The following is a 60948-nucleotide window of genomic DNA, read 5'->3' on the forward strand; positions in this document are numbered from 1 at the left end:
ACAGGGAAGGCGTCCGATCGGATGACAGGAAGTAGGGGGAACGACCGCCGTTTGGGCAGTAGGCGTCGATGTTTCACCCCGCTCAGAAGGAAGGCGCGGGCTGGTTCTCGTTGGGGACCGCATCACGGAGGAAGCAGATCGGGAGGCAACCTCCGTGCGGTGCCTCTTTCGGCTTATCAACGGCTCCTCGAAAGAAATCGATTTCGAGGCCCTATCAGCCGAAACCACCGAAAGTCGTTCTGGTGGAGGATTTACTACGCCAATCGCTTCACCGGTAACCGTCCGACTGGCTACCCCTTCGCTCCCTTGGACTAGCACTCCCGCACTCTCTCCGAGCAGATCTTCTTGCTAGCCGACTAGCTACAAGCCATGACTCTCCAGCTCGGCTACGACCGCAACGTTAATCTCTGCGTCTACAAGTTTGCTCTTGCCAGTTAGACACGTCCTTAGCATGATGTGAGCTATAAAAAAGGAGAAAAAAATCAGTTAGATATATTCAATGAAGGAGAAGAAGGAGAGCATAACTAGGCTGGATGGGAGCTTTGTGCGGATCGGGCTCATGCCGAACACGTAGAGGACTCCCTCATGTAACAACTTGTAGATATGGTACTTCTGACCAGCTAAGTGTGAAGCCGCATGGAGGTAGTCCGATTGACTCTTGTACTTCTTAAGTTCTGGCGAGTTCGCCACTTCAAGCTGCCAGGCGGTCGAAAAATCGGGCCGCTCGGGGAATTTACAAAAAAATAGTAGTCCTTCTCATGCTTATTGGAGGAAGACATTTTATCGAAGAAGGTCAAGCTCACTCGGGCTTGGAATAAGAAGGTCCCCGGCTTGGAAAATTTAGGATAATAGAAGTAGTGGAAGAGCCGAAGGGTCAAAGGAATGTCGTACATGCTGAAGAGGACGACGACCCCGCACAGCAGCCTAAAGGAGTTCGGGACTAATTGGTGGAGAGAAATACGAAAATATTTACAGACTGTAGAGAAGAAGGGGTGGATAGGGAACCATAGACCGGTGGTAAATTGGTCCCTAAAGAAACATACAAAACCCGGAGACGGCTCGCTCGGGCGGTCGAAAGCCAATGGACAGGCCGATTTGATAATTAGGTGGAATTTCAAAGGCGGCTCTCAAACTTTCAGGGTCGCCTCCGTCAAACTTGGACTCGAGGGACATGTACTAGAGCCCAGGGATAGAGATGGGAGGTTGTGAGGAGCTTGCCATCGGAAACAAAGGTCGACGGGAAACAATGAGAACGTTCGATTGAAAGAGAATACGCTAAGAACAACGAAAAAAATCGAGTGAGGAAAACGGAAGCTTATAGAAAAGGTCATTAGAGAGGAAGAGGATGTAAGGCGTCGACGGGAAACTCGAAGATGAAGATGTGAAATGAACATGATGGAGACACATGCAAGGCTTATAAACCTCATGATCGATCGACCTCAGTCGTCTGATATGGAATTACAAAAACCTAGAAGCAGATCCAACCGTTGAATTTAAAAAAGCGTACGTCACGTCGCAAGCAAATATCCGTCTGTCACATCGAGCATGTGGCGGCAGTATGGGGTGCGTGTCCTTCGGCCATCGAGCAACATTTAAGGTACTTAATTAAAAGGTATGGCCACATGCTCGACCATAATTATCATGGATTTGCACGATCTTCGAGAAATTTAGATGACGTCAGTCGAGACTGTCCTCACCCAAGGAAAGGACAAAAATTTGCCAAGTGTTGCTGCTTACCGCCCCGATCGACATAAAGAATGGGTCACAGGGCTGAACCTGGAAATGACAAAATGAAGCCAGCGTTGGATTATGGGTTGATTGGCAATTAAGGACCGAGCACAGTCTAATCGGACGTGGAAATCACCTAAGGCACCACCTGTACAATTAGTCGAACTTGCAGCCTCCTTCGACTAGACTTGAGGGGGAGGCTTGTGATGTGGCGATAAAGGAGGAGCCTACCTGACATGGGTCAATTGTCGCGGTGTAGGTCAAAGTCAAGACGGTCAACACCAGGGCTTAAGCAAGGCTCGTCCGCATGACCCGAGTGAGAAGCGGCTACATATGCCGATCGGAGGGACCACTGTCCGATCGGCTGTCTTGATGAACCAGTGTCTAATCAACTCGATCGCCAGGAGAGTGGGCCAAGCGGACCACCCATCCGGCTCGAGTGTGGTATTGGCATCGTACATATTAGTAAAAAACCGATAAAATAATAAAAGCAAAAAAGACCGAAATATTTAATAAGGGGAAGATAAAACAAAAGAGAAGACTCGATCTATCATTGAATGCGAAAAAGCTAAGACAAAGATGTCTTCTGTCGGTAATTAATATCATTAAATAGGGGAAAATGGAAGGTCACTAAGAAAGATATAAAAGAGTATGCTAGGTATGAAGAAAGACAAGATTTATCTCTGTATCTATTATTTTCGCTGTCTCTTCTTCTATTTTTAATTTAAGCGTCGGAGGATTAATGTTAGGGATCCCTTCTCTGATTTGATTTATTTTACTGAGAGGAGCGAGATCTTTATCTAGTCATCAAAATCATCACATCCTTGACTTTCTAACTTCACGCTTCTGGACATGATCTTGGGCTTTACTGGAAAAAATCTAAATTCGAATAAACGCCTTTGCAAATCCACCCATAGGCCATGAGATTTGATTATGATCATAAATTTTCAGAAATTTCCTTTTGTTTACTACATGCTCTCATTTATATAAATTATAATGGGCTCGACATATTCTGATTACACTCTTTCTCAAATCCCATCTTCAAATAGGTAAAAGACTACTGCGTTTGTCCCTCATATTCCATCCTCCAGTTATATGAAAGAATAAATTATAGGATGGAGGGATTATTTTCTGAGTAATTAATTCATTACTAGTCTGTTTTTCTCTGATCAATTCGATCCCTGTTGTCGTGATAGGATATTTAAATTATCATCAAGATATTAATAATTTGAGCTTTAGCTATATATTTGTAAAAAAAAATTCTTCATATAGATTTAACGTTACAACAACAACAACAACCAAGCCTTTTCCCACTAGGTGGGGTTGGCTGTATGAATCCTTTTACGCCATTGAGCCCTATCTCCTATTATATCATCATCTATATTTAAATAAATTTTATCTTGTTTTATTATTGCTAACCAAGTCTTTTTTGGTCGTCCTCTTCCTCGTTTGATATGCATGTTTATCATAGTTTCACATCGTCTAATTGGAGCATTTATTGGTCGTCTAAGTACATGTCTGTACCATCTTAAACGTGTCTCTCGGAGTTTGCCCTCAATAGATGCAACTCCGACTTTCTCTCTAATGCTCTCATTCCTTATTTTGTCCATCTTCGTATGTCCACACATCCACCTTAACATCCTCATCTCTGCAACTCTCATCTTTTGCTCATGTGCTCGAATCATAGCCCAACATTCAGCTCCATATAACATAGCAGGTCTAACTGCGATTTTATAGAACTTATCTTTAAGTTTAAGAGGTATTTTACGGTCACATAAAACACCCGACGCTCCCTTCCATTTCATCCATCCTGCTTGTATTCTATGTAAGACATCTCTCTCAATCCCTCCATCATTTTGTAAAAATGATCCTAAATATTTAAATATCTCGATTCCGGGCAACTCGTCCTCTCCTATCTTAACAATTATTTCATTACTTCTAATATTGCTAAATTTAAATTCCATATATTCTGTCTTTAATCTACTAAGCTTAAAACCTTTCCCTTCTAGTGTTTCCCTCCAAGATTTTAGCTTAGCATTTACTCCTTCACGTGTCTCATCTACCAAAATAATATCATCTGCAAACAACATGCACCATGGTACTGTGTCTTGAATGTGCACTGTGAGTTCGTCCATAATTAGTGTAAAAAGATAGGGACTTAGGGCTAATCCTTGATGTAACCCTATCTTTATTGGAAATGCTTCAGTTACTCCATCTGAAGTCTTTACTCTGGTCGTTACATCCTCATACATATCCTTAATTAGTTCAATATATGTTACACTAACACCTCTCTTTTCTAAAATTCTACATATAATTTCTCTTGAGACTCTATCATAAGCTTTTTCTAAGTCAACGAATACCATGTGTAGATCTTGTTTTTGTTCCCGATATTTTTCAATTAATTGTCTAAGAAGATGTATAGCTTCTATTGTCGACCTTCCAGGCATGAATCCAAATTGATTTTCTATCACTGTGGTCTCCTTCCTTAATCTTTTTTCTATTACTTTTTCCCAAAGTTTTATAGTATGACTCATTAGTTTAATACCCCTATAGTTTGCACAATTTTGTATGTCTCCCTTGTTCTTATATAAGGGAACTATAGTACTTATCCTCCATTGATCAGACATTCTTTTCATTTTCAATATCATGTTAAATAATTTTGTAAGACATTCAATACCTTGTTTCCCTAAGCACTTCCATACCTCTATCGGAATATCATCTGGTTCAACGGCTTTTCCATTGTGCATCTCATTTAAAGTTTGTTTTACTTCTGAAGTTTGAATTCTACGATAAAAATTAAAATTTCTATGCTCATTTAACCTAATTAAATTACCTAAGTTAAGTTGGTCGCCTAAACCTTCATTAAAAAGTTGATGAAAATACCTCTTCCACCGCTCTTTTATTTCTTCATCATTTACTAATACCCTATTACATTCATCTTTAATACATTTTATTTGGCTAAGATCTCTTGTTTTCCTTTCTCTCACTTTAGCTATTCTATAAATGTCTCTTTCCCCTTCTTTTCTATCCAATTTTTGATATAAGCGTTCAAAAGTTTTATTTTTTGCTTCACTCACTACTTTCTTAGCTTCTTTCTTGGCTATTGTATATTTTTTTTAAGTTTTCCTCGTTCTTACAAATATATAATTCCTTATAAGCTATTCATTTTTCCTTCACTTTCTCTTGTACTTTCTCATTCCACCACCAAGATTCTTTACTTAGTGGTGCATGTCCCTTTAACTCACCGAGTACACTCTTAGCTACTATTTTCAACTTTGATACCATCTTATCCCATGTTGTATTAGAGTCATCTTATATTTCACCTAATGCTTGTACTTCTACCTTCTCCTTAAATATATTTTGTTTCCCATCCTTTAACTTCCACCACTTAATTCTAGGAATTGTATATATTTTCTTTCTATTGATACTATGTTTGAGGCGTATATCTAACACTACTACCCTATGTTGGGTAGTTAAGCTTTCTCCAGGGATGACTTTGCAATCTTTACAAATTTTTCTATCCTTCTTCCTAACCATAAGAAAGTCAATTTATGATTTATTATTCCCACTTTTGAATGTGACTAAGTGTTCTTCTCTTTTCTTTAAAAATATATTAGCTAATATAAGGTCATATGCTATTGCAAAATCTAATATAGTTTTACCTTCCTCATTCCTCGTTCCAAACCCATAACTCCCATGTACTCTCTCATATTCCTCATTTTTCACTCCAGCATGCCCATTTAGATCACTTCCTATTAAAATCATTTCATTTGGTTGAATATTTTGTAATATTTCATCTAAGTCCTCCCAAAACTTTGATTTGGTAGCTTCATCTAATCCTACTTGTGGTGCATATACGCTAATTATGTTCATAGTTTCTTTCGCCACTATTATGTTAAGGGCTATAATTCTATCCCCTTTTCTAACTACTCCTACAACTTCATCCTTTAACAAACTATCTACAATGATACCCACTCCATTTCTTGCTTTACTCTTTCCAATGTACCATAACTTAAAATCCGAGTTCTCTATCATCTTTGCCTTCTCGCCTATCCATTTTATCTCTTGTACACACAAAATACTAATTTTTCTCCTCATCATCATATCTGCTACCTCCATTGATTTACCAGTGAGAGTTCCTATATTCCATGTTCCAAATCTTAGATTATTAGTTTTTCTATCATATTTGTTCTTATCTAACCTATGGTGTGAGAACTTTTTTCTATTTAACACTAGACCCAAGTTCTCATGGAGATGTAACGGTCCTTGCTGAGACGTTACAGTCGGACCCTGTAACGCGAACTCTTGCATATTTATCACTACACCCGAGTTCTGGAGATGTAGCGATCCTTACCGAGACGTTACAGTCGGACCCTGCAACGCGTTCCTTCCGGAGAACAACCTAGCATTAGCACAATAGTTTAATGGATTCATTCATTGAATATTTGTCATAGTTTGACGCTGACTGGCAACCTAACGCAACCCTCCTCCTTTATCCGGGCTTGGGACCGGCCATGACCGGTCATCATGGGCGGAGTTCATATAGATTTAACGTTATTATATATAAAATATTATAACCAATAATGAACTTCACTAGAGGACTAAATAAATATTTTTATATGTTATTTCTACTATATTATTATTTATAAAATATTATTATATTAAAATATTTGTTTATCAAAATTAATTAAAAAAATATAATTGTAGAGGTTATTATATATATTTCAATTAGATTAAAATAAAAAATTATTATTATAATAACTATTATTTAGAGCTGTTATAATTATAACAACAACTATACATCATAATTTTATAAAATTTAAATAATTTTAATCGGGTGTTTAAATATAATAATGTTATAAAGTCCCAGGGCAAATTATCATATCATGGTTAAACCCTCTAATATATATCAGTTTCCTGATTTATCCAAGTAACTGGTAGAAACTTCTATATGGTTGGATCGATCACTCCAAGTTCAATGTTACTTGACATGGTTAATCATTTTTACCCTCAGAGCTATAATATAGTGGAAGAACACCCAGTTGTCACCAGAGCACCCACGATTCAATTCCCGACGCATATGTAGGGATTTTTCTCCAAAGGGGCGTGCAACCAAGAGATGTTAAGATTCTGGGTCGTTCGCCACAAGTGCTTTCTAATTTATCCTTACGGCAGGTGAAAAATTTCTACAAAAAAATACAAGATTACTGATGGACTTACCGACAGATATATCTTTCCGTCAGTAATTCTCGACGGATTTTTTTTCTCGTCAAGAATTCACAGATGTTTTTTGAAAATCTGGGTATTACCAACGGAATACCTATTCTGACAGTAATTCCTTTTATGGATTACCTACGGAATAGTTTATCCTGTTGGTAGTATAAGTTTTATCGACGGAATAGTGATTCCATCTGTAATTCCAATTATTATGGTTTTTCAATTGCGACTTTCTCTTTACTCATGCTCACAGAAAATCTTCCCAAGCTCCTCCGACTCCAGCGATTCCTTGGTAAATCCCCCCCCCCCCCCCCCCCCCCCCACTCTTCCTCTTCCCACGGCTATTTCGGTTGTTAGCCGTATGTTGGCAGTTGTGTTGTCCGCTAGCCGTGAGCTGGCAGTTGTGTCGTCCGCCAGCTGCATGTTGGTGGCTGTGTTGTCTGCCAGCCGCGTGCTGGCGATTGTGTCATCTGCCAGCCGCGTGTTGGCATATATGTCACCCGCATGTTGACATTTGTATCGGCTACTAGGTTGATAGCTATGCTGACACACAACTGTGCAGGCACGCGGCTGTGCCGACACATGGCTATTATTGTTTGTTATTAATTTTTTTTATTGTTTGTTATTAATTTCAGCTCTAATTTTTCAGGTATACTACATTTGCTGCTCTTCTCTGACTGTCCTACTCATTTTTAGGTATAATTTATTTACATCTAAGATAATTTTAAACCTCATTTCTTTGTTATTTAGGTTGATATATATTATAAGTTCAATGTGGGGTTTCATAAATTATATTTTTAATTCTCAATTGAATAGTGTTAACAACCAATATACTTTGTAACAAACTGTATGAAATTGTATTCTTATTAGGTGACAATGTCTATGAACAAAGCTTTAATGTACAATCTATTAGACAAAAGATTTATTAGAGATGATTTTATTGTTGAAGTTAAAGAGTTTGTGAACTTTGCTAAGAGTCGTATAGAATGTATGAATGGTGCTGAGTTACAGTGTTCGTGTAATCATTCAAAATATAGGAATAGAGCATTCCGTGATGAGGATACCATGAAAGTATATATATGTAGAAATAGTTTTGTGCCAAATTACTACAATTGGTACTATTACGGAGAGTCTTATTTGTATGAACCAATTGGGTCTTCAGATGGTTCATCATCTACCACAACTTTTACTATGCCTGAATCATCAACTAATTATATTGCAATGCAATCAATGGTTCATGATGCGATGAATGCTATAATTGATTATTCCAATATAGATGAAACATCAACACCAGAATATCAGCAATTAATTGAAATGTTAAAGGCTAGTGGAAGAGAAGTGTGGGAAGGTATTCCCTCTATTCATTCCCAACTATCAGCTATTACAAGATTATTGAATACGAAAGCATAACATCATTTTTTAAAAAGATATTACGATGACATATGTCAATTGATGTCAGAATTGCTTTCCGTTGATAACATAATGACTAATAGTTTTTACAGTACAAATAAATTGGTTAGAGGTTTAGGTTTGCTTATGGAGAATCACTACAACAAAAATCACTTTTCGCAGCGCGCAAATTCACTTTCCGCAGCGCACATTGCATGCTGCGTAGTTGAAAGATGTTGTAGGATAGGTGGATATAACGATGCCAAGGAGTTGTGGAATAACTTGGCAAAGTTCCATGAGGAGAACTCCACTTCAAGTCATGAAGAGGAGTCAAGTGAGCCAAGGAGTTCACATCATGGAGGAATGGATTTAGAAGTTGAGGGCCACTCAACATCTAAAGAAGAAGAGGAGAGTTCTTCTTCAAGTTCGGAGCAAGAAGAAGAAGCTTCTACCTCCGGAAGGGATGAAGGAGAGAGCGTTCATCCATCCTCAAACCTAGGTAACTCAAGCATTTTAATTTCTAGCAAATTACACATAATGTGCTTTGAGTGTAGGGAATTCGGGCACTACAAGAGTAAGTGTCCAAAGAGGGTTAGGAAGTCTCCACCGGCGCCAAAGGTCAAGAAAGCCAGAGTCCCGATATGCAAAGGCAAAGAGCACGTGGTGTGCTTTCAATGCAAGCGAAGGGGACATTATCGGAGTCAATGTCCGAGGGGGAGGCAATCTCACAAGGACAAGAGACCGAGCATGTCGATAGGGGGAGCTAAGGCAAACCCTAAGGTAACATTTAAGGCACATTCTTGCAATAATAATAAGACTCATGCTAGTAGTTTTATTGCAATTGTCAAGAATGATAAGCATGATAATCTTAGGAATCAATATATGTGCTTAGGTGCCAAACATGTGAGCCTAGATAAGGATAACACTAGGAAAGTCAACCCTAGAATTAACTCATCTAAGGCTAAGGAAAACCTAGGTAGGAATCCCAAATCAACTAGACACATGCCTAGGAATGCCTCAAAGAACAATGACAAATTAAAACTTGAGGTATTAGAGAAGGAGAATCAAGTCTTGAGGTCAAGACTTGATACTTTGGAAAAGGCTCTTAAGAACTTGGAGAAGTCATCTCTAGGGTTTAAGGGTCAAAAACCAATGTCCAAGGACAAGAAAGGTTTGGGTCACAAACCTAAGTCCCAAGTGGTCAAGCCCACTTATCATAATGTTCCATTCGATTATGGAACAAAATCTAGGGCTAGGAAGACCATCACCAAGGTCACAAGGGGAGTCACCCCTAGAGTTGATCTTGATGAGTCCCAAATGACCAAGACTTTAAAGCCTAAGAGGGTCATTAGGAGGGTTGCTAGGGAAGTTATCCCTAGTGAATATTTAGTGAACCCAATGAGCTCAAATAGGTATTGGGTTCCTAGGAGCATCTTCTCTACCCCATAGATGGGTTAGAGAGTGTCAACTCCGATTAGAAGGGTAGTTAACCCAACTTTGAGGAAATTGACGCTCAAGGAGCATTTTCAAGGTTTTTGGGAACCTTTAAAAATGAAATGGAATATTTACTCCTTGGAAGAGTAAAATGTGCCATCATGGAAAATGATGATGTTAATTTCAATTGGCACAATTTGGGAAAATCTAGAGAACTCTTGAGGAAAAATGAAACATGCCAAGATTTGAGGATAAATTTGATCTTTAAGTGGCATGGATGAATCTAGAGTTCAAGAAGTGTCAAAATTAGGATTTTGGCATATTAGGGCAATCAAGGGTTAAAGCTTAAGTATTAGCTAAGGCTAAGGATACTTAGATAGGTAATCTAGGTATGTCTTATTCATGCTAAATCTTGCCATGATTATTTGCCCTCACATGTCATGACATCATGTTTAAGTTTATCTTTTGAAATGTCATGATAATGCTTAGGTTAGTTTTATGTCATGTTTATTTAAGTTTCAAACTTTATGCCATGACATCATGACATTGGCACATGCTTCTATTTATGATATTATTTCATGTCATGTCATCATCTCTTGCATTAATGATCAATGAAATTGATTTAAGGATAAAAACACATTTTGATATTGAGATCAAAGTGTAGTTTAGCAAATGCATGAGAACTTAGCCTAAGATGACCTAAACCCATATCTCACATCAAAATTAACTTGGATGTGTTTGATACACTTTAGATGTGTGTGAGATATTAGGATCATGAGTTAGGATCAAGGTACATAGTTCTTGTACCTAGATGATCCTAATTCAAGAGATTGGAGGATCATAGGGAAAACTTGTGTACAAGTCATGTACATATAGTCCTAAGATTATGGTCCTAAATTAAATGGTTTAAAATCATTTTAAAATTGATTTGAAAAACCTTGATGAAGCTTTTCTAGTGATAGCATTCATCATTGAGCAAGATGATACAAAGATGAGTTAAACTTTGAACTATTTCAAAAGTTTTTGAACTTTGTATCAAGATTTGAAAATGGAAGTTATTTTCATCTAAAACTATTTTTCCATGATAATATATGGTATGAGGAATGTATCCTCAAAATTTTACGATTTTTTGAATTTTTTGTAATTTTCTGTGAATTTCTGAATTTCTCCCGGGGAGAAAAATCAGAAATCTCTGATTTCAGAGGCTGGATCGGTCACCGGACCGATCCAGATAAGTCCTGATCGGTCTGGTGACCGATCAGTGACGATCCAGAAAGCGAGGATCGATCCAAGGTTCCTGATCGGTCCGGGGACCGATCAGTGTCGATCCTGAATTCGAGGTGTCTGAAATTTCAGTTTTTGGGAGTTGAGTTTCGGGTTTCTAAAGGTTTGAAACTCTCCAAGACATTGTTGGTGCAATGGTCAAGGGGGAATTGACCTTTAGGGGGAGTCTTACCTAATTGTCAAGGGGGAGTTGATTTTTAGGGGGAGTTTTTACTTCTTAAGACTTTTGAGGATTAGTGATAAGGAATTGTCACTAAGTTGAGTGTTGAGTTTAGTATCAAGGGGGAAATTAAGGGTTTCAATGAAAGGTATGGGACTTTCATTAGGAAGAAACTCTTGACCTTGATTCCCTCTTTTTGATGTGTGTCAAAAAGGGGGAGAGATGTTCCAAGGGGGAGAGTGTAGGTTTTGGAAGAATGTTCAAGGAAGAACATTGAAAAACCTAAGTCAGGTTATCGGGTTAACCTAACTTGATTTTGGATTTTGTCAAACATCAAAAAGGGGGAGATTGTTGGTGCAACCTTAGGTCATGGTTGACCTGGTTGACCTGACTCGAGTTGACCTGACTCGAGTTGTGTTTTGATGTTTGACGATGTTTGACGAGAAGAGAGTTGTATTCTTGATGTTTGACAAGAATAGGTGTTTGGGAGATTGTAGGTGCAACCTTAGGTCAAGGTTGACCTGGTTGACCTGACTCGGAAAAGTCCAAGCAGGGAGCTTGGTACGGGAAAAGTCCAAGCAGGGAGCTTGGCATGGGAAAATTCCAAACAGGGAGTTTGGCATGGTGAAAAGTCCAAGCAGGGAGCTTGGCACGGGAAAAGTCCAAGTATGGAGACTTGGCACGGAGAAGTCCAAGTATGGAAGCTTGGCACATGGGAAGTCGGAGAGGGCTCGGTAGCTCGTTCTCCAGACTGTGGTCAGAGAGGGCTCGGTAGCTCGTTCTCTGGACCGGATGTGGAAAGTCTTGGTGAGTGAAGCCAGGTGAAAATCCTAGCGAGTGAAGCTAGGTGAAAGTGGAAGTCCTGGTGAGTGAAGCCAGGCATTCGGGAAAGTCCTGGTGAGTGAAGCCAGGCAGATTGGTGTTGGTTGCTACTCGGAAAGCCTATAGGTTCCACTGTACAAAAATTTTGTACAAAGGTCTGAACCTTTTCCTAGCTACCATGTGTTCTTTTAAATTAAATTTTGGATCTCCTGCGGAACTTAACACGTTTGATCCAAAACTTAATCTATTTGTTCTTTTAGGTTTTGACTTGGATCTCCTGCGGAACTTAACACGTTCGACCCAAGTCTCCTTAAGTTATTAATTCCATTAAATATCAATTTCCATAAAAGGTTCCCAGTACTGACGTGGCGAGGCACATGGCCTTCTTGGATATGGGAGCAACCACCACCGACTAGACAAAACCTTTAATAGAAAGCTAATATTTAATTTCCTAAAATAACTTTAGGTTAACCAAAGAGAACAATCAAATCACAAGGAAAAGAAAGAAACAAAAGAACACAACTTCGAAAAATCATATTCGAAATACTAGAACGTAAGCCTCTTGTATTTGGTATTATTTCCATAAATAACTAGCATGATCGGAAATAGAAATTACTAGTTATACCTTGTGAAAAAATCTCTTGATCTTCTACCGTATTCCTCTTCTAACCTCAGGCGTTGTGTGGGCAACGATCTTCCAAGATGAGAAACCACCAACCACCTTTCTTCTCCTCAAGCAAGGTTCGGCCACAAAGGAAACTTCACCAAGGAGGAAAAACAAAATACTAACCAAGCTCCAAGAGATGCTAGCTTTCTCCTTCTTCTTCTTCTTCTCCAGTAGTATCCGCCACCACAAGAACTCCAAGGGAGAGGGAGGTTCGCCACCACAAGAGGAAGAGAGGAGAGGATGGCCGGCCACAACACCAAGGAAAGAGGGAGAAAACAATAGAGGTTATTTCTTGTGAAGGCACCTCACCCCTTCTTTTATATTCCTTGGCCTAGGCAAATTAGGAAATAAATTTTCCTTAATTTCCTTGACATGATTTAATTGAGAGAAATAAAATAAAATTTCCCCAATTAATTTGTGATGGCCGGCCACATTATTGGAATACAAAAGAGGACAAGTTTTAATCAACAATTAAAACTTCCTAATTTGTTTCCGGAAATTTTAAAAAAATAAAATTTCTCTTTAAAATCTCTTCATGGTTAATAAAAGGAAATATCTATAATTTTAATTTTATTAACATGTGAATAATTTTAAAGAGAAAATAAAACATCTCTTCTAATCTACAAATAAGGAAAGAGATCTAATCTCTTTCTTTAATCTTTTGTAGATCTTTTACAAGAGAGATATTTTAATTTTAATTCTCTTTAAAATATATCTTCCACATAATAATAAAAATTAAAATTAAATTTCTTTTTAATTTTATTTGGCCGGCCCTACTAGCTTGGGTTCAAGCTAGGGCCGGCCACCCCAAAATATACCTAGGCCGGCCCTAGCTTGATTCCCAAGCTAGCTTGGCCGGCCCCCTTTGGGTGGGTATAGAAGGTGGGTATAGGTGGGTATAGTACTCTATAAATAAGAGGCTACGATAGGGACCGAGAGGAGGAATTAGTTTTGGTCTCCGATAAAATTAAGCATCCCGTGTTCGCCCAGAACACACAACTTAATTTTATCAATGATAATTCATTCCACTAGAGAACTATCATTGAACTACGCACCAATCCCAAATTACATTTTGGGCTCCTTCTTATTATGGTGTGTTAGTCTCCTGTGTTTAAGATATCGAATGTCCACTAATTAAGTGAGTTCTTGACAACTCATTTAATTAATATCTAAGTCCAAGAGTAGTACCACTCAACCTTATTATCATGTCGGACTAAGTCCACTGCGGGTTTAACATGACAATCTTTATGAGCTCCTCTTGAGGACATTATCAACCTAGTATCACTAGGACACGGTTTCCTTCTATAATCAACAACACACACTATGGGTGATACCATTTCCCAATTTATCGGGTTTATTGATTCATCGAACTAAATCTCACCCATTGATAAATTAAAGAAATAAATATCAAACATATGTGCTTGTTATTATATTAGGATTAAGAGCACACACTTCCATAATAACTAAGGTCTTTGTTCCTTTATAAAGTCAGTATAAAAGGAACGACCTCAAATGGTCCTACTCAATACACTCTGAGTGTACTAGTGTAATTATATAGTCAAGATAAACTAATACCTAATTACACTACGACTTTCTAATGGTTTGTTCCTTTCCATTCTGGTCGTGAGCTACTGTTTATAATTTATAAGGTACCGATAACATCATCTTCTGTATGTGACACCACATACTATGTTATCTACAATATAAATTAAATGAACAACTACAAACAAATGTATATAATTAGACCAAATGTGATTCTTTATTCATAATGAATGTTTACAAAGCTTAGGCTCTCAGTATACACTCCAACAATTGGAAGTCCTGGTGAGTGAAGCCGGGCAAGGGAAAATCCAGACGGATCAAGGGTGATCGGACATCTGGTGTTGGGAAGTCCAAGCAGATCAAGGGAGTGATCGGATACTTGGCACGAAGAGGAAAGCCCAAGTGGGTCAAAGGGATTGACCGAACACTTGGTGGAGAATTCTAGCAGGTCAAGGGAGTGACCAGATGCTAGGAATGATGAACCAACAGGTCAAGGTTGACCGGATGTTGGTGTAGAAGCACGAGGTTTAGGGTCGGAGTTTGGATCGATGGGGACCGATCGGATGACATCTGGATAGCGATCGGTCACCGGCCGATCGGTAACCATCGATAGCCTCATGTAGGTTATCGGTTGGTGCGGGCCGATCGACAACGTCGAGGCGCGAAGAGTTCGGGAGAAGAAGCTGATCGGTCTACGGACCGATCGGAGGATTCTGATCGATGCGTGGACCGATCGGAGATTCTGATCGATGCGTGGACCGATCGAGACGAAACGGCGAAGGCTAGGGAATGGATCGATCTGTGGACCGTTTCATAACTGATCGGTCCACGGACTGATCGAGGCACTAGCCGTTGCGACGCAACGGCTAGATTTCTTCTGTGTTTCTTCGCCTTCTTCGCAGGTTATAAAAGGAGGGCTGCTGCTGCGAGCCTCCTTCCTTCTTTCTTCTTCTTCTTCTTTGGATTGAAGCTTCTGCTTCTGTGCTCTGAGGTTCTGAGCTTTGTTGAGCTCGCTTCCGAAGCTTTGCGTGAGCTTTCAGTCGTCGATTAGCTGCTGCGTTTGGGTTGTGAAGTTGCTGCTTCATCGCCTCCGATCGACAGAGAAGGCAAGCGAGTGTTGCATTCATATTGTTGTTTGTATTTGCTTCTTGTTTTCCTTGTACTCCTTTCTTGTTGTTACAAGTATTGTGGCGAGGTTTCTCCACCCACAAGGAGCATTTATTAGCCGGTTCTCCGGGGACTCATCCACCGACGGATTGATAGGCTTCGTCCACCTTACGGACACGCCGAGGAGTAGGAGTTTATCTCCGAACCTCGTTACATCGGTTTGTTTGAGGTTTGTCTTCTTTCCCTTTCGTTTCTGTGTTTATTTTCCGCTGCGCTAACATGTTTTGTAGAAAGAAACGACGATTTGGGGTCGGCTATTCACACCCACGTATTCGTCTCGATATGTGTGCATGAGCTCCTTCCCATCCCTATAAAGGATCCTTGCACTTCATCGGAGGTACGCACTCTCGCATATTCAGAGCCACTTTCTAGTCCTCATCTTGCCTGACTTGAGCGTCGGAGGGTCGTCGCCGGGGCCGGGGACCCCTCCCCGGCCCGACTTCTTTGCAGGTTTGCCGGAGCTCCAGCCGGTCAGTCAGAGAGTCGCGTCATCGGTTTGGAGAGCACCACGTCCCCAGCGTCCATCGACTCATCATTCGGATAGGATCAAATTGGCGCCGTCTGTGGGAACGCACCTGTATCCGAACAGAAGAGATGGACGAAACTGGACGACCACACACCGTGGAACTCTCTCCAGAGGAACTTGACGCCCTAGTCGAAGCAAGGGCCGCTAAACTCATGGAGCAGCAGAAGCAGAAGGCTCGGGCCGAGCGGGCGCCGCAACAAGCTACTTTGACATCGGCTGGTCGGGCGGCTCCAGTAGACCAATCAGAGCATTTATCCACAGGAGGCTTCCATCGGCTCTATTCCGTACACCTCCGGAAGTTGCGCCGGCTAACCTTGAGCAAGGGACTTCGTCTGACGATGCTCCCGTTCGGGACCACAAGAAAGGAAAGGCGCCCCGAACGGACACATCTCCCGAGCGGGTCCATCGACAGTTCTCCGTGGCTATTCAACCGGTCAGCGGAAGTTTCTACTAGTGGCAGTCGACTACTTTTCCAAATGGGTGGAGGCCGAGGCACTAGCCAAAATCACCGAGCAGATGGTTAAAAAGTTTATATGGCAACACATCATCTGCCGGTTCGGCGTCCCCCGTCGGCTTGTTTCCGATAACGGGCGGCAATTCGCGGGAAAATTGCTCGAAGATTGGTGTAAAAGCTACGGCATCGAGCAACACTTCACGTCCGTGGCGTATCCCCAAAGCAATGGTCAAGCCGAAGTAGCCAACCAGGAAATTCTTCGCATTCTGCGCGCTCGGCTCGACCATTTGGGAGGAAACTGGGTGGACGAAGTGCCTGGAGTTCTATGGGCCATCCGAACAACTCCAAAGGAGGGAACGGGCGTGACGCCATTCCACTTAGTGTATGGTGGTGAAGCAGTGATTCCAGTTGAAGTGGGCGTCGAGTCCGTCCGGGTCCAAAACTACAACGAAGACAACGCCGAGCGGAGGCAGCTGGAGCTAGACTTAGTCGACGAAGAACGGGCTAAGGCATCCGTCTGGCTGATGGCGTACCGACAAAGAATGAAGCAGAACTATAACCGACGAGTGATCCCCAGACTATTCCAAGTCGGTGACTTAGTATGGAAGAAAGTAAAGCCGGTTGGGGACGTTGGCAAGCTGGAGGCTCCATGGGCAGGGCCATTCAAGGTAGTCGAAAAGCTTCGCTCGGGCGCCTATTATCTGGAGGATGAAGACGGACGACAACTAGAGAGGCCGTGGAGCGCGAACCACCTCCAGCCTTACCGGGCGGGGTGAAAGGTGCGCCAATGTAAATCATTCTGTATACTTTTTTCAGCTGTATACTTGAAATGCAGAAATAAAAGATCGGAAGACTAGAGCAAGTATAAGGCATTGTCAGTGAAATCGAAGGCCCCGGACCGTTCGGCCGGAGGTATATGGTACGAGCCGCACGCTCGAAATCGAAGGCCCCGGACCGTTCGGCCGGAGGTATATGGTACGGGCCGCACGCTCGAAATCGAAGGCCCCGGACCGTTCGGCCGTAGGTATATTGTACGAGCCGCTCGCTCGAAATCGAAGACCCCGGACCATTCGACCGGAGGTATATTGTACGAGCCAAAGACTCGATGCCGAAACTCCTGCGCCGTTCGGCCAGGTAGATATTGTCCAAATTAAGCTTAAAAGCCCGTCGAGCTCCTACGTTAAATATCGAGAGACGGACCGACGTCTATAAACCCCCCGGTCGGAAGACCGTCGAGCTCCGACGTTAAATATCGAGAGACGGACCAGCGTCTATAAACCCCCCGGCCAGAAGACCGTCGAGCTCCGACGTTAAATATCGAGAGACGGACTGGCGTCTATAAACCCCTATCGAGACGGACCAGCGTCTATAAACCCCCCGGCCAGAAGACCGTCGAGCTCCGACGTTAAATATCGAGAGACGGACTGGCGTCTATAAACCCCCCGGCCAGAAGACCGTCGAGCTCCCACGTTAAATATCGAGAGACGGACCGATTTCTATAAATCCCCCGGCCGGAAGACCGTCGAGCTCCGACGTTAAATATCGAGAGACGGATCGACGTCTATAAACCCCCCGGCCGGAAGACCGTCGAGCTCCGACGTTAAATATCGAGAGACGGACCGGCGTCTATAAACCCTCGAGCTCCGACGTTAAATATCGAGAGACGGACCGGCGTCTATAAACCCCCCGGCCAGAAGATCGTCGAGCTCCGACGTTAAATATCGAGAGACGGACTGGCGTCTATAAACCCCCCGGCCGGAAGACCGTCGAGCTCCGACGTTAAATATCGAGAGACGGACCGGCGTCTATAAACCCTCGAGCTCCGACGTTAAATATCGAGAGACGAACCGGCGTCTATAAACCCCCCGGTCGGAAGACCGTCGAGCTCCGACGTTAAATATCGAGAGACCGACCGGCGTCTATAAACCCCTCGGTCGGAAGACCGTCGAGCTCCGACGTTAAAAATCGAGAGACGAACTAGCGTCTATAAACCCCCCGGTCGGAAGACCGTCGAGCTCCGACGTTAAATATCAAGAGACGGATCGTCGTCTATAAACCCCCCGGCCGGAAGACTGTCGAGCTCCGACATTAAAAATCGAGAGACGGACCGGCGTCTATAAACCCCCCGGTCGGAAGACCGTCGAGCTCCGACGTTAAATATCGAGAGACGGACCGACGTCTATAAACCCCACGGTCGGAAGACCGTCGAGCTCCGACGTTAAATATCGAGAGACGGACCAGCGTCTATAAACCCCCCGGTCGGAAGACCGTCGAGCTCCGACGTTAAATATCGAGAGACGGACCGGCGTCTATAAACCCCCCGGCCGGAAGATTGTCGAGCTCCGACGTTAAAAATCGAGAGACGAACCGGCGTCTATAAACCCTCCGATCGGATAGTTTCACGCATGGCACGACTCCGTGGTAATGAGCGACCAACGACAGATCCTGCTCTTAAGATAAGAATGGGGCCAACGCACGGTCTGGCGGCCCGCTTACAAAAATACTGTTCACATGGCCAAACACTGTTCACTTGCCAAACGGTCTCGCGGCCGAGGGCATTTTTGCAAACAATCGATTCAAACTCGAGTTGGAATGGTGGGCCGAACGGCTAACTCATAAATAATACTTTAGCGTAAAGATGGAAAAAATGCTGGTCGAAACAAAAGTTAGTGGATGGATACTGGTCGAGCAACCAAATGACAAACAAAAATAGGATTCATTTTCGCCGAGCGGCCTCGACCGTCGGATTCAGGTCGCAAAAAACAAAGTTGCCATCAGACCGTCCATTTCAAATGGTGGCTGTCCCATCAAAGGTAACGCCACCGCCATACGCTAACGATAGCTAGTCCGCCACGTGTCGGTCGGACACAGGGCGCATTTAAGAAAAGCGTGCTCAGCTTTAATTATAAAGTTTTGGCATAAATTCCAACGTGATATCGAAGAAGGCATCCATGGAATAACGCCGAACGGGCATGACAGAAAAGAAGAGCCGAGCGGAAGAGCATTCCATGGGCTGGTTCAACGATCGTTATTCAATCAGACCAGCAGTCCAGTCAGTCGGACTTCGCCTCCTTCGACTAGACTTGAAGAGGAGGCAAGTGATCCGATGATAAGGATGGGGGACCCCCTTTTCTGAAGGAAGTCAAAGTCACGTGGCAACCCAAGGCCAAGAGGCCGATCGGAAAAGAAGTGCCGATCGGCCTAGAGGAATATAAGCAGAGGCATAGAGCCCGACAAGGAGTTGGGTTTCCGATGCTCAGGGTGAAGAAGCTCGCCTGGCCGAGCGGACGGTCCGCTCAGCATAGGCATAAAGCAGCAACTGACAGGCGCAGCCGAGCACACGAGGGAGACTCTCCCGAGCAGATTCGTACTTAGGGCCGGTCGGACGTAACGGTACGGTCGAACGGCTGGACCCTCGCCCTGAACAGAAGACAAGAACAAAGAAACATCCTCGGACAGTAGGCATATTCGGAGGACAAGCCATGTACGGAATCTTAGACCGGAATGTTCTAATGTCCCATCATGGAGGTGCTCGGACTGTAGCAGTATGGCGTCAGGCATGCTCTTCTAACAAGCCCATGCTGGGGTATGGGCTGAGGACACGTATTTGTCTCGATATGTGTGCATGAGCTCCTTCCCAGCCCTATATAAGGAGCCTTGCACTTCATCGGAGGTACGCACTCTCGCATATTCGGAGCCACTTTCTAGTCCTCATCTTGCCAGACTTGAGCGTCGAAGGGTCGTCACCGGGGACCCCTCCCTGGCTCGACTTCTTTGCAGGTTCGCCGGAGCTCCAGCCGGTCAGTCAGAGAGTCGCGTCATCGGTTTGGAGAGCACCACGTCCCCAGCGTCCATCGACTCATCATTCGGACAGGATCAAACTGCATGATATTTTAGAATGAAGACAATAATATGAAGTGAATGCAAAATTTGTACACACCCTCGTTATAAGCATGGTACTCGCATACCAGGGTAGAAGAAGAAAACATTGCTTGGAAAGTGATGTATTATATTCTGTTAACTGTTAGACTTCAACATTTGTATGCATCTGCTACTACAGCTTATCACATTTTTTGGGGAAGGTAAATGTATTATACTCCCAAAAAGAACAAAATACAATCATATGATGACTACAAAGTGCATAAGAGATTTATGACTTTGTATGACACCATTACACAAACATCACTCATCATCATCTCACTAATGTCTACAAAGTACCAAACATGACTTGGACTTTGTATGAAACCCGAGCATATCACAAAGCATTACCACACATTACAAAAGAATCACTTGATATCTACAAAGCGCCAAACATGAACTTGGACTTTGTGGAATATCTTCTCAAAGCAAGGAACCACATTCTCAAATCGACTCATGTTACGTGCATTCCATATGAGATAAATCATGGAAGATAAGGCAAGATGTCTTGCTTTCATTTGTTGCCCTTTACCTTTATAATGTTGTCGAAATGTATCAAGATAAGAGGCCATATCGGTGATGTCAAAATTGATATCCATCCATGTCTTGACTTTATCAAGTAGAGGCTTGACAATCTCACAATCAAAGAAAAGATGAGTATTGGATTCATCTTGTTGGTGGCATAAAGCACATAATTTGTTGGGCTCATAAGGGATGGTGTCCGCCGTTCTTAATCTTCCATGAGCAAGTAACCAAGATGTGAACCTATGCTTGGGCAAAATGTATGGCTTCCATAACACCGAAAACCAATCCACTTTAGCCGCTCTTGGACGGAAAAACTCATACGCCAAAGCCGTCCCTTTATTTTCCCCCGCAAACCACTCTATCATTTTCATATTTGCGGCGCCAATAGAGGTAGTTCGCTGTACAAGTTCATCACGAATAAAAAGTAAGCGTTTAATAAGGGGAGAATCCGAAGGCTTACTTCTCCATTGCCAAAAATCCATATTTCGAAGATAGTGTTGATGAACCCATCGAACCCAAAGAGACTCACGTCGATTTTGAATATTCCATAGATTCCGACATAATAGAGTCATATTCCATGTTTGCAAATCACGTAAACCATATCCACCTTCTTCTTTGGGTAGACATATAGAAGCCCATGAGATTGGAGGATGTTTTGTTGACCATACAAAGGAACGTTAGATGCCATAAATCTTGTCAATAACACCACTTGGTATTGGAAGAATAGACAACCAAAAGCACTCCACACCTTGAAGTACCGATCGCACAAGTTCCAACCTTTCGGCATGAGAAAGTGTGTGCTTCGGCCAAGAGACAACCTTCTTCCTTATGGAGTCAAGAAGAGCCCCATAATTTGCAATCCTCAATTTCTCCGTAGCTAAAGGAATGCCAAGATACCGGAAAGGAAATGTGCCTTGTTGAAAGCCGGTTATGTGTAGTAGCTCCTCTCATAGTTGTTCACTAACCCTGGCCATATATAAGTTGGATTTCGACGGATTTGCTCGAAGGCCCGCTTTATCACCAAAAACCGTTAGACAATCCATAATAAGAGTAAGAGTAGAAGCATCGGCTCTTGCAAACAACAAGAGGTCATCGGCATATGCTATATGTGTAAGCTCCACTTCTTTACACTTTGGATGATAATGAAATGCACTTAATCTTGAAACAACTTTCATAGAACGTGAGAAGACTTCTAAGCATAAACCAAATAACAAAGGAGAGAGAGGATCACCTTGCCTCAAGCCTCTTCTTACGCTAAAGAAACCATGCAATCCACCATTTAGACTAATGGAATAAGAAACCGTTGTTATACACTCCTTTATCCATCCACAAAATTGTTGGGGAAAACCAAAACCAACAAGTGCGGACATAAGAAAACTCCAATCAACCTTATCGAAAGCCTTGCGCAAATCAACTTTGAGCATACACCTTGGAGAAACCCGCTTACGAGCATACTTCCTCAATAATTCTTGAGCTATATGAATGTTATCACATATGGACCGGCCTTTGATGAAAGCCACTTGAGCCGGATCCAACAATATGCCCATAACATTTGCCAATCTTGCCGCCAATACTTTGGAGATAACCTTGTAGAAAACCGTACAACAAGAGATAGGCCTAAAATCCGTAACTCTTGGTGCATGATCGGATTTAGGAATGAGAGCTATCAAAGTATGATTCCATTGTTTTAGGAGCTGACCATTAGTGAAGAATTCCATAATCGCCTTGATGAAATCATCCTTTATATTGTCCCAAGCCGCTGTGAAAAATTTAGCATTGTAACCATCCGGACCGGGAGCTTTATCGGCGCCTATACTAAATAAAGCCTTCTTGATTTCTTCCTCCGTGATTGTAGCCTCAAGAGATGATGCTTGAGCTTGAGATAATTTAGTCCCATGAAAAGAAGAAATATCAATTGGAGAGCTTTGACCAGGTTCACCCAAGAGGCTTTGAAAATATTCCACAAACTCCATGGCGACTTCATTCAAACTAGTTGTTTGTTCCCCGGATTGTTTGATGAGTGTGGTAATAGCATTTCTTTTGTTGTTTCTCTTCACCAAGTCATGAAAAAATTTGGTGCATCGATCACTATTCTTGAGATAAATACTCTTGGCACGTTGTTGATAAAAGAGTCTTTCCGCCTCCGCTAGTGTAATCGCCTTCTTTCTTATTGTGCCATAGTCACTTGGGGGCTCACCACCATCAAGAAGAGATCTTTGAACAACCTCTAGCTCAGATTTTGCTCTTGATGCTTGCTCCTTGATATGTTGAAAGTGAAGCTTATCAAGTTCCCTTAGTTTGCCTTTCAACCGTGTAAGTTTTGTCTTGAGAGTAAACTGTGCATTGCCATATACGGGCTCCTCCCATGTATTTGCCACCAAGTCTTTGAATCCATCATGCAACACCCACATATTATAGAATTTGAAAGGCCTATTTGAAACTCCCTCTCTTGCAAAAGTTGAAACTATAGCACAAGAGTGATCCGATAAACAACCCGGGGGTGTAAATTCCACATAACTTTCATAGTCCGAAGCAAGCCATTGTGAGTTCACCATAGCACGATCTAGCTTGCAAGAAACCCGTCCATTTGTCCATGTCAAACGACACCCAATAGAGCGAAGATCAACCAAACCACAAGTGTCAATAAAGCACTCCAAATCATGTATCTCGTAATTAGAAACTGGTTCCCCACCTTCTTTGTCTTGAATCGCCAATGGTGAGTTATAATCTCCCATAATGAGCCAAGGTTCAACAATTGTTTCACCAAGGAGGGTAAGAGAAGTCCATAAGGGTCTCCTTGTCATAATAGAATGAAAGCCATATATGAATGTCACTAAAGAAGACCGAGCCGTAATAGAACAACGAACACGGCAATGTATATATTGATCCGATGTGTCGAGGACATCCAAGGTGACCCTGTGCATATCCCATAGAAGCAAAATACGACCTCTATTAGAATAAATGAAATTATTTGCCATCCCCATACCTGAAAATTTTCTTCGCATGATAACATCTAAGGAGTCCTCATTAAGCTTAGTTTCAATGAGTGCTATGACTTGAATTTCCTTTTGCTTGAGGAGATGAATGACCCCCCCATGTTTTAGAGGCTTATTGAAGCCCCTAATATTCCAAGATGCAATCTTCATCAACCACAAGATGGGCGGGCTGCTCTGACCCGTGAAATCCTCCCATTATGATGAACCTCCGCATGTGTAGAAGTTGGAGTTGATGTAGGGGGCGGTTTCGCTTCCACAATCGGTCCCGGAATCAATGAGGGATAAAGGTGCTGTCCGAAATGATAGTGTCCTCCGTGCCTAGAGTGACAGAAGCAGCCTCACTTGAATCAATTTGATCTTGATATGCAGCAACCTCCTTACCTTTGGCTTGAGAATTAGTTGATTTTGATGATGAAGCCACACTATTCTTTGATGAAGAAGGAGATACTAAAACCGGTTGTGAAAGAGGATCGAGTACATTTGGAATGGGTGATGATTGTATCTCCTTTGGGACCATTTGTTCGACAACCTTTGTAGTCACTACAGGATCTTGTTCACCAACGGCTTGTGAAGGCCCTTGAGGAGGAATCAATTGTTTTTTCCGATATTGAAATTGTTGTCTACCTCTTGTAGGTTGTGGCCGATTGGGATGATGTTTTCCAGAAATCATGCAATCCTTCTTACAATGTCCAATTCTTCGGCAATCTTCACAAAAGTCGGACATGACTTCATAAATGATCCTGAGATCAAGTTGAGCACCAGTAGGTAATGTAATTGGGACCTCTCTTATTCTTTCGTCATGAACTGAGACCTCCACCAAGAGCCGAGCATATGTCAATCGTTCCCTTGTACGGGTCAATTTGTCAGTGTACATCGGTCTTCCTATCTCTGAGCCAATGAGTCCAAGAACTTTGGGAGACCAACAATCTGGTGGCAAGCCATGAATTTGAACCCATGCGGGGACGTATCTTCCATCTTCATCGAACAAAAACCATCGCGGCATAATCTTTAGGAACAGAGGAATCCCATATGCAAAATATGGTCCCCCAAGTAGAACTTTGTCACGATCTTGCATTGTATCAAAACGATATACAACCCAACCACTTTTGTGCATGTAAAATTCATAAGGCACCTTCCATCTAGAAGCAATGAAGGAGACACCATTCTTTCCCGGATGTCTTCCCATGAAACAACCAACCAAACAAAAACCAATCGAATCTTCCACAGTTTCAATGTCTCCATACTCAAAATTCAAACGTTGTCAGGTTGGTTGAGATTGTTGTAATTGAGTCGCCAACTTAGTCAGACGATTATCCTTGAAAAGGTTGGCCCAGGAAACATGTTTCTTTTGTCCTTGAGGAGCTGTTGCTTGAGTAGCCTTCTCATCAATAGATGGAACTTGATCTTGATCAGTTTGTCCAGCAGCAGCTTCAACATTTCCAGCAGTGACGGAGTGAGTTTCTTCGGCAAAGTTAGGTGAGGGAGCTGATTGAGGGAGGAAGCACGATGGAGGTATAATGTGCCATCCTTATGATTCCCCTACATGGAAACATTTTTATGCTGTATTTTTCTCTTTTGTAATGGAACCGCGTAATGTGAAATTGAGACTTTTCGCAGATGGATTTCAGCTATTTGGTCAGTCGAGACAACAATATTCATCTTGGCTAGTTATATTAATACTGTACAATTTACCATCATGGATGTGCATAAAAAATGAATTTATATTCCTTACAGTGCTTATTCCTAGTTCAACCAATCCCAAAGAGAATATAGATATTTTCTTGTAACCTCTAATTGCCAAGTTAAATGAATTATAGAATGTAGGGTTGGTGACTTATGATGTTGCAAGTAAAACTAATTTTAGATTGCATGTTGTATTATTATGGACGATCAATAGTTTTCCAACTTACTCAATATTGTCGGGATGAAGCACAATTAGTAAATTAGCATGTCCACACTACATGATAGAATCTGATGCATTTTTATTATTGATCCTGTGGTAAGAGTGGGGTCCCGTACGGGGAGTTATCGAGGACATCTGGAAGGCGGTCAACTCATGCGAGTGGTCGGGCGGAAGATCGCCTGGCCAATCATGGATCAAACTTAGGTAGCGCCCGATCGGCGCGGAGATAGTCCGACCGCGGGTCAGGCTTTCGACGCTCATGAGTTCACATATGATGGGTGATACGCCGAGCGTCTGATCCACTCGGCATAGCCGTGGAACAATGAAGTCCACATTTTGTCCGAGTATAGGGTCGAGCGGACTACCCGCTCGGTCCGGTATGCGTCCTCCCGACGTCAGCATGGCCGAGCGACTCTCCCGCTCGACACGGTAGCAGAAAAAAGATGTGGAAGAAGACAAAGGGGACAACCGAAGATGTCCTTCTCGAGACACACTCCGCTGACAAATAGCATGGTCGGCGGTCGGACCGGACAGAGGATCGTACTGTGGAAGTTTCCACTGTCACGTCAGGGATATGCTCGGACAATTGGGGTATGACATCAGGCGCACTTTTCTGACACGACCATTTCTAGGGATGCCTTGAGGGGTGTGCACGCCTTGGAGAGCGTGCACGCGCCCTCGCAGAGCTCTATATAAGGGCCCTTAACCTTTGGCGGAGGTATGCATTCTCATCTACAGTAGTTCTTGGTCTTGTTGCTCTGCTTCTACTTCATCTTGTCATTGCCTAACTTGAGCGTCGGAGGGTCATTGCCGGGAACCCCTTCCCAGCTCGGCTTTGTTGCAGGCTCACCGGAGGTCCACGTCGTCAGCCAGAGACAGCAAAGAGCGCCACATCCCCAGCGTCCATCGACTCATCGCTCAGACAGCATCAAATTGGCGCCATCTGTGGGAACGCACCTGAATCCGAGCAGAGAAGATGGAAGGAGCTGGATGACCACACACCGTGACGCTCTCACAGGAAGAGCTCGACGCTCTAATCGAAGCAAGAGCAACAAAGATCGTGGAGCAGCAGTAGCAGAAGGCGTTAGCCAAGCGGCTGGCACAGTAGGCGACCTCGGTGTAAGGCAGCCGAGCGGCTCAAGATGATTGATCATAGCAGTACTCCACTTGGGCACAGAATAAAGGTCAAACCGGCACGCCAGTAGACGTTCCACCCGCCCCTATTCCGTTTCATCGGGCCCTGTTCCAAACGTCGTCCGAATTAGCTCTAGCCAACCAGGGATCATCTGATGAAGCCCCCGCTCGGGACGTCAGGAGAGGCAAAGCGCCTCAGGCCGAATCATCTCCCGAATGGATCAATCGCCAGTTCTCCAAGGTGATCCTGCAAGACCCACTCCCAAAGCACTACGCCCCTCTGCGATCGGGGAATACAGCGGCGCGACTGACCCCAACGATCATCTCAGTAAGTTCGACAATGTTGCTACTCTCCACCAGTATACTGACGGAGTTAAGTGTCGAGTCTTCCTCACTACACTGTCCGGCTCGGCGCAACGCTAGTTCCGAAGATTACCGGATGGATTAATTAGGAGCTTTAAAGATTTCTGAACAACATTTCTCCACCACTTCGCCAGCAGCCGACGCTACCAGAAGACTAGTGTCAACTTATTCTCCATGAAGCAAGGGTCGAGGGAGACTCTCCGAGCTTACATACAGTGCTTCAACCAGGCGGCAATGGATATACCCACAGTCTCATCCGAGACGATGATGCATGCCTTCACCCAGGGCCTGGTCGACGGGGATTTCTTCCGATCGCTCATCAAGAAGTCGCCCCGCGACTACGACCATATGCTGAAGAAGGCGAACGAGTACATCAACGTGGAGGAAGCTCAGACGGCTAGAAGAAAAGAAGTGCAGTCCGAGCCCTTGCCTGCGGTCGAGCGGAAGCCAGTGGTTAGCCATCAGCCGCCGAGAGAACACCGCGCTGATGGAGCACGTCCTCATCAAGAAGCCAGGCTGTATGCCATCCAACATGTAGCGGCCGAGCAGCCCAAACAAAAGGGAAAGGTATGGACTCCCATGTTTTGTTCACTGCACCAGTCCGCCACCCACAACACGCGTGACTGTCGGACGCTCGACCCAATCGCTCACCCGGCGTCGAGAAGCTACTGTAGTCGATCGCCTTCACCCAATCGAAGACACAGACCCCAGGACACCGGACGACGAGTGGCTAGGGAATCACCTGAGCGGCGCCATCGGCACCAACTGAGGGTCAATCCCTGAGACTCGCATGAGCGAGCCAGACCACCCGCTCGGGAGGAGGAAAACCGAAGCAACACTGCTCGAGGCGAGATCAACATCATTGCTGGTGGGCCCATAAGAGGAGATTCCAACCAGGCCAGAAAGTCACACGCTCGGCAGCTAAGGATCCATGTCGTTGGCTGTAGTCAGGAGCGAGCACAAGGTCCCGAGATCAGTTTCAGGCCTAGAGACCTGGAAGGAGTCGAAGTGCTGCACGACGACGCACTCATCATCCGAGCGGTAATAGCAAATTATACTATTCACCGCATATTTATTGATACAGGAAGCTCGGTCAATATTATTTTTAAGAAGGCGTTCGACCAATTGCAAATTGACCGAGCCGAATTGCTTCTGATGACAACCCCGTTGTACGGATTCATTGGCAACGAAGTCTTGCCGGTCGGCCAAACCAGGCTGGCTATCTCACTGGGGGAGGAGCCGCTTCGGAGGACGCGGACCACTAATTTCATCGTGGCCGATGCCCCCTCCGCCTACAATGTGATATTGGGGCGACCGACCCTCAACGAGTTCCGGGCGGTCGTCTCAACTTTCTATCAAAAGATCAAGTTCCCCGTGAAGGACCAAGTGGGCGAAGTCCGAGGGGATCAGCTGGCCGCCAGGCGATGCTATGTGGAGATGGTCCGAGCCGAATCGCGGTCTGCTCGGAAAGCACCGCGCCTTGAGGTAAATGCCATAACCGAAAAACCTCCAACTTTAGTTTATGAGGAAAAGGAGGAAGTGCAGATCCAACCCGACCGACCGGAAGCTACAACATTTATTGCATCCGACCTGGAGGAAGGCCAGAAGGAGGAGCTGGTCAAGTGTCTACATCGCAACCATGAAGTCTTCGCATGGTCAACACACGAGCTGTCGGGCATCTCGCCGAGCGTCGCGCAGCATGAGCTCCAAATTCGCTCGGACACTCGGCTCGTAAAGCAGAGGAAGCGGGACTTCAGCGCAGAGCAGAACATCATCATCCGAGCGGAGATCGAAAAGCTTCTGGAGGCCGGCCATATACGGGAGGTGCAATTCCCGAGCTGGTTGGTAAATGTGGTGCTGGTCTCCAAGTCGGGTAATAAGTGGAGGGTCTGCATTGACTTTCGGGGTTTGAATAAGGCATGCCCGAAAGATTTCTACCCACTGCCCTGGATCGACCAAATGGTGGACTCGACCGCTGGATGCAAGATGATATTCATGCTGGACGCTTATCAGGGATATCACCAGGTGTCGCTTGCCCACGACGATCAGGAGAAAGTAAGCTTCATTACGGCAGACGACACCTACTGCTACAACGTAATGCCGTTCGGATTGAAGAACGTCGGCGCCACGTATCAGCGACTCATGAACAAGGTGTTCCGGAAGTAAATCGAGCGGAAGTTGGAGGTATATGTGGATGACATCCTTATCAAATCACTCCGAGCGGTCGACCTTTGCTCAGACATAGAGGAGACGTTTCATACGCTGAGAAAGTAAGGAGTCAAGTTAAATCCGTAGAAGTGTCTGTTCGGAGTAAAAAGTGGGTGGTTTTTGGGCTATATCATCACCGAGTGGGGCATAGAGGCCAACCCCAGCAAGATAAAGGCACTACAAGACATGAAACCACCCAGAAATTTGAAGGAAGTACAGCGCCTTACCGGTCGGATAACAGCTCTCTTGCGGTTCATCTCCAAAACAGCCGATCGGAGCCTGCCCTTCTTCAAAGTTCTTCGTCGAGCCACCAAATTCCAGTGGGATGAAGAATGTGACTGGGCGTTAGAAGCTTTGAAGGTTTATCTGAACTCTCTACCTGTATTGGCCAAGCCGACTATCGGCAAGCCGCTCCGCATCTATTTATCATCAACCGAGCATGTTGTTGGCTCAGAATTGGTACGACCGGACGACGAAGAACAGCCGGTGTACTTTCTGAGTCACATTCTAAAGATGCCGAATCCCACTACACTGGTCTCGAGAAGCTAGATTTCGCGTTAGTCCTCGCTGCTCGGAGGCTCCGGCCTTACTTCCTGGCGCACACGATAATCATTATGATGAACAACCCTCTAGGGAGAGTCCTCCTCAACCTAGAGGCGTCCGGACAACTGATCAAATGGACGACCGAGCTCAGTGAATTCGATATTCAGTACCAGTCCCGCACGATAATTAAGGTGCAATCCTTGGCAAACTTCGTCACTGAAGTGCAGAATCCCGAGCCTGAAGCTTTATGGAGGATTTATGTGGACGGGTCATCCACTCGACTCAAGAGCGGTGTCGGCATTCTGTTAATTTCACCGCAAGAGGAGCGGATGTATCTCTTCGTCCGGTTGGATTATCGTGCAACTAATAATGAGGCGGAATATGAAGCCCTCATAGCTGGACTGCAAGCTGCTCGGTATGTGGGGGCAAACCAAGTGGTGATCTACTCTAACTCTCAGCTTGCCGTTCAGCAACTCTCGGGAGCTTTCGAGATAAACAGTGCAAGGCTCAAGCTCTACGTGGAGGCCTTTGAAAAGCTCAAGACCAACTTTGGCAAGGTTGTCGTACAAAAGATTCCCCGAGCGGACAACCAGGCGGTGGATGAGTTTGCAAAGCTAGCAAGTTCAATAACGCCGATTGGCACGCAACAGCCGATCGAGCAAGTATCCTTAGTGGCTCACATTGACAGAATGGAGGGCCTCACATTCCCGAGCGACTGGACGACGGCCATAGTGGAATTTTTGCGGTCAGGAGTTACTCCGTCTGATCGGGAAGAGGCCCAGCTGCTGAGAAGGAGAGCCGGCCGGTTCACCCTCATCGGAGACCAGCTCTACAAGAAGGCTTTCTCCCAGCCGCTGCTAAAGTGCGTTAGCTCAGAAGACGCGGGATATATACTGAAGGAAGTGCATCAAGGATCTTGCGGGGGGCACCCGGGCGGACGGTCGTTGGCAAGGAAGATCTTGCTGGCCGGGTACTTCTGGCCAATCCTCGGGGAAGATGCCGCTCGGACTGTCGCCAATTGCCTTTCCTGTTAGAAATACCACAGCTTCTCCCTTCGGCCGACGGGGGAGATGAAGGCGTCCACGGTATCCTGCCCGTTCGACCAGTGGGACATGGACATTGTGGGACCCTTGCCTATGGCGACCGGGTAGCGGAAGTTCCTATTGGTAGCGGTGGACTACTTCTCCAAATGGGTCGAGGCCGAGCCACTGGTAAAGATCACCGAGCAGATGATCAAAAAATTCGTCTGGCAGCACCTCATATGTCGGTTCGGCATTCCAAGGCGGCTAGTGTCCGACAATAGGAGACAGTTCGTTGGACAGGAGCTCAGAGAATGGTGCGAAGGATATGGCATCGAGCAGCACTTCACCTCTGTGGCATACCTGCAAAGCAACGGACAAGCCAAAGTCACCAATCGAGAAATCCTTCGGATTCTGAGGGTTCGGCTCGACCACCTTGGAGGCAGCTAGGTGGACGAGCTCCCCGGCATTTTATGGGCACTCTGCACGACCCCTAAGGAAGGAACGGGGGGCACGCCGTTCTACTTGGTGTACGGAGGAGAGGCGGTCATGCCAGTGGAGGTCAGGATCGAATCCGATCGGGTGCAACAGTACGACATAAACAACGCCGAGCGGAGGCAGCTGGAGCTAGATTTGGTAGATGAGACGCGGGCTAAAGCAGTTGTTCGGCAAATGGCTTACCGACAAAGAATGAAGTAGAATTACAACAAGCGAGTAATCCCAGAGCGTTCCAGGTCGACGACCTGGTGTGGAAGAAGGTGAAGCCAGTCGGCGATGTGAGTAAGCTGGAGGCTCTCTGGGCTAGGCCCTTTAAGGTCATTGAGAAGCTCCGATCGGGCGCCTATTACCTCGAAGATCATGACGGACGACAGCTAGAACGACCATGGAGCGCTAGCGTCGTAGCGATGACAAAAAATATCCCGCTCGGAAGACCGTCGAGCGGCGACGTTAAACTCTAGAGTCGGTCCGGCGACTATAAACCCCCCGGCCTAAAGACCGTCGAGCGGCAACGTTAAACTCTAGGGTCGTAGTGGCGACCAAAAATATCCCGCTCGGAAGACCGTCGAGCGGCGACGTTAAACGCTAGAGTCGATCCGGCGACTATAAACCCCCCGGCCTGAAGACCGTCGAGCGGCGACGTTAAACTCTAGGGTCGTAGCGGCGACAAAAAATATCTCGCTCGGAAGACCGTCGAGCGGCGACGTTAAACGCTAGAGTCGGTCCGGCGACTATAAACCCCCCGCCCTAAAGACCGTCGAGCGGCGACGTTAAACTCTAGGGTCGTAGAGGCGACCAAAAATATCCCGCTCGAAAGACCGTCGAGCGGCGACTTTAAACGCTAGAGTCTGTCCGACGACTATAAACCCCCCGACCTGAAGACCGTCGAGCAACGACGTTAAACTCTAAGGTCGTAGCGGCGACCAAAAATATCCCGCTCGGAAGACCGTCGAGCGGAGACATTAAACGCTAGAGTCGGTCCGACGACTATAAACCCCCCGGCCTGAAGACCGTCGAGCGGCAACGTTAAACTCTAGGGTCGTAGCGACGACCAAAAATATCCCGCTCGGAACACCGTCGAGCGGCGACGTTAAACCTTGAATTCAAGTCGGCGACTGTAAAAGCTCGGCCTGGCGGGAATCATAAATCCCAAGGATAGAGAACCACGACCCACTGACACGTCATTAGTTCGAGCTCGTCATTATTTCCGTCAACCAGGAAAAACAAACTAACGAAGCTAGGAGCAGAATTTCATTGAACAAAAAGGGGTCTTTCGACCGATCGGCAAGATTACAAAAAACACTTCACTCAAGAAAGTTAAAAATATCTTTGGGCATGTTGCTGAGGAGCGCGGTGTGTTCCCTAACGGGGATGGTCAGGGATTCCGGAAGGTGGCCCTTGGCCTTCAGGTGATCAGCCGTGGCAGTGATGGCCAATTCAAAGGCATGGACGAGCCGCTCGCAGACCTTCTGAACAAATTCATCCGAGCGGATGTACTTCAGCTTCAATATGGCGAAGCAACTCGGCTCGGCCTCTTGGTACTCCTTGAAGGCAGCGCGCGCGGCGTTGAGAGCCTCCTGACGGGCCTTCATCTCGTCCTTAATAGCTGCCACCTCCGCCGAGCGGCCCTTCTTCTCGTTGGCCAGTAGCTCGGCCAATTCTTTCACCCGCTGCTCCAGGGCTCGAGCCTCAACATTCTTTGCATCCAGATCGGCAATGGCTTGATTCTTCCGAGTGGTCGCCAAGTCTATCTTCCGGTCAAAGGTTTTGACCTGCTTCTCGAACTGATCTAGCAGGTACGCCTGATCGGTCGTCTTCTTCCGTTCGGCCTCCAGTAGCTTCTTGGTTTTGTCCAACTCCTTCTGCAGCTTGGCGTATGAGGGGCTTTGAGAAGAGGATGACCCGCCGGAAATCTTGAGCTTCTTCAGCTCTTCTTCTAACATCGCCAGGCAGCCGGAGACTGCCACGCTTTCCACCCAGTTCTGATAAAAGACAAATTTGTTAAGCACCGAGAGGAAAAGTCATGCGAATAAGTTGCAAGAAACTCACCCCGGTGGCATGCTGCAGGTGGCTGTCGCCCAGCTGACCGAGAGACATTGTGGCGACACGAGCGCGCGCGTCTTCCCATACCTTGGCAAGCGGCCCACGGATTGTGATGACGTGTTCGGGAGCCGTCGGTCGAGCGGATTCGACCATATAGTCCTCTATTGGAAGGCGCAAGACAGCCTTTATGATGCGGCGTCCGCCTGGCATCGTATGAGCGGACACCGAGGGACCAGACGGCTGGTCAGACAGTGCTGAATGTATGCCCGAGCGGCGAATCCTTGGAGGCACTGGAGGTAAGGAGCTGACCGGCACCGCCTCGAGGGGATCTGTCGGCACGTCCAGCTGAGAGGGTGTCCGGTCGGAGGAAAGGGCCTCAACTGATGGAGCCTTGCCTCTGGGAGAAAGATCCCCCGTCCGCTCAGACACTTGTATGGGTATGGCTGAGGTGGCCGAGCGTAGAGGCGCCTCCGTCTGGCATCTCTTCCGGTTAAGGGGGAGATCGTCCTCTGGCTCGGAGTCCCCTTCCCGAGCGGCAGGCTCCCGGCTGGAGGTTGCTCCGCCCATTAACTCCACGGGAGAGGTCTGAGCGGCAGACTCCCCAACACCCGCCTCGCTCTCACCCTCGTGAGAGCCGACCGGAGTGATGTCCAGTCGCTCCATTTCTTTGGCCGCTGCTGCCTCAATCGCTTCGGCCTTCTTCTTCAAGATGTCGAACAACATGGATTCCATCACGATGTTAGCTGCGAAAAAAGAGGAAAAAAAATCAGTTAGACGCAAAGTAAAGAAACCAGTAAATTCCTTACCAAAGCTGTTTGGGAGTTTGGTTCGGCTCGGGCTCAGACCGAACATGCACATGACACCCTCCGGTAGCAGTTTGTTGATATCGAGCTTCAGGCCAGCCAGCATATTTGCGGCTTGGAGATAGTCCGGCCGGGTCTTGTATCTCTTCAGCTCAGGTGAAGTAGGGGGTCCGACCTGCCACTTCGCTCGGAAGGGAAGCCGCCCCGGGAGACACAAGAAGAAGAAGTACTCCTTCCAATGCTTATTGGAGGAGGGCATTTTGTCAAAAAAGACTAAGCCGATCCGAGACTGGAACAGATAAGTGCCCAGCTCGGACTGCTTGGGATAGTAGAAGTAGTAAAAGACCTCCGGACGGAGGGGAATGTTGTGGATCTTGAATAATACCACAACTCCGCACAGGAGGCGGAAGGAATTCGGTACGAGCTGGGCGAGCGGAATGCCAAAGAAATTACAGATTTCAACGATGAAGGGGTGGAGAGGAAACCGCAGCCCGGCCACAAACTGATCGTGGAAAAAACAAATCGCGCCGCACGGCGGTTTGTGTGGGCGGTCGGAAGGTGAAGCCAAAATAAGTTCGAAGTCAGAAGGGGGGTAAAAGGTGTCGACCAAGCTCTCCGTGTCCCGCGTGTCGAACCGCGACTCCATGGTCGTGTACCATGGGCCAGGAGCGAGCTCAGGGGAATGAGAGGTACTGGCCATCGCTGGAATAATAGGGAAAGCGAGCGTCAAAGAAAAACGGAATGGCCAACAAGGAAAACGATTGGAATAGTACTAAGGTGCAAAGATGTAAAGAAAAACATGAGAGATCGAAGAATCGAAGAGGGGAGAGTTCTTACAGAGGAAGGGATGATCGAAGAAGAAGGCGAGCGACTGGAATGTTGAGGAACAAGTTCGCCGGAGCACTGAACAGCATGAACGCGATGACGCGGAAGCGGCGGAGGAAAAGAAGACGGCCTTATAAAGGTTGGGTTCGACCGAGCGGAATCGTCCGATCCAGGTCACGGGATCCGAGGAGCAGATCCGACCGTAGAATTCAAAAGGCCAAAAGTCACATCAACCCTGACAGCACGAGTGAGCGGTGACGGCTGTATGGCCATGTGGCGTCGACTCATGGGTCGCATTTAATGAGCCCCATTACGCCGGCGTGGTCACATGCTCGGCCTTAATGGCGGGGATTTTCACACATTCCAAGGAGATTCTAAGGATCGGCAAGCAAAACTTTCTAAGGGCCAGCGGGTGTCATGCCGAGCGGCAGTGCCCATTCGCCCGGTGCCCGATCGGATAAGACATTTACATCAGTGACAGAACGGTCATCGCGTCGCCAGGCCGATAGTCCAGTTAGTCGGACTTGCAACCTCCTTCGACTAGACTTGAGGGGGAGGAACGTGATCTGGTGGTAAGAGTGGGGTCCCGTACGAGGAGTTATCGAGGACACGTGGAAGGCGGTCAACTCATGTGGGTGGTCGGGCGGAAGATCGCATGGCCAATCGGGGATCAAACTTAAGTAGCGCCCGATCGGCGCTGAGATAGTCCGACCGCGGGTCGGGCTTTCGACGCTCATGAGTTCGCATATGATGGGTGATACGCCGAGCGTCTGATCCGCTCGGCATAGCCGCGGAACAATGAAGTCCACATTTTGTTCGAGTATAGGACCGAGCGGACTACCCGCTCGGTCCGGTATGCGCCCCCCCCGGACGTCAGCATGGCCGAGCGGCTCTCCCGCTCGACACGGTAGCAGAAAAAAGATGTGGAAGAAGACAAAGGGGACAACCGAAGATGTCCTTCTCGAGACACACTCCGCTGACAAATAGCATGGTCGGCGGTCGGACCGGATAGAGGATCGTACTGTGGAAGTTTTCACTGTCACGTCAGGGATATGCTCGGACAATTGAAGTATGACATCAGGCGCACTTTTCTGACACGATCATTTCTAGGGATTCCTTGAGGGGGTGTGCACTCCTTGGAGAGCGTGCACGCGCCCTCGCAGAGCTCTATATAAGGGCCCTCAACCTTTGGCGGATGTATGCATTCTCATCTACAGTAGTTCTTGGTCTTGTTGCTTTGCTTCTACTTCATCTTGCCATTGCCTGACTTGAGCGTCGGAGGGTCGTCGCCGGGAACCCCTTCCCGGCTTGGCTTTGTTGTAGGCTCACCGGAGGTCCACGTCGTCAGCCAGAGACAGCAGAGAGCGCCACCTCTCCAGCGTCCATCGACTCATCGCTCAGACATGATCAATTATCTTACAGTGGGAAGGTATCTTTGATTTGATAATTACCGTAAATTTTTACCACTTGATGACCCTTTCAGGTAAAATAAGAAAAATTTTATAAAAAACATTATAGTTAGAAACCTCATTCAATCTAAGTGTAAGTGTGGTTGGTGCAAATAGACCATTATGGATTTCTACTAGTAGCTTAATCTGGTTCCGATGAGATAAATAAATATATTGTTAAAATGTGTAAGTGTGGTTGGAAGAAAAAGAGTATTTTTTAGGAGTTACCATATTAGAAGTATCTACTTATTCAACATAATTTAGATGACATGCATATTTAAAAAAAATCTTCTATAATATCTTTAACACTGTGATGAATGTGTCTGAAAGAACTAAAGACACTGTAAAATCACGTGAGAAATTAAAAGAACTAGTCAACACACCTGAGTTACATCAAGATGAAACAACCAATAGATTTCTAAAGACTTGTTATACATTGGACAAAAATGGTAAGCAAGTTTTATGTAATTGGTTGAAAGCAATCAAATTTCCATATGGGTATGCCTCCAATGTGGCTCCATGAATGGATATGAACAGGTTAAAGATGTTTGGAATGAAAAGTTATGACTATCATGCATTCATGCAAAAACTTATTCTAGTAGCTTTCCATGACTTACTTCCTCAAAATATTTGGCAAGCACTCACTGAATTGAGTTTACTTTTTTGAAATTTGACAGCGAGATGTATTATACTAGATGATATGATTCGGCTTAAAACTGTAGGATCGGAAAGAATGCTAGAGGGGGGGGGATGAATAGCGATCGTCAAAAATTAGAATTAAAACTAAGTTACGCAACGGAAAATGGAAGAAACAAACAACGCTAACACAAGTTGGTTTTATTTAGTTTGGAGCCTACGACGACTCCTACTTCAAGGCCCGCACTCGTCAAGTACTTTTTTTTGACAATCAACTAATAGTTCACAAAAATGTGTTACAAGATAAGTATAAGAACTAAAAAACAAGGTTACCGACAACAAGAAAAATATGAAAATCTGAGTTATCGGTTATCGGAGGAGCTTCACAGCATCACAAGAGCTTTTTTGGAGCACCGAGCAGGAAGGAAACTTGTCGCAATTGTTGTTCTGAAAATCTAGGTCGAAGGCCTTTAAATAGGTCCATTCCGGGTGTCTGGAACCCCTCTGGGTGTCTGGACCACGTGGCTCAGCCAATCGACACGCTCCACGTCAGCTTGTGGATGATTTTTTGGGTTCGGGGGCTTGGACCGAGTCTGGGCGCCTACGACCCTCCTGGGCCAGCCTGCTCCGGGCGCCCGGAGTCCTTTTCTTCAACAGTCTTCTCCCTGTAATAAAAGGTTAGTCCAGGCAATAAAAGGTTGTATCTACCCTGTAAAACAAAGTTAGCACAACATAGCAGATAGGGTAGTAATTAGATTCTGTCTCCTCGAGACCAGGATCTAGTCAAGATCTTAACTTAGGCTTCTCAAATGAACTTAAGTTGGATCGACGCCTATAGTTCCCTCAATGGAGAACGTGCCCTCACTGGATCTCTCTTCCAGTTGCTTACCTTCACTTACCAACTGTAGTCACTTTGTTGGTGCAATATCCTTTTGGTCAAAGTTGACCTGGTTGATTAAGCTTGAGTTGGCTCAAGCTTGAGTCTTGATGTTTGGGTTTCATGTTTGACAATACATGGAGATTGCAGATACAATCGTCCATTTAGGGAGATTATTGATACAATTCTTCTCTAGTCAAGGTTGACCATTTAGATATGAAGAAGAGTCAAGTAGGTCAAAGGGTTGACTGGATACTTGACTGGGAAAGTCCTAACTGGAGGTTAGGCAGATGGGAAATCCTAGTGAGTGAAGTCAAGTGAAAGACCTAGTGAGTGAAGCTAGGCAATTGGAAAATCCTAATGGGTGAAGTTAGGTGAAAGTCCTGGTGAGTGAAGCCAGGCAGGTGAAAGTCTCGGTGAGTAAAGTCGGACAGTGGAAAGACCTGGTGAGTGAAGCCAGGCAGGTGAAAGTCCCGGTGAGTGAAGTCGGGCAGTGGAAAGACCTGGTGAGTGAAGACAGGTGAAAATCTTAGTGAGTGAAGTTAGGTGAAAGTCCTGGTGAGTGAAGCTAGGCAAATGGGAAGTCCTCGTGAGTGAAGCTAGGTAGATGGAAAAACCTGGTGAGTGAAACCAGACACGTGGAAATCCAGGTGGGTCAAGGTTGACCGGGCACTTGGTATTGAGAAGTCCAAGTAGGTCAAAGGATTGACCGGATACTTGGCACAAGGAAATCCAGATGGGTCAAGGGTGACCGGACATCTGGTGGAAGGAAGTCCAAGTGGGCCATGGAGAACCAGACACTTGGCACGAGACGGTAAATCTAAGTGGGTCAAGGAGGACCGCACTTAGTGATCAGAAGTCCAACGAGGCACAAATAACAGGTCCTGTGCAATACAGATGGATGTATCTATTCGAACAGTTTTTGAGAAAATTAAAGAATAATATTCATAATAAAGCAAGAGTTAAGGGGTCAATATGTAATGCTTATCTGGTTGAAGAAGCATCTTCTTTCTGCTCCTATTATTTTACTGATAATATGCAAACAAGCCATCACAAGTATCCTAGAAATTCTAACGATTCTCCTCACCTGATAGACCCATTGAAGCTTTCTATTTTTAAGTTTCCTAGTAAGTCAATGGGTGCATCGCTTTCTACATAGTTAACCGAAGAAAAAAACTATACTACAAGAACATACATACTCTTAAACTGTGAAGAGGTCAAACCATACATAGAGTAAGTTAACTTCTCTAATCAAACATTTATCCTCTGTTTAATTATCTTGTTTGATATCCTAATTTTTATATAATTACCTTCTTTCTCAACTTGTATGAACAACACTTATATCTACAAAATCTATCAATTTGTGCAAGTGAGGTAGCTGTAAAGTTAGAGACCAAATATGCATTATGGTTTTAAATATATGTAAGTTAAAAAATTTATGAAATTTTTTAGTTCATGTTTATTAAGAAGTGTCATAATTTATATCATAATTATTTTTATAGGTGAAAAATCGTAGAACATCAAATGTCTAAGATGATAAGATAATGAATATTATATCAGACCCCCTCCGTAAATAAATGTATACTCTGGTTACTATGTTAATGCCTCAAATTTCACATGGCACAACAAGATTCACAAAGACTAACCTATAATTCTGGTGTCTGCATTAAAGGATCTATGGATAACAATAACACTAAGTTTGATTACTATGGTAGATTTGACAAAATCATAGAGATTAAATATCCTACATTATCTATAAAGAGATGTATGCTGTTTAAATATTCATGGTATGATCTGATCACAGGAATAGGTACTATAATACATCCAAATTATAATTTAATTGAGGTTAATGCAAATAAAAGATTTAACAAGTTTGAAATTTTTATTTTTAGGGTATAATGGGTTAAAATTTCTGTTTTGAATATACTACAAAGAGAAGAAGATCTAGTGAATGGTTGTTTGTTTGTCGAATCAAGCCTCGCTCAACCATAGAGATGTTAAATACAATCACTGCTCGAAACCATGATGCATTTCAAAATGACGAAGTGAAGAGACATTCAGTTGATTCACAACTCCAATCTACTTTTCAATTATTTATAAATGTTAATGTCACTTACGAGGAGATAGATGATGGAGAGATGTCTAAAGGTGAGGATTTTGTTGAACTAATAGAGTCTAGCGATGAAGACTTAGAAACTGTTAATGTGGATTAGTCAGATGTTAATGATAATTAAATATTAATATTATTGTTCATCAAATAAGTTATGCTTCCATATTATTTTGTATTTTTATTATCATGTTAGTAAACTTTATCATGATGTGTTGTAATGTAATTTTGTAGACATTATTATGGCTGAGCAGCAAGTAGTAGCGCTCTGTGGCTATAAGGTTCTACGAGTTGTTGGAGACTCGTAAGTATTTTTTTATTAGCAATTCAAGTTTATATATCACTTCCTTTATAATATTTCTCATACCTTAATATTTTTTCTTACAAGTTTACCCCTGATGGCCATAGAGTTGCAACATATATTACAGGCAAATTCAAGGAATGATTCTGCCCTTCTAGTACTACTGTTAGAGTGTATACTAAAAGCCTAGCTTTTTATAAACATTTATTTTTGAAATAAAGAATCACATTGGTCAAATGTCTACATTTATGCTAAGTGTAGTTGTTCAATTAATTTATATTGTAGATAACATGGTGTGTGGTGTCACACACAGAAGATAATGTTATCAGTTCTTTATAAATTATAAACAGTTGCTCACGACTAAGATGGAAAGGAACAAACCATTGGAATAGTCGTAGTGTAATTTGGTATTAGTTTATCTTGACTATAAAATTATACTAGTACACTCAGAGTGTATTGAGCTAGACCATTTAAGGTAAGTCCTTTTTATACTGACTGAATAAAAGAACAAGACCTTTATTATTATGGAAGTGTGTACTCTTAATCCTGATATAATAACAAGCACATATATCTAGTATTTATTTCTTTGACTTATCAAAGGGTGTGATTTAGTTCGATAAATCAATAGGTCCGATAGGTTGGGAAATGATATTTATTTATAGTGTGTGTTGTTGATTATAGAAGGAAACTATGTCTTAGTAATCTAGGTTGATGATGTCCCCAAGAGAAGCTCATAAGGATTGTTATGTAAACTCTACAGGTGGACTTAGTCCGACATGATGATAAGGTTGAGTGGTACTACTCTTGGAGTTAGATATTAATTAAGTGAGTTGTCAGTAACTCATTTAATTAGTAGACATTCTATATCTTAAACACAGGGAGACTAACACACTCATGATAAGAAGGAGCCCAAAATGTAATTTGGGATTGGTACGGTAGTTCAATAATAATTCTTTAGTGGTATGAATTATTATTGATGAAATTAAGTTGGGTGTTCAGGGCGAACACGGGAAGCTTAATTTCATCGGGAGACCAAAACTATTTCCTCCTCTCGGTCCCTATCATAGCATCTTATTTATAAAGTCTTATATCCACTCATACCCACCTTCTTACACACCTTAAGGTGGTCGGCCAAGCCTAGCTTGGAGCCCAAGCTAGGGCCGGCCAAACCAAGGTGAGATGGTGGCCGACCCTAGCTTGAACCCAAGCTTGGTGTGGCCGGCCAAAGTAAATTAAAAAGGACTTTATTTTAAAATCTTTCTTATGTGGAAGCCATGGTTTTAAAAGAGAGTTTAAAATTTAAATCTTTCCTTTTATAGCTATCTATAAAAGATTAAGTGAAAAGTTTGATATTTTTCCTTATTTGTAGTTAAAAGGAAGATTTTAATTTTTTATAAAACTTTCCTTTTTTGTAACCATCCTCATGATTTAAAAGAGAGTTTTAAAATTAAATCTTTCCTTTTATAGTTTCTACAAAAGATTAAGAAAAGATTTGATGTCTTTCCTTATTTGTAGATTGAAAGGAAGATTTTAATTTTAGAGAAAACTTTCCTTTTTGTAAATCATCCACATGTTTTAATAGAGAGATTTTAATTTATAAAAGTTTCCTTTTAAGAACAACCATGAAGGGAATTTTTTAAAAGAGAAATTTTTATTTAAAAATTTCCGGAAACAAATTAGGAAGTTTTAATTTTGTGTTTAAAACTTTCCTTGTTTGGAGGGATTAAGGTGGCTGGCCATATATAGTTTGAAGGGGAAATTTTATTAAACTTTCCTTTCATTGGCAAAGAGAATAAGGAAGTTTTAATAAAACTTTCCTTATTTGCCAAGACCAAAGAATATAAAAGAGAGGGTAGAGGTGTCTCACCTAAGAACAAGATATCTTCTTTGGTTTCTCTCTTCCTTGGTTGGTGGTCGGCCCCTCTCTTCCTCTCCATCTTCTATTCTTCTTCCTTAGCCGGCAGCATCTTCATCTCAAGGGTTTTGGTTGGTGGTCGGATTTTGTTAGAGGAAGAAGGAGAGATAGGAGGCTTTGTTTCTAGCATCCCTTGGAGCTTGGTGGTGGTGGTCGAACCTTATCTTCTCTTGGAGTTCTTGTGGTGGCCGAAACTTGCTTAGAGAAGAAGAAAGCTTGGGTGGTTCTCGTCTCGGTAGATCGTCGCCCACACGACGTCCGAGATAAGAAGAGGAATACGATAGAAGATCAAGAGGTTGTTGCTTACAAAGAAAGGTATAACTAGTAATTCTATTCCGCACCATACTAGTTTTCTTTGTATAGATTTTGAAATATCAAACACAAGAGGCATATAATTCTAGGTTTCGAATTTGTGATTCGAGTTTGTGTTTTTTTTTGTTTTTCGAATTTATAATTCGATTGTTCTTTTTGATTAAACCTAGGGTTATATAAGGAAATTAAATATTAGATTTCATTGAAAAGCTTTGTCTAGGAAGTGGTGGATGCTCCCATACCCAAGAAGGCCTAGTGTCTCGCCATGTTTAACCTGGAAGTCGATTTCTGAAATTAATATTTAATTGAATTTGTAACATGGGTGGATTTGGATCAATAATGTTAAACATCGTTTGCGATCCAAGTCTAAACCACTAAGAACAGATAAGTTAAATTTGAAATCAATAATGTTAAGTTCCGTTTGCGATTCCAAATTTAATTTCTAAAGAACACAATAGGTTGTTAGGAAATGTTTGACACTTGTACAAAATTTTTGTACAGTGGAACCGGTACGATCTTCCGAGTAACAACCAACAACTACATAGAGGCATATAGATCAGGAGACCAAGTTATTTTATTATAATAAATTTATGGTAACTATATATTTAATATACTTTATATTCTATAATATATTTATTCTTTATCATACTAAAGATTTAATTTAACTTATAATTGCAAAAAAGATATATATAGGAGGAAGGTCAAGAGCAACAATTTAAAGATACTTGAAATAGCTATTGTTCCAAACTTTGTAGAGACCTTTTTTATTATATGAGAAAGAAGGGCACCAGACCGACGTATATGCCAATTGAGATTTGGAGTGCATGGACGACCACCTGGTCTGCAAAAAGGTATAAAGTAAATGTTAAAAAGGCTAAAGCAAATAAAAATACAGAGCCAAGTGGCTCAAGCATGGGAACGACTCAACATACGTCAGGTTCCAGATCTATTATTGAGCATGACATGGATCTGGTGAGTTTAATTTAAAGTTAAATAAGAAAATTTTATATTTATTATTAAATTTGTATAATATTGTACTAAATTATTTGTGAATGTAGGAACATGATCTAGCCCGCCAACCTACTTATATAGAGGTCTTTCCTAAGACCCACAAGAAGAAGGATGACACATTTGTCGATATTAGATCTAAGGCCATACTCGTAAGATTATTTATTTATTACATTTAATTGTTTCTATCTTGATTAACTTTAGCAATTGTGATCAAATTTAATAATATTCACATTATATTTTGCCAAACATGATCAAATAACAATTAGAGTGGTTCAGACATCTCAGACACCAGCAGAGGGGGAAGTCACAGTCTCTATCCACTGAGACACTAAATGAGATTTATTATGATGTTGTCGATGGACGGACAAAAAAAATCCACCCCTCTACGGCCTTGTCTCCCAGGCCAAAGTCGCATTTGATCGTTTGAAAACTCCTAGGGGTTGTGATGGATCATCTTCCTCTTCTTTTGAGATGCAGTCTTTAAGATAGGAAAATTAAGAACTACACACTCAAATTGCCTCAATGGATAAGAAGATGGAACAATGGATGGTTGCTGAGACACATAGGAGAGGTGATGAGGATAAGAAGCAACGTGAGGATCATGATGCTCTCATGGTTCATATGCGACAGTTCATAACTAATTTACCTCCGCCACCAGTTTCATTTGATTTTGATTCACAAGCGACTCAGGATCTATCAAATCCCGTTGATTAATTTTTTTCTGAGATTTGTTCGATTAAATCTTAATTTTTTTATCATACATAAATCATGCAAAATATATTTATCATATAGAAATTAGCTCACTTCTAAACATTGTATTACTATAGGAGTCCAAACCTTAATTGATAATCATCATTTGCTTATTTATTTTATCCCGGTATTAAATTTAGTTATACATATATACAATTTTTTTATTTATACATAAATATTATATAAATCTATCGTATTTAGGTTTTTTATTTCTATTTTATATATGGATGTACTATTCAGATTATGAATTATGGATAGTATAATTTTTTTCTATTAGATTGTTTGTATGGATGTTCGTTATCGGATTATGTTTAGATGTTGTTTGTTTCTACTATGGATTGTGAAATGTATTTGCATTGTGAAAATGTGTTTGATGTGTCGATTGTGAAATGTGAATGCATGGATGAATGTAAAATATGTTTGTGTAGTTTGTGAATGTCATCGTTTATGATGATTTTACTTGTATATGAAAATTATATCCAGAGCAGAGCCTAATTTAGGTCTGAGGTCCATTTTTTTACAATACCGATGAAATATGTATTCTATCGGTAAATATCGAAAGATTTACCAATGGAATATCCTATTCTATCGGTAATTATCGAAAGATTTACCAACGGAATATCCTATTTTGTCGGTAAATATCGAAGGGTTTATCGACGGAATATAGTATTCCATTGGTAATTTCTTAATATATCATCGATGAAATACTATATTCTGTCGGTAATCCCTTAATAGATTACTGATGGAATCATCTATTCTGTCGATGACTACTGACTGAACACGTGATTCCGTCGGTAAATTTTTTATAAATATACCGACGGAATATATTATTCCGTTTGCGATATTTGCTATGAAAAATAATTTTCCCTTGGTAAATACCAACGGTGTTTATTTTTCATCGGTAAAGTATTTTCCGACGAATTATCTCCCGATAAAATATCATCCGCCACTAAACCCTTATATCGATGGAATTATGATGAAATTCTTCATCGGTAAAACTATTTTTTGTTTTTAGTGATTCAACGTTCTGACCTGATTAATTATTTTTTATTATATATATAAATGTTTTAATTAAATTAAGTTAATTCAGTTTAATGTGTTTATAGTAGTTACTCATAAATATATTAGAACACCACTGTATAAAAGTATATTGGAAGTGGAAAATATGCTAAGATATTGTTTTGAATTTATTTATTTTTAAATAAAAAGGAGTGTCATTTGAAAAATGATAATAAGCCATAGTTATTTCTTAAGAATAAAATATTTTTTAAAAAAAAATTGGTTCATAGAATATAGGAGATAATCCGAGAATTTTCAGCCTTGTATTTTTCAAGCTTCGGCCATAGAATTTTTCAACCGATGAGAAAAACTGTGAAAACCCCTGCTGCTTTGATCAATTACTATCAATTGGCCTTCTGGAAACATTAATACTCAATCCATGGAGATGGAGATGAAGATCAAACAATCACGTCAGCCATCAGAAATTTTCATGAATCATTTGTATAATTAATTCATCAGTCGTTTTCTACCCTCTCTTTGACCAATCCACAAATCATGACTTGATCGCTTCCATTGAAATGCGATTTACTAATTAATTTTGTTCGTTGATCGGTTCTGCATCCGTTTCCCGGCAATCACAGTCGATCTTTCGCTTATAAATTGACGCGCGCAGATCGATTGGATTTCACCGAACGACACTGAACGCATTCGCTCGCAATCGTAGAAGATGGCTCGCTCTGCCTCTTCCGCCCTTCGCCTCCTCGTCTGCTTCGCCGTCGTCTTCCTTGCCGTCGCCGGCAACGACAGCCCACTCTACTCCGTCTGCTCCACGTCCGCCAACTACACTGCCAACGGCGCCTTCGACAAAAACCTGCGTAAGCTCACCTCCCTGCTCGCCGCCGTCGCCCCGACGGCCGCTGGCTTCGCGGTCAGCTCGCTCGGCAGCGGCGTCGACGCCTACGTGAGCGGCCTCGCAATGTGCCGCGGCGACGTCTCCAGCCCGGAGTGCGGGGCCTGCCTCGCCACGGCTGGCGTCCGGGCCCGCGAGCTCTGCCCCCACAGCAAACAGGCCGTCCTCTGGTTCGACCACTGCATGCTCAAGTACTCCGACGCCGACTTTTTCGGCAGAGTCGACTTGGACCCCCAGATCTACATATACAACGTGAACAACGTCTCGTCGGACCCGGCGAGGTTCGACGCCGAGGTGGCGGAACTGCTGGGGAAGCTGAGGGCGGAGGCGGCGGCGTCGTCCCTGTACTTCGCGGCGGGCGAGACCGGGATCGCGCAGGCTGGAGGCGATCGGGAGCTGCACGGACTGGCGCAGTGCACGAGGGATCTACCGCGGGCGGACTGCGATCTCTGCCTCGGCGCCATCATCGGCCAGCTGCCGAGCTGCTGCGCCGGCAAGCGGGGCGGGAGAGTGCTGAGTGGGAGCTGCAACTTCCGATACGAGCTGTACCCGTTCCTCAACGTTTGATTCATAATATTAATAATAGATTCATCGAATAAAAGCATGTAACGGCTCACTGTAAGGAATGGAAGAAACAATCAATATAGCCAAATGCAGAATGAACAATCCCTTCTTATTAATATCAGCAGAGTTAATTTTATTACAATTAAATAATCCTTTTACAATTTGTTTTGATCGAAGTGATAGTGATTGTGATCACATTTTACAGTCACAGCTGTTTGTTTAGATGGAGAATACATGTGTGAAGAGCTTACATGCATTAAGGTTGACAACCAGAGGAGCAGAGAGTTTTGCCCCTCTAAAAGAATACAATCAGCTAGAAAAAACATTATACCAGTGAGATCGCCTCCCCCCAGAAATCACCCAGGAGTCCTCGTGCTTGGCCGCTGCTGGATATCGACTCTTCGAAGAAGGCTATACGCGTCGGAAGTTATGAATTCTTGGCCTGCAGTTTTTGGGGGATTGCAGAAAGTGTTTTTCAGCTTTAGGCATCACATCTTCACTTAAAAAGGGTGAGAACTCTGTTCTGATGAAATGCTCACCATTTTCAAATATTTCTTGTGGAGCTTTATTGCATGGCTGCAAGCTTTTTTTGCATCTAAATCTGATATCTCGTTTAATATCTGAGTTGTGGGAAACATCAATGAAAGGCAATAAGAGAAATCTGAATTTTTATTGAATAAACTCACTAATCAAAAAGAGTTGTGGATAGGTTTGCAATTCTTTACCCTGACGACATCATCCAAACCTCGTGCTTCCTGCAGTATCTTTGCGCTTTTGTCCTTGAGAACACTAGCAACAAGAAAAACTGTGATCGGCAAAGGAGCTTCAGAAGTTTTAGTTCCATTTTTGATATTGTCCCTCTCAAATTTCCCAAATTGGCGTATCTTAACTTTCTTTTTGGACCCATCATTCTGTTCTAAGAACTCCGGTTCTTCGTAAAGGGTGAAGATATCTGGGTGATATTCTAAAGCCCATGTCATCTGTAAGACAGCATCAAGCATGTAAAATATATATACATCTGTAATTATGACTCAAGAACCGACGATCAGTAAGTTTGATATGATGTCTATTCCATGTTCATTTATTGGTTTAGTGTTCTCTAATTGTGATGTTTGTTCACTATAGCTTACGTATTGCATAAGAAAACCATTTTAATTTAAGTTGTAGGAACAATAGGTAAGAAACTGAATAGGCATATAGAGTGCATGGATCGAGTTTAGTAACAGTGGCAATACCTCCCAAAGATACAAAGAATCACCAAAGGATAACTCTCGCCGAAACATTACCATGAACATACGAACTGCGAAAAGGTAATCACCACCACCCAATGCTTCTGTTCAACAATAAAGGTAAACCAAATTAGTACCCACGTAAGTGAAGAAAGAGTTGGGTCAGTGAGATAGCTCAATGATGAAGGTATCCTTTGATGTTCGAAAATAAAAACAAAAAAAAACAAAACATGAACACTGTTATTTTAATGTTGATGCATCTGATGTACCCTCTATGAAATAACAAGTTTACATAGTATATCATTTTAACACTATCCCACCCAAATCCATATCTGAGATGTGAGAATTGAGATGTCCAACAGACTTATCGTCTGTATCTAGGCATGTTAATGCACAAAAAAACATTATGAATGCAAGCATACCATAGTTTCTTGTGTCACATACCTATGTGTTGGTGAAGTTTTGGGTCCAAGATTTGTGTTATGGATGCTAAACTTTGGAGTTGGTTCTCTACCCCTACAGAGCTCGCTGTGCATCTGAAATTTCCTCGCTTTAAGAAGTCAAAACAAATGTTTAAAAGACATCAGATAGAAGCAACAGAGAAACTCCTATCAAGGAGGAACTTTAATTAGTGGAAAGTATTTAACTTTTAGCCAGTTTAATCAACTATGGAGCAGACAATAATATCTGGTGTTTGCAATTCGTAAAAAGTTGCTATTGCGACATTCATATATCTGTTGCTTAGATGAAAACTGAAAAGTATATTGCTCGGATGAAAATGATAGAACAAGTAAGGCACTGTAATTTGTAGTTGATAACTTTAGCTGTTCCTAACATGTGAAGAAAAGCCAAAGTCTTTCACAAGGGAATTTGGTTTGGATATTCTTATAAAACATTCATAGCTCTAATTTGACCATGAGACAGTGATATAAGTAACACTTAAATAGACAATAGGAGCTAAATGTTCTCATATGTAATGCTTGAAACTGCAGGATATCTCAAAGAATAAACAAAAACAAAGTGAGATGACAACGAAATATATACCAGTTTGCGCATCAACCTCTCAAAGCACCAAAATGCATCTGCTTCGTCTTCGAGAAGAATTATCAGTGGAGAGCAAAGATCACTCATACCTGATAATTCAAACTATTTAGATTTTGATTTAACATACAATGGGGAAAAAAACATGCCAACGTGAATTTTCCTGATTTTTCCACCACTTCATGCTGGGTGATGATTATGCTTCGTGAGTATGAAAACAAGAGAAGCAATTAAAAGGAAGATAACAGATACTTTAGACAGCTGAAACATGTAAAATGATATGGGAGACTACATCAAACACCAAATTAGAGTTTGTTGCTGAATAAGGTTTGTTTCCACCTTGACAGTAGCCAACATCTTTGTCAATCCAAGCATAGACAGCTAGAATATCCCAAAGCTTCGAAAGATTTTCTTTCTTCTCATAAAATACCAGACCTCTATCAGTCCGGAGAACATCAAGACCTATAACAAATAAAAGTAAATAGCTTAGTTTTGAATAAATTATCATTGTTAACGAACTGTTCTGCTACAATACATCTCTTAAAGTGATTGGCGGAACAATTTCTTCATAGTTTTCTCAGTCAGTCTAATTTTCTCATCTGTGTCATGAAACCTCCATCCATGAATAGCTACTATCTAGAGATGGCACTATGCTTAGATTGATCTGAAACATTTTCCACATGAGTCGATGAAAAAAAACTAATAATTCTCTTGACGGATGGTTAGCCAGCTCATTTCTAAAAGAGAAATTGTTAGGTAGATATCATAGAACCTGCTTATTTTGATTGGCTCATATTGTATGTTGACAAACACACACAGGGAAGATGGATTGGCATCTAAGCTTAACAAAGGACATGAAAGACAAAAAAGGATGGGAACAAACATATAAAAGCATAGAAGAGAGGACAACAAAGGTACCAATTTGATGTAGTGTAAGCTTCCACTCAATCACTTGTTTATCCATCATAATATCCGCACTTTCAGCAGAACTCTTAACTTGTTCACTGTGGGGAGGAGTTTGACAAGGGCTGGCTTCCATGAGAACTAAAGGGTCCTGAATAGGTTGACCATCCTCAGTGACTAATGGAGCTGTGACAATTATTCCACTGCCGACATGTGAATCCAACTCATGGCACACATCCTTCCATCTTTCGTATTGCACTCTGTACGACAAATTTATATCCCTTATAGAAACAACATGAAATAATAAAATGGATTATCATCACCCAAAGCAAAGGTGGAAGCTTGATTCCAAAAAAAAATACTAATTCCATTTACGAAACATGAAATATGGCAATTGCAACATAAACTATATCTTGCATCAGTTATGACATACCTCCGTTGTTGTCTCAGCTCTTCTCGTTCTTCAAAGGTGCTTTTGGGATCAAAGCATCCAAGTAAGAACTCCCAAACCTGTCCTCTTATAGAAGGATGAACACCCTGATCAAGTTTTTGGGGACTTAGTGTCAGATGATTCTGTATTGAAGTGCATTGCTTGTTGTTTTACATAGAAAAAAAAAGTGAAATTGAAACCAAGGTACTGTGTTACCAAGGAAAAAAACACATGATTTGAAGAAATAACTATGCAGTATTCCCTGATGTCAAACTACTAGCCATGGAAAGAAGAATGTTCATACAGCCAGGTCAAGTTGATTCTATGAAGTCTATGAACGACATCAATATTAACCTGCATTATCAGTGATATTGACCAGCCACTGGGATAAATTAGTCATGTTTCTAAGTCACTGAAATAACAAACAATTCTTTGATCTGTAGAACTACTAGTTGTGGAAAGATGGACTATTTAAATACAAGAAAATCACTATGCACCATTTATTTTATTGAATACTATTCATGGTGAAAGGAATGTTCAAAAGGCAAAGTAATTTGATCATGAAGTCTACCTGAGACAATATCATATCAATATTAGATTATATCAATAAAATTGACCAAAATAGCCAATGTTGATCCCAAGATTTGATGAAAAGGTTGAGGGTCATGTTGGACCTTGTGAATTAATGAATAGCATCTTTAAAAATCTAATGTCAATAGATAGAAGAATAATCCATGATAGGCCTATCCCAACTAAGAAAATATTCAGAGAAAAATGAAATATTTTCATATAATTTTTGTTAACTTCGAAAAGCAGATAGACTTTGGCCATGATTATGATGATAGTAACAAGAAATATTTAGTTATTTTATTAATGTGATACAGGAAATCAAAGTTATGATACTGCAGTTGCTAGTACTAGGAGCATAATAAATGAAAATAATATTGTGTCAACTACAATAAACTAGAAAACTCTAATCGCAGAATTGACCTTGAGTGAAACCTAATGTTTCAAACGGAGCTACAACAATGAGAAAATGAATCACGGAATATTTAAGACTGAGGGACAAGGAATCCTTATGAGTTTTAAATATCTTGCATCTAATATTCAATAAGTATATGAAAATGACAAGGCTATCATTAATAGGAAAAACATTATATGATTAAATTGGAAACGAGAAAGGATTTTATCAAGTGTTATATGTTTGTTTTGTGCCTATAGATTAAAAGAAAATTGTATTAGAATGTGACCCTCGAGATGTTTATAGAAAGGGCAAAAAAAATTGTAACACCCTGTCTATCATGAAAAGTTATTGCTGCTAAAAGATGAAGCAAAACAATGAACATACCCCTCTTTGAATTCGGCTGAGAACTGAAGCAATATCCAATTGACCTTCTGGATTGAATGCAGCTTGCCATCTTCGAACACTTAGAGTCTTTCCAGCCTACATGAATAAGCTAGAACAACATTTTTGAGGGAATTTTAACAGAAACAATGCACAAGGAAATCTAATTAAACTGAAGATGCGCTCTCCTGGAAAGCAAACTAATTTGTTTAAGAAAGATATAATGGAAGCTCTCAAGCTCTTGTGCAGGTTCCGAACCCAAGACTTGGTAATGACACCTAAACCCCTTACCAGCTGAGCTAATTGGCACCCTCAAACTTCACTTAAAAGGGAAAGATTCATGTCATTCCAACTTCACTTATATGCTTCTCATTTCCTCACATGACTTTAAAGTAAATCGAGAGATTTAGTAAGCACAGAGAGGAAAGCAGAGACTACATAAAGTTCTGAGAAAACAACAAATTTGTTGTATCTCTTGGTTACAGATCAGATTCACATTCTTAGAATGTGACAGCTAAGTCAACATGACAAGACACTTACCACACAAAGCCAATCAAGATAACCTTTTTATGCTTATCAAAGTAGAAAATTTGCGCCTTGGAGGAGCTAAAACGTCGAATTATTTAGAGAAAAAAAGAATTCCATTCCGCGAACAAATTACACTGAAATCGACCGAACCATACCTTAATTTTGAACTTGCTCTTAGGGCCCTCGGCGCACTCAGTCCGAGCCTCGTAAAAAGAGTCAGCCGGAACCCCGCTATCTCTCCATACCATGTTCATCATTTTGCCAAATTCCCGAAATATATCAGAATACTACCCGCTCGCCAAAAGAATCTACGGCAACAAGAGCCAATGATCCCCGAACGCCCGATCAAGCTACAGAAAGATTTGACCTTCTACTCCGCACCGGTCAGGAATGGGCCCAGATCGATGGCTGCGCAAGGTAAAAAGATGGCTTCGGAGAGGGAGGGAGGGAGGGAGGGAGGACGCTCATGAATAGCCGGCGAAACGGAACGAGCCCTCATGGTCCCGCTTACATTTTGGTCGATTTAAGTGACCAAGCTGCTTAATTTTAGGAGTTTCCGACGGACTAAGAGCGGGAGACGAAGGAAGACCGCCGATTCCATCGCCTTCCGACTCGGAGACTTCCGCGTCGTGGTTGGCTCTCCCTTTTTACTATCTTTATTTATCTTATTTCCTCGGCTTTTTAATTTTCTTTGACTTTTAATTGCGTTGACGCACATTGTCAACGGCGTTTTAATTGAATTGAGATTGCGTTGACTTTCTAAAGAAGGTTTTTAAAGAATATTTTCAAAACTAACGAGAACTGTTATGATACGGTCCGTATCCAGCCTGTTCTAGAATAACAGGAAGTTCCTACATGGGCCGAGTTGCCGTTAGTCCGACCTCCCGATCTCCCACTGATTCAACCTCCCGACCTATCAAGTGGCTGAGTACCGCGCACCCAAGCACTCCAAGTTTGAATGGGTTGTGATCCCGAAGTCGGATACAGGAGGTTTTCTATCTGAAGACAGTTGCACCTGACCATTCCCATAGTGCTAATTGCAAAGAAGTGTATCCGTTAGTAAGATGCGTCCTTGGACTTTTGGGTTGCATCTTTGAACTTCTCTTCGTATAAAAAGGCGATTCGGATTTTCTATCCCAATGTCTCTCTGCCCCCTATTCCACTACCTAAATGATAATTGAAAAAAATAAAATTTCTCATCATTTTGAGTAAAATTTCATAACTCTTTCCTCCTTCTTAGAACAACTTCGACGTTTCATCGGCTTTCCTCCCAGTTCAGATCTCATTCCTCCGTCGACTCAGCTACTCTTGCTTCGTCAACTCCAGTAGTTCTTGCTTCGTTGACTTCAACTCCGTCGACTCCAGCTCCATAATCTCAAAAGTATCCTAAAAGGTTGATTTCACCTAACGAAGACGAAGTTAATGTTGTCAGATGTTGCATTATTTTGTGTGTGTGTGGTTTGCTTGTTGTACGACAAAACTATGATGGAAATGGTTCTAGATTTAGGTTTTCAAAATGTAATGTTTTTTATATAAGTTCGTTGGGTTTTTTCTTATTTGCTGTAATCAAGAATTCATATATCTTGGTTGTCTTTTTTTTCAGGATCAAAGTAATTATTATGGAGGGTGAATCTATGAGGTTGTCGGTTGAATTTTGAAGCAAAAGAAGACCGTTGGGAATTTGAAGCAAACAAAGACCGTTGGGATGATGAAGGTAATAAGAATCATATTGGGACTATATTGAATTTTATATAGCCTGAATTTTGCATAGTTTGATGGAATATCTGTATTGTTGATTGGAATTTTTGCATTGTTTGATTGATTTTAAAGATTTGAACAATGAAAAAGATATGAAGAGTTCTCAACCATCTATCACAGAAGAATTGATGAAAAAAATGGGTATGGATTTTAAGACAGAAGAGAATGCCTATGAATTTTATTTGAAATATGCTAAACAAGTTGGATTTGACATAAGAAAGACTAAAAGCTATAATCATAAATCAGGTAAATTAGTTGACAAGATTTTTTATTGTAGTGTGCAAGGTAAAAAGGGAAAAGACAAACGAAATATTTATATAAAATCAAGTCATCCTGAAACAAGGTTTGGTTGAGGCTAAAATGAAGGTTAATTGTTGAAAAAATGACAAGTTTAGTGTGGTGCAATTTGTTAAAAAGCATAATCATTATCTTTTAAGTTCAAACAAAACTCACCTCTATAGATGCCATAGGAATATATCTTCTTTTGTAGCGATACAGATTGAGATGACAAGTGATGTGAGACCCCCCCCCCCCCCCCCTCCCTCCTAAAGCATCTCATGATATTATGGTGAGACAAGTAGGTGGGAGGGAGAATTTAGGTTTTATTTCTAAAGATTACAAAAACTACTTGCGATCTAAAAGAATAAGAAATATGAGAGGTGTATTGGAATATTTACAGAAAATGAGTTCGATGATCTTAATTTTTTTAATGTTATTCAAGTTGATGAAAATGATTTGATAACTAATTTTTTTGTCTAATGCTAAGATGGGAGTTGATTATAGCAATTTTGGAGATAACGTTTGCTTTGACACAACCTATAAGAAGAACAATGAAGGTCGTCCAATTGTGTTGTTTGCAAGTGTTAATCATCATAAGCAATCTATAAATTTTGGTGTAGCTTTATTATATGATGAAACCTCTTTGAGATTTGAGTAGTTGTTTGATACATTTACTAGAGCTATGTGTGAGAAAAAACTAACAACTATTCTTACATATTAAGATGCAGCAATGACAAAGGCTTTAGCTTCTAGATGGCCTAAAACACATCATCATTTGTGTATTTTGCATATTTTTCAAAATGCCGCAATACATTTAAGTGGAATTTTTTCTCAGTTCAAAGAGTTTGCTAAAGATTTTGCCTCTTGTATATGTGATTTTGATAAAGAGGAAGATTTTATTTCAGTTTGGAACATATCCAATTGAAATTTTAAAGCATACAAGTTATATTTATACTCTTAAGACATACAGAGTGTTTTAAACAAGAGTGATATTAATCTCATTATTCTAGTGTAGAAATTTGTGAGGATGTTGGATCACATACAAAATATAAAGTTACTTCTCATAAAAAGAGTTATCATCATATAGTTACACTTGATTCATCATGTAAAAAAATTGAGTGTAGTTGTAGCTATAGAAAATATGAATTTGCTACGATTTTATGTTCTCATATTTTAAAATAATTTATGATGAAAAATATCATGAATATCCCAACTGAATATATATTGAAAAGGTGGACATGAAAAATAAAAGATGGATACTTTAGAGTTAATGATTCAATTGCGAACAAAGGTAGTTTAGATTTAAAAATACTTCACAATATGCGATATAAAGATTTGTGTGGGTTGTATGTTCGATTGGTTACCAAAGTAATGGAAAGGGAAGACACTTACAAATTTGTTAAAGATGGTTTGTTGAGTATGTTTATGATGGTAGATGAGAGATTATAAGTTAATGAACCAACTATCTAATACTTAATGGTGACCCAACAAGCTGGTCAGTTGGTTCAATATCCAGATGGCACAACAAGGCATTTGAATGAAAGAGAGTTCAAAATTGGCAAAGGAAACTCTCTTGGAGTCAAACAAATTAAAACGAAGAAGAAAATAGTTTCAGGCAAGAGGTTGAAAGTGTTAGGGTCGAAATGTGCTGGGGGGGGGGGGGGGGAATAGCTCGTTGCGCTTGATTGCATGCTTCGTTGTTGTTGATAGGCAGCAGAATAAGACTACGAAGCACTCTACAATGCTAACACAAGGATTTACTTGGTATCTACCTCAAGAAGAGGTGACAAATCCAAGGATCTACACACGTGAGCACTCTCCGCTAAGAAAATACTCCTTCTCGATAACTACTGGAGGTGGAGAAACCTCGTACAACACTCACACATACAACACTCAACACAAGAAGAAAAATACAAAGAGTTCAAGTGTAAAACCCTCTCTTCTTGCTTACTTATTGCTTGTTGTTGCCTCTTGAATCTTGGAAGTGCACCAGCACTTGTCCCCAAGAACCTTCAAGTACTGGCGGTGAGAGCTCGGAGAGAATCACTGGAGAGGAATCGAAGCGCTGTTGAGGAAAACGCTCGCCAAAGGCTATAACCTGCGCAACGGTCAGATCCCAATCGATTGAATGGATCTCAATAGATTAGGGAGGCTTTGAATCGATCGGTCGATCGATTCAGAGTGCCTCTGTGCTCTCTGGAAATCGCCTGAATCGATCACCCGATCGATTCAGCTTCTGTGCACGATTTCCAGTTCCCCAATTGAACGGCCGATCGATTAGAGGTGCCCAATCGATCGACTGATCGATTGGGAACGCTTCTGTGTGCGCGATATAAGCTCCCAATCGATCGACCGATCGATTGGGCCACTGCTTGTCGCAGCACAACCCCAATTGATCGACTGATCGACTGAACCCCTGTTTAATCAATCAATTGATCAATTGGTCTCCCTTTGACTTGCCTAAAATCAAGTCTAAGGTCTCCAATTCCAACATCCGGTCAACCGTAACTTGTTTGAATATTATGCCTAGCATCCCGTCAACCTTGACCTTCTAGGACTCCTTCACCAAGTGTCCGGTTAATCCCTTCGACTTACTTGGACTTTTCTCCTTGTGCCAAGTGTCCGGTCAACCTTGACCCACTTGGACTTACCGTCTCGTGCCAAGTGTCCGGTCCTCCATGACCCACTTGGACTTCCTTCCACCAGATGTCCAGTCATCCTTGACCCATCTGGATTTCCTCGTGCCAAGTATTCGGTCAATCCTTTGACCTACTTGTACTTTCCTATACCAGTGTCCGGTCAACCTAGATCCACCTGGATTTCCACGTGTCTGACTTCACTCACTAGGTCTTTCCATCTGCCTAGCTTCACTCACTAGGACTTCCCATCTGCCTGGCTTCACTCACCAGGACTTTCTATCTGCCTAGCTTCACTCACCAGGACTTTCACCTAGCTTCACTCACTAAGGTTTTCACCCGGCTTCACTCACCAGGATTTTCCCACTACCTAGCTTCACTCACTAGGTCTTTCACTTGGCTTCACTCACCGGGATTTTCAAACTGCCTAACCTCCAGTTAGGACTTTCCCAATCAAGTATCCAGTCAACCCTTTGACCTACTTGACTCTTTTTCATATCTGACTGGTCAACCTTGACCAGAGGGGAATTATATCAACAATCTCCCCAAATGGACGATTGCATCTGCAATCCCCATGTATTTTCAAACATCGAAACCCAAACATCAAGACTCAAGTTTGAGCCAACCCAAGCTTAGTCAACCAGGTCAACCTTGACCTAGGGATATTGCACCAACAATCTCTCCCTTTTTGATGTTTGACAATACATTTAAGTTAGGCTAATCTCATAGCCTCAACTTCCTTTCATGCCAAAGTATGAATGAGGATTTCCTTCATTCTCCCCCTTTCTTAGAAGGCAAACTCCCTCTTTAGGTAATAAAGGTCTAAATTAAACCTTACATTCTCCCCCTATTGGCATACATAAAAAAGAACTTTTCCCCTGAAGAGTTGCTCAACGTTGTTCACAACTTCACTCGTTGTTCACAACACCACAATGGAGGTCCCCAAACCCTTCACTTGTATCCAATGCTCACCCTTGAGCATTAACCAATCCAACAATGCAAATGAAAGTCTCATACCCTTCATTTGCATCGAATGCTCATCCTTGAGCATTTACACTAAGAAAGGTTAACCATCTTCCAAGGTTTATGAAAACTTAATTTTCATGTCCTTAAAGAGTAACTCCCGCTAAAGACATGCTCGTAACTTCTGTCATTGCACCAACAATGACTTGGAATCTCTAAATCTTTAGGAAATCCAAATTTAGAAGTTTTGAGGTTCAAAACTTCAATATTGAAACCAAAGCTCAACCTAAACTTCTACTTAGTCTCCCTTAACCAATCCATCCTTGTTTTCATCATGAAAACTCCCTCTAAATGTATACAAATGTGTGTCAAGGGGTTAGGAATGGTTACCTAGACTAATAATGGTTTAAAATGCTGAAATCATACTTTCCCATCCAAAATCAGCATCTTCAATCGATTGGGTTGGGTCTCAATAGATTGAAACCACTTCAATTGATCCACTAATTGATTCAGAGATGTTCTGTTCGCAGAACCTGCCTCTAAATCGATTACTCGATTGATCCAGGAGAGAATGGATCGATCGGCTAATTGATTCCGTGAGCCACTGCTCACGGGAAATACCTCCCAATCAATTGACTGATCGATTGGAGCTCTGATTTCCTGAAATAAAATTTCAGCGAAATTCAGAAACTCTCCAAAAATTCTAAAAATCATGAAAATCGTTGTAGACGTTATTTAGGGTATATACTATCATGAAAAAATAGTTTTCTATGAAAATATTTTATATTTTCATAAATTGACACAAAATTAGAAACTTGTTATAATGAATATGATGATCACTCGCATTAAATTTGAGGGAGCTTCTTCCATTGTAATTTTTCTCATGGCTTATATTAGGTTGAATTTATATTGTGTCATACTTAAATGAGTGTAAATTACTTCTTTTTCTAGTTAAAATTTTGGCCGATGACTAACAGCTATAATTGGTGGATCATAAAGTAATAAGATTAACTTGAAGCCTCCAACAATTCATTCTGAAGTAAACTTGAATTCTCTAATAGTTTAATTTGAAACTACCTGAAGCATAAGACATAGTCACAGTACTAACCCATAATAATTATGAATAATTTTACCAACCAGGTTTAAAGCCCTATTGGTTATAGGGCACACAATTGAATAATTAAGTATCAGCTAGCTAAGGATTTTAAAGTTGTTGGTTAAGGTTTTTACATTTTGAATCCTCCTTCAATCCAACAATGCATTTTATATTATCCTAATGTCACTTGAAAAGAAAATACGAATAAAGTAGTATCTTGATTTTACTTAAGTTACAGGTTCAATATTACAAATATGATAAACTTCTATTCAGGAATTCATACCTCCATAAAAGTTCAAAAATCATGCTATACGAAAATATTGAAGGACTTAAATATGGTTCTTTGCCATTAACCATTATTTTACAAGAAGTTTGAACACGAGTTAAGTTCAATCAATGAACATTATCCATTTGTCAACAAATAAGATACATGGATCATGAGTAAATTTAGGCTAAAAACATGGCTTACTTGGAATTATAATAACAAAGATTATAAAAATCAAAAATTGAAATAATGTCGAAGATTGAATGGCTTAACTGAAATAATAATATATAACTTTTATCCATCAATAAAAAAAAATATCGACATAATCTATAATTACATTTCTTTGTCAAATTATAACACTAGCACTATTTAACCCGACCAACTAATAAACACATCAAGTATAGAACTAAAAGAATTAAGTTCACTATTACTAATATCCAGACCATGAGCAGTACATTCCAATTTTCCATATTATATCCAGGATAACCAATGTGTTCACTTCTTACCTTTGACTCCACTCTTGGCAATATCCTAAAATGTATATCACTAATATTTTCATTTAGTCCAGTATTGGAGCTCACCCACTTTAACCATCCATGTTACTTACATCCATAATATAATTTTCCTGGATTCTTCGTCGATCTAGAGATTAACATCAATGCTTTTAGTCCATAGTCCCTACATCGTACATTTTCAAATTTGGTATGGTTGATGCTACTGTTACTTAATTATGTCATTGAATAACAACCTAATACTAAAAAAAGTAAAATTTGACAAAATTAAGTTAAACAGTAGTAATTTGCATAAGTAATGGAAAATCACTCATTTTTTATAAAAAAAATTTGACAAAATTCACTCAAAGTAGACCCAACTTACATAAAATACCTAAATTCACTTATATAGTACCAATTTGGACAAAGAGAGCATCATACGTATATCTACATTTGCAAAAAAAATAATACTTAAATTCAACAAATTTAATTAAAACCAATGCCAATTAGGGCTAAAAAATGTAGAACAAACATAATTACAACCATTCAATAAAAGCCCTAAAAGGTTGCCTCAAAACAATACCATATCTGCTAATTGTTGCAACGGAGTTGTGACAATGGTGAACCTCGGAGATGCGACGACCATTGGAGCTGGAGTGATGAAATCCAACTTTAGGGCACCTTCTACAAGATTTTGGAGCTAGAGTGATGACAGCAGAGGACCACGATATTGGAGCTACAACTAACCTTTGTCGGAACCAATTAGGTAAATGGAATGGTCTTCTTTTCGGTGGAGCGTCATCATTGGGTGCAATCAGTCTTTTATGGTACCTTTGAGATTTTACTACTGGAGTTGACAAAGCAGGAGTTGCTGGAGTTGACAAAAGGAGGGGATGAGAAGTCGATGGAGGGAAGAGATCCGAACTGGGAGGAAAGCTGACGGAACATCGAAGTTATTCTGGAAGGGAAGAAAGAATTAGGAAATT

General features: G+C 42.1%; 2 protein-coding genes across 2 annotated transcripts; one reads left to right on the forward strand and one right to left on the reverse strand.

Annotated features, from left to right (window-relative positions):
• Window positions 1–46207: 46207 nt before the first annotated feature.
• LOC122047103 (cysteine-rich repeat secretory protein 38-like) lies at window positions 46208–47117 on the forward strand. The gene has a single exon (XM_042608154.1). The coding sequence runs from the start codon at window positions 46252–46254 to the stop codon at window positions 46999–47001; it is 750 nt and encodes a 249-aa protein (XP_042464088.1). The 5' UTR covers window positions 46208–46251; the 3' UTR covers window positions 47002–47117.
• On the reverse strand, window positions 47108–53099 carry LOC122047102 (rab GTPase-activating protein 22-like). Its single transcript, XM_042608153.1, has 11 exons — window positions 52630–53099; window positions 51950–52045; window positions 50605–50708; window positions 50187–50431; window positions 49608–49730; window positions 49272–49360; window positions 48672–48777; window positions 48234–48331; window positions 47724–47978; window positions 47538–47618; window positions 47108–47440 (listed from the first exon to the last, which is right to left on the reverse strand). Exons 1-11 carry the CDS (start codon window positions 52729–52731, stop codon window positions 47426–47428), a joined length of 1314 nt encoding a protein of 437 aa, XP_042464087.1. The 5' UTR covers window positions 52732–53099; the 3' UTR covers window positions 47108–47425.
• Between the last annotated feature and the right edge of the window lie 7849 nt (window positions 53100–60948).

The sequence above is a fragment of the Zingiber officinale genome, chromosome 2B (genome assembly GCF_018446385.1).
Source record: "Zingiber officinale cultivar Zhangliang chromosome 2B, Zo_v1.1, whole genome shotgun sequence".
In the NCBI taxonomy this organism is placed as follows: Eukaryota; Viridiplantae; Streptophyta; class Magnoliopsida; order Zingiberales; family Zingiberaceae; genus Zingiber; species Zingiber officinale.

Coding starts and splice junctions, on each gene's coding strand:
- LOC122047103 (XM_042608154.1), top strand. CDS start 46,252: ATGGCTCGCTCTGCCTCTTCCGCCCTTCGCCTCCTCGTCTGCTTCGCC.
- LOC122047102 (XM_042608153.1), bottom strand. CDS start 52,731: ATGATGAACATGGTATGGAGAGATAGCGGGGTTCCGGCTGACTCTTTT. Junction 49,731..50,186: donor GCTTACACTACATCAAATTG/GTACCTTTGTTG, acceptor TATTTGTTATAG/GTCTTGATGTTCTCCGGACT. Junction 48,778..49,271: donor AGAGGTTGATGCGCAAACTG/GTATATATTTCG, acceptor GACTTCTTAAAG/CGAGGAAATTTCAGATGCAC.